Here is a 60948-nt window from a genome sequence, read left to right as displayed (position 1 = left end):
TGTCGTTCCGTATGACCTGAATTAGACATAATTACAGCATTATGGACTCTTGTCATAAGGTAAAACACATAGGATTTTTTATATTAATTTCCCCAGGACAGTACGGGTGTCCTCCCCAGGCGATGCCAGGCTACATGCCAGGGGGGATGCCTCCATACGGACAGGCCCCTCCTGTGGGTCACCCCGGGTACCAGGGAGCCCCTCTCCGGCCCATGGGTCTGAGGCCCCCTGTCATGTCTCCTGGAGCCCGCTACTGAAGCCTGCCATCCTCTCTTCAATAGGTTTGGACACTCAACCCTTTTCTAATGTCCTCAACTGCTAGTAGAAATCAGTATTGGTATTATATTACCACCACGTACTGTTTATTCTACTACTGAGCTATGAGGAAGAGACACTGAATACACAACAAACAAAAGAGTTATAACAGCATCACAGAGCGCATGGGAAATATTCACATTGTACCTAACCAAGACTATGAAGTGTTGTTTGAAACCATCTCTGTTCTGTGGCTTCTTTTCCTTCTCATGTTTCATTCAGGTGTGTAGAAGTGTAGTAGATATGGTTCGTAGTGTTGTGAAGGCGCTGGAGTTACATGGGCAGTACCCACCCTTTATCAAGGCAAGTTGTCTGTAAATACATTTCTGTTCTGAGCTAACAGTGAGGCCTTCACAGTTATGAGACGTCACAGCAGGTTTGTACTAGGTTTGAGTATTTACCGTTCAAAATGAATAAATGATTGGTAGTATGTACGTGCCGAGTGCATTTTACAGCTGCATAACCTCCGGGTCGCTGCGGTACTTAAACCCAGATTTCTCTTCTCCCTGTAGCGATGCCATGGGGGACCGGCTGAGGCCGAGTCTCAGTGTAGACCTGTTTCAGCCGGAGGCAAGTCCCACCATTTTCTGTCTTCTCATTCATTGCCAGGGGCCCTCACAGCTTAAACGCTGTTGGATCTCAAGGTCCCCAAACTTGCAGCAAGTTTGGTGAAGGCCCTTGTTTGTGTTTTTGCGTTGAGGCATCATTTTATTCAGGCATGTCAGTTTATGTGAATACTGTTGTATACTGCTGAGATTGTACAGTATGTGTCATTGAATCTGTATTCTCCCTTTTTGATTGGTGGGAGCACCAGGAAGCTTGGTTTTCATTTAATAACTTCATACTGAAAGTGTGGAGTTATTCAATTAAAACAGTTTTCTTTTTTAAAAGCTAAAGAACTAGTAAGTGAGTATGGCTTGGTCAAATGTCTAATCACATACGGCCATATATAAATAAATGTTTGTTGGGAGGTTTAGGATGCAAATATGCTTGTAAAATGGCTTTTCCACTTAATCCTGTTTGTTTCATCAGCTGTCCTCACTTGATCATTTGAATTTAACTACTTACATGAAGGAGAACCCTACGAGTACCAGGTTAGTTAAAGCTGTAAGTACCACTGCTGTCATTTTGACTTCCATCGACCTGAGTTTTGTACACACATATGAGATCTTAATGCCTCATCTTATTGAAAAACATAAGATGAGCCCACAACAATTCCAAAGTGTTTGACATGATGAGAGCCAAACATTCACTATGATCTCGAGAAACAACTCGGGGCAATATTGTCAAGTTGATACTTGAGTGTCAAACATATGTATTTTGTTCTAGTTTGGGATTAATATGATTACCATTTCCATATAAGGTTTGATGGGTTAATCAAACCCATTAATTTCAATTAAGGATGAAATGCTCTACATGAGCAATACAGAGTCTTCCCTGGTAAGTATGGATGCATCACTCTGTTTAATATGCTTATAGTGTTGTTTACATGAAGTGGCTATCTGCCCACTCAGGTGGGAACTGTGTTTGCTCTTGTATTGTAGATTTGAAGTTTTGTACAATTTCAATACAGTATTTTGTTCCCACAGATGTATTCATTAGAATTTTGCTGTTTCTTTATACTGTGACTATTTTTCAATGTGCATTGTTGTTTTCTTATGTATCCTACTTTTGAGGTACAGTTTCTTTTTTAGGAATTAATGATTGATGTTTTTAAGATTTATTAGGATTTTAAATTGTTGTGATTCATGAAGACAGAAATGGTAAATAAATGCTAATAGTAAATAAATGACACCCCAGTCCAACATGTCTGGACAAACAACCTTATACTAATCCAGGTACTACTGAACATTACTCAATGAAAAAGTCTTAAGGAAATATTGAATACATTGTTATTAATAGTGCAGCAGATGTTTTTCTTTAATTCAAAAACTGAAGCTTCCCCAGCAATATTTGTTTTAGGATGCTCTTTAAAAAAACACTACTGAATATTATTTGTTATATTTGCACCAATGTCTGAATAGTAATTGTTGTTCTTTAAATAAACAGTTTCATAACTATAATGTGTCTTTCTATTGTCTCCCCTTTATTATTAACATTATTTTATGTATGTGAAAACACTTAATGGGACTCCTTGATAGGAACTTCCTGTAAATTACCTTTGTTCATTTAGTGCATTTTTGTGAATTTTGACTAAGATAGATCACTTTTGCAATAATATAAAAGGTGCATATTAGTGGAATGTATATTTCCGTAGTAAAGCATTTCATCTTTTGATCATAAGAGTATTGATTCAACGAGGAAATGTTTGTAAAACTATAGATGAAGTAGAATTTAAATCAAGACTGAAGTATCATGTTTTTGAACAACAACTTTATTTCTTGATTCATGCAGTAACTGATGAGCTCAATAATTGTCTGAAGTCACATTTTGACAATCAGACCCTAGCCGTGACACAGGAAGCATTATTGCATATGAAACATTGCCTATAGGTATGTGAATACAGTATTAACAATCTATCAATTGTCAATGCAAAAACAAAAACGTTATTTTCAGTGAAAAGTTAAATAACTCTCATATTGTAGCCCTTTTTCAGCCTTGAAGAAGTCTTCTCATTCATAAGGGTGTGTACAGCTTACTTGTTGGATCTCAGTGTCCAGCAACTTGCAGAACAATGAGTAAAGGCTATGGTTTGGTTCGTGTTACAGACCTTCAGGCAGGTCAAGAAAAGATGCATCATACATCCCATTGATCTCTTATTTGCTTTTTAACCTGTATCCTTCCATTATTAGATACAGAGAACATAAGGATGTTTTTTCATGTTTTAAGTAGCATGACATAAAAAGTCAAAAGTACTTTTACATTTCAAGATGAAATTACATAATGAACAGAAAGACAAAACATTAAGTGCAAGTGCTAAAATAAAAAAATGTATTAGAAAACAAAAATGCTTGAGAAATTCTGAGTATGAAATATGTTTACATGTTATGTACAACTGTATTGCCTTCATCTTAAAATATCACATTTGCAAGCCATCTCCTCGTGGGATTGTCTGCTTTTTATTGTACATAGACACAAGGCAGACTTTGTGGTATGAGTAATTTGCTCTTTTTAGATCATTAAAAAAACAAAAAAGTATTAAAATCAAAACATAATAATGTTCAAAATAATGAAATGGAAAAAATATATAAAAATACCCTAAATACTACTTAATACTCCCATTAAATCAGTTTAAGACTCAACCTTTCTCTTGTTTTCCGTATTTGAAAAAGAAAATCTTTTATATTTTCATCTTTCCTTTGACAGCTGTTTTCAGAACTAGCTTCTTTTTCTTGAGAATCATACCCCAGAGAGAACAATGTGTCACAAGACCGGACCGATATTTACAGATTAACATTGTGAGCATTATTCCATTACTTGGATGTCACAGGCAACAACTCCATCGAATGAAAAGCCCAAGTAGAAGGTAACTTGTTCATTTCCATTTGGCAAGGAAGCAGAATGTCGAGGATGGACCCTGATTTTGCCGTCTCTGGTTCCACCTTTCACAAACAAGCTTCCATTTTCTGTCCATCCTTCAACACGTTGCAGTAGCTTCATCACTTCCTCGTTTTTCCATACTTCTCCTCCAAGCCATTTCAGGTTTCGTTCACTTAGATTGCCTTTGACCAGTGCTTCGATAGCCGTTTTGTGTACAAACTTGTTAAGACCTTTTGGCTTTGCCAGAAAGAAGTGGGTCAACAGTTTCCTCCGACGAGTATTAAGGCTTTTTTGCTCAAAGAGTCTCTGCAGTGCTTCAATGGCTGATAAAAGGAGCTGAGCATGAGCAGAACTGAGTTTGTCGCCAGATTCAGGCCAAAACAGAAGGGAGAGAAGGAAGAGGGCACTTGGACCTGACATGTTTTTCCCCTTGGTATTAAATCTCTTGCTGAGATTTTGAAGTCTGTCAAGGGACAGGAGCTTTGAGGACCCAGGTAGAGTACAGTTAAGAGCTATCTGGCAAACAATATAGTTTGCAAGTTCTGTTGGTTCCAAGCTATAACTTGTCAGGTTTTCTGGGTACATTTCAATAATTGTCTCAAGTTTTTTCCCTGCCCTCTGTGGGTCCTTGTCAAAAAGAAATGAGAGGATGGATGTAAAGTTTCCTCCACCAAGCTTGTAGATCCTCATCTGTCTTTGGAATGGAGAAAGCCCTTCAGCTTGACTGGCAATGTCAGTACTGTCGCTTTCAGCTGCTTGGTCACACTCATCTGATATAATGCAAAATAATTCAGCATAAACAGCACTCTTCTTTCTCAGCCATTTTTTTGGATTGTACACTTGTTCTGGATCCCTCGCATCAAGCTTTTCATCCTCTTCGCTAATGTTGGTTTGAAAGTAGCTGAGGTCTTCTGAAATGCACTCAAGTGCGTTGCATAAGCTCTTTTGTAATCCTTTCAACTGATGATGAAACCCCTGCCAGGTTTTTTTTACATCTTCTGGTATGTAGTCTGTTAACAAGTACTGCATCAACTCTGATTTTCCAGTATTGTTTGAAAAAACATTGACTTCTGACAGGAATTTTAGCAGCCTGCAGCCAACATCTACTTCCCCGTAGTACGAACAACAGTTGACAGCCTCTTTCGTTAATGATTTCTCGGAGGCCCGGAAGGCAGAGATTCCTTTGAGGGCAGTGCTTATGATTTTAATGTCGCTTTCAGGGGATGGTGTCCTAGTGTCAAACAAGTGGTAAAACCACCTCTTGTAAACTTGTCCTAAAGTATCAAGGACAAATGGATCAAGTGGAAGAAGAGATTTAGCTTCCTCTGCCCATTCAAGGGCCTCTTCAAATCTGAACTTTGTGTAAAGCAGCCGGGCAAGCTGATGTGCAACGTATGGATCTTTACCCAAAGCTAGGTAAGCAGCTTTCATGAGATCAACAGCTTTCTGTACATCACCCTCTTCGTTGCTGATATGCTCAATAAGGGGTGAAAAAGCTGTGTCTACAGAATCACCGCTGCTCTTTTTACTGCGTTTGATTAAAAGATCTCTGATGAACTTCAGCAACTCGTCTCTGGCAAACCTATGATTGATAAGTACTTTGTCAGTGATGAGATCCATGGCAATATCACTCTGAGGAACAATTGCAGACAGCTGAGTCAGAATTTCCTCCGCCAATTTTGGATGAATAATCCTTATTGATGAGATGTGTGTTGATGATTCATCATTGAGGTGGATGAAAATAATCTGAGCTTCATCACTGAGCTGATCCACAAAGGCACGGTACTTAACTCTCTCAACATAGGTAGCTATGCCAAGAGATGCCTCGCAGTGTGATACAGATAGGTAAGAGTCTTCAACATAGTTGTTCAAGAGAGCCACAAATCTGATGAGGCGAGTGGTGAGTGATGAATGATCAACTTTAAGTAAAAGGTTTTTCACAAAATCTTCAATGTAACTTTTATTGAACCCTTCGTTCCACAGCACAAATGTGAGGATGAAGTTTGCTTCAAACTTCAGCTTGAGTTGCTTAAGTTTTTCTGAGAACAAAGGCTTCTCTTCATTTGTAAGCTGATGTTTGACTGCCACTGTTTGTGATGATGATTCTCTGCACATTTTTTCTGGTTTGTTTGACCTGTTGCAAATAAGGAGGATAAAGCACAACACAGAAGGATTTCTTTTTTGTGTTGCAATGACATTTCCAAGTTCCCGCCTGAGATCATCTATGTAATCTGCATTGCGGTCCTCCAAGAGCAAGAGCACTGGCAAACAGTTGTCTTTGTCTCTCTCGTCATGTTCTCTCAGTTTCACTGCATGTTCACACACAGTTGTGATGTCCTTACTCTGTTTAACCACTGCACATCGCACTTTCTTTCTCCAACTCCAGAGGATCTGTCTTGCCACTGTACTTCCACCACTGCCAGGTTGATGACATATGTTCACACTCTCAATGGGACGTTCAGCCTTGTGACGCTGTTTAATCCTGTCCAGTATTGTGCTTGTTTCATTATAGGCATCCCTCTTTATGATATTTCCACACTTTTGTTTGTCAGACAGCCAGAAATTGATCCACTTTATCTTTCCACCATGATAGAAGTTTCTCTCAATTTGTTGGATTTCTTCCTCAATCATGATATCCACATTTGTATTATCACACTGGTCAACACTGATGATTTCCAAAGAATCTAACATAGCCTCTTCAACTGATTTTAAGAAGCAAAGTGCTCCGTTAAAGACAGGTAATGTCCTGGTGGGTTGATTCTTTGAGAGCTGAATGCTTTGAACTGTGGTGTCCACATGACTCAGTGGCATTTCAACAATGCTGATTTCTTTGAGTGAAGACATGCCACAAGACACCTGGGCAAAACTTGCCCATTTTTCGTAGTTTTTCTTTGACTCAGATATTACTGCCAAATAATCCTTTCCCTCCATCTCTGCAAAGAATTCATGGAAAGTCTCAACAAGTGGCTGCTCAATATCAGACATGAGCAGGAAGAGGACTACAAATGACTGCCTGGGAAGGATGTCATTGCAGATGAGAGATACTGCCTTTTTCAGTTTCTTCTTTCTATTTTGAATCCACACCATTTCATCACAGGGTTTCTCTCCTCCGGGAAAGTTGTTTCTTCCATTGCAAAAGATCCAGCTTGGTCTCTCAAAAAGTTGCAACGAATCCACAAAGTCGGAAGGTTTTAATTGACCATTATTTGCGTAGTCATCAAGAAAGTGAAGGTTTACAGCATTGTCCTTGTATTTTCCACAAAGACCAGATTCTTTGGAATCAGGGTCAAAATCAAACACACAGAAGATATTCATGTTTAGTAAGAAGCTCATGTGGCTGAGATGCTCGGTGTGAAATTTGTTGGTCACTATGATGTAGAACATGGAGTCGTCCATATGAGTTTTCCCACATGTTAAGAGGATGGAGAGTTTCCTCTTTTGATCTTCTTCACATTCAACAGTTGTTTGATTGCTTGAAGATTCTGCCTCTTCTCTCTGTTGGTCTTTCTCCCTGAGACTTTGAATGAAAAGAACAAGGTCATCATCTGGTATGCGTGGTGTGTTAGCTCCGACTCTCTGATAAGGAACTTTCTCTTCAAGTTTGATTTTGTTGTCCTTCTCAGAGAATTTTGGGAGACCAACAGAGAAAAGCTTGTCTTTCACAATGCTTGCCTTTGGGACAACATCATACTCAATGACCCATGTTTTCTCACTAGCTTCCTTGTCAAGGACCTCAATGAAATGGGGGTTCTTTATGCAACTCCTGGCGTCGCGTTGTTGATTTGACCGTTTAAAGCATCTTTCAATGTAGTCTAGTGCATCGACAAAATCCACTTGACTCCTGACAGGAACCCCTATGATTTCACCATGCCGATGTTTACCTCTTATTTTATCCATAATCCCAAAATGAATGGTCCCATTGCTTCGCATATTCATGCACGCACATGCAAATCTTAACACCTCACTTGCTACCTTTGATTTGAGTCTTTCTGGGTCTAGTTTGTGTGCAATCTCCAGGGACTTATATTCATGACATGGATCAATCATGTTTTCAATTCCTGTTTCTGGAGATAGCAGATTGTGTTTGATATATCTGCAGTTTTCTTCATTCTTGCCAAAGTTACGAAAGGCACAGAACGATACTTCTGTAGAAGTTAAGTTATCATCCAGCTCCGTAGGGCTACTGTCCCCTTCTGCTCCTTCACAAGGTTTTTGTGAAGGGGGGTTTGGTTCTTGGCCAGGGTTGACTAGCTTTCCTTTTACAATGTCTCTCTCCTTTTCACCTAAATCAGTTCCTTTTTTGAATTTGTTTGGATTAGATTTTAAAAGTTCATCTCGTTTGTTCAGTAGGAGATCAATTTGGCCACTTTTCATTTCAATTGTGGTGCTGAGGAACTCCCTCTGTAGAGTTGTGAGAACTGGTCCTGTTACCTCCTCCTCTTGCATTTTAGTTATGTAATTTTCTTTTATTCCAATGCATTTCAACCAGGAGTTCACATGAGATTCTGTCCATTTTTCACAGGACAGATCACGCCATCCTGTAAAAGAAATTGTACATTTATAGTGTCATAAAAAAGCAGTTTCATATATTCAGCCAGTTTGGCTTACCAATAAAGATTGAAAATAAGAACTGCTTACTTCAATGGCTTATATTGAAGTCACGTTGTAATAACAATAATCTCTCTCGGTTCTTTTTCTGCTTTGCCAAAAGCCACTGTGTCAAGTGTCCTATTAGAGTTGCCGTATGTAGTTGTCAAATATGGCGGACCTTCTCGCACATGTGCAGTACAGATCGGGCAGGTGGACCGATCGGGTAGTGACACAGGGGGTGTTTCTCAATCGCGAGTAAAGCTGCTTCAGAGCCACTATTTCACGCATACTACGTCATCGAGTGCCACCGAAGTACTGTTCCAATCTCCAGCATACTTGGAAATCTACAGAGCCCGGCGTACTCCGTTTGGAGAAATATCGAGGCTGCACATGAGTAGACTCCGCGGTCTTAAAATCCCCACAATGCTTTGCGCACGGACCAATTTCCCCAAATCTGTGGCGGAAGATGTAAGGCGGGGCCTCTCATATGACGCACACCTGCACACTTGCTAGCGTGTTCCACACTTCGTTTTCCGAATGCCAGGAAGTATTCTTGACTCGCTTCTGAAGCAAGATGCTCGGCAGACATGTGCTACCAAGCAAGCGTACTCGCGATTGAGAAACACCCAGGCTGTCACTACCCAATCTGCCGCCCTGCCCTATCTGCAGTGCGCATGTGCGAGATGGTCCGCCATATTGCACAACTCCGTACGGCAACCCAACTAGGACACTTGACACTGTGGCATTTGGCAAAGCACACAAAGAAAACTCCGAAAACCGAGAGAGATGAGTTATTGTTATTACAACGTGACTTCACTATTATTTAACAACTCTTTTTATTGGGTTCTTTTATTTGGGGTTAATTACATTGTCAGAATAAGTGAGAAATGGATTTAACTTCTGTTCGACAGCTATCATACTGAATACATATTTACTGTGAATGTATGCAAAAATGTATGGCATATAGCTGTCTAACAGAAGTTAAATCCATTTCTCACTTATTCTGACAATGTATTTAACCCCAAATAAAAGAACCCAATAAAAAGAGTTGTTAAATAATAGTGAAGTCACGTTGTAATAACAATAACTCATCTCTCTCGGTTCTTTTTCTGCTTTGCCAAAAGCCACTGTGTCGAGTGTCCTAGTAGAGTTGTCGTATGTAGTTGTCCAATATGGCGGACCATCTCGCACATGCGCAGTACAGATCGGGCAGGGGGACCGATCGGGTAGTGACAGTGACCATTGTCAGTATATATAAAGTGATACAGGCTATGGTTCAGGCTCACCATTCAGCTCAGCATAAGCTCCTTCCCCTGCTGTGATGTCCTCATCTAGCTCCTTGGTCATCCTGATATGTCTCCTGTCCTGTTTATTCTCAAGACCTGACCCTCCTCTGTCATTACTTCATAGGACCTTTGCTCTACAGGTTGAATGACTGGAGAAAATACGTTTCTAGCTAAACGTAATTGAGAATGCAGTTTAGTTATGTGGGAACCATAGGCTGTATATGGTGGGAACGTAATTTTTAGGAGACAGGGCAATTCATTGCAACTCTCTTCATTGCGCATGTCACAACATGAGATGCATTGTGGGACATGTAGTTTATGGACAACGTGCTTCTGTAAAGCGGCATGAAACCGTGTAATAAACGTGTTATATTCTTTGCAAGCTCTTGCGGGCCACATACAATGAAGTCGCGGGCCGGATTTGGCCCCCGTCCTTGAGTTTGACACCCCTGGCCTAGCTGATTTGAATCCTTTTACTCCGACACACTTTTTCAGGGTGTGTCTCTTCCTTATACATATCGGAGAAAGGTTACGAGTATTTTAACGAAGAAGTGAGGGAAATGCTCAATTTAACCTTATTTATTATTTCATAATGCCTAAAACGTAATTACATTATGTAGGCCTACAAGACAAGATACACTTTTCAGGACTTGTTATTTGCCATTGTTCAGCTATATTTGTTTCTTATCGACTACTTTGGTACAGTTAAGAACCTCTACCGTTCAATCTAAAACTAAACAATTTAATCTGAGGTATTGGTCTTACATATTAGGTTGACATTTCAGACTAATTGCACTTACCAATATTATAGTCTCATAAACTCTCATCAGCGTACACACGTCCTTCACCTGTTGCTTCAGTTGTGTGTGCGGAACAGGGAAGTGCATGTGACTTGTTTTGTAACCGACATGGGCGTGTTTTCAGATCAACAAAAGAGCTGTCCCCCTGCTGTACTGCGCATGTGCGAGATGGTCCGCCACTACATACGGCAACTCTACTAGGACACTTGACACAGTGGCTTTTGGCAAAGCAGAAAAAAAAAGAGAGAGATGAGTTATTGTTATTACAACGTGACTTCACTATTATTTAACAACTATTTTTATTGGGTTCTTTTATTTGGGGTTAAATACATTGTCAGAATAAGTGAGACATGGATTTAACTTCTGTTAGACAGCTATATGCCATACATTTTTGCATACATTCACAGTAAATATTTATTCAGTATGATAGCTGTCTAACAGAAGTTAAATCCATGTCTCACTTATTCTGACAATGTATTTGTCATTTCCATTCAGTCAGTCATTAAGTGCTATTTAACATGTTAATTTGCTACAGTACATATCCACACAAACAAAGTGTGCAATCCAATGAATGTTAATCTAACTGGGTTTTGATAGATAACATATCTCTTTTTCTTCTCTGAATTATTTTATTTCTATTGTGCACTCTAATCAATATTAATCCAACTATTGTTCGTTTATACATTTTAAGAATGGCGTTTATCTTTTTTGAGAATGAGTTATTTTATTTAATGTATTTGGGTCTACAACAGATGATACAAATGTTTGTGTCAGTAAATGTGTACTAACAGAGGCGGGGGTGTTTGTGAAAATAACGGGGACAGAGCTGCTGTCAGACGAACAGCTGTGCGGCATCATCACAAACGGACGTCGCTTCACGTGACGCTCCGGAGGAAAGGACGTCCCATTGCTCTTAAAACTAATTTCCCTGCTTCTCGTGGTTTCCTTGCGTCTCTCCATGCTTCCCTGGTGGGAGGGACTAAACGCAGGGAAACGACGCAAGTGAGGGATGCAAGGATTCCATTTAATCGACCTGAGAAGGACCCACAGTGTCATGCAAATGTTATGATTTCCAAACCATCAGAAGCAACGTTTGAAGTACCCTGCAATTTCTATGCCAGTTGTTGATGCAATCATGCACATATAATCTAGAAATACCATTTCTTTATTTTTATGTTGTAGGTTCCGTCTCTGGTGTGTTTTCATGTGGCTGGGGAGAATCATCAAAGGGCAAGAGTCACAGTTAAGCTTTTTTTCTTACATGACATTCATTAAGGATTAACGTCTTGTATTTTTTTTATAGCATGTTTTTTAAATCTGCACTTTTATGTACAATACGTAGTTTCCATCTATTTTAACAGTAAATCTCCCTAGGCTATACATGTCTAATGCAAAACTGGAGTGAAGTAATTTATAGGTTGGATATTCAACAGACAATGAGGCAAGATCCAGCATTGGAATGTTGAGTCACACAAAATAATTGTGTCAATAAACTGGAAGGGTAGGAAAGACCACATTTTTTATCACCAGTGAGTGTTTAGATAATAAACAGGATGTGCCTCAATGCGCACAATATTTCTCTGCTGCAATAAGGCCTACTGTGAGTGTGAGCAACAAAACGGAAAACATCATAAATCCCTCCTGTAATAAATCTAAGATCCATAATTATATTTGTACTTGATCTTAAGTCTAATTTTATTTATTTTGATTAAAGAGGTGAGATGTGAAAATAAAAACAGATATGTTCAAAATGGACGTGGAGGATTTCATGGTAGCTATGGTTTTCTGCAGGTGGAATGTTACTATTTCAGGGATGCAAACTCATCAGGTATGAAAAAGGTGAGAAGGATCCGAGCCCCCCGACCCCACGGAATATCGGCTTTAAAATGAGGAATAACAGAGGATTTTAGCAGTCAGAACAACTAAAGCAGTTAATAATAACAGAAACGCCAAAGAGTCACATCTAATAGAAATGTATAAAAGCATTTATTTGAATTGTGTAGCAGTCAGTTTATAATTTTGGCAGCACTGAAAAAAATGTATTTTCATGCCTCTGTGCAAGGCTTAGTCTTTCTATCTGTATAGCCAGTGGTGTAAAGTAACTAAGTTCATAAACTCAACAAGTACTATACTTGGGTACAATTTTGAGATACTTGTACTTTATTTAAGTATTCAATGTGTTGCTACTTTGTTCTTCTACTCCACTACAGTTCAGAGGTAAATGGTGTACTTCTACTCCACTACATGTATTTAATAGCTTTAGTTACTTTACAGATGTGGATGAATGATGTGAAATATAATCAAGTGTTAAATCAGACTTTAGTTCCACCTGGAGTAAATTCACAAGCTACCCTGCAGTATGCAAAGTCATTCAAACTAGCTGCACCTTTACCAGCTTTGAGAACACTTTCATGATCAATCATTATAAAACATATCATATATATTATTCTGAAATGGACCAATCTGCACGACGACTACTTTTACTGTCGCTACTTTAACTATATTTTGATGAGAATACTTTTCTACTTTTACTTGAGGAACATTTTTAATGCAGGACTTCTACTTTTACTAAAGTACAAGACCTGAGTACTTCTACTTTTACTCTTTTAAAACTATTTGAAAACGAAGGCTAAAGCTAACGTTAGCAGATAGTGACAATGTATGCTAGTTAGCTAGCTCAACGATAATATTGCGACAGGAACACTTTTCAGTGCACATCACGCTCTGCCGCTCCGACAGGGAGCTCTGATTTGAACACCTGAACGGCCCGTTCTAACAGCCGTTCACCAGCGGTCCAGTCTGTGCCACAGTGACTCCGGACCGCACAGTAGTGATGGGAATTCCGGCTCTTCTTGGTGAGCCGGATCATTTGGCTCGGCTCACCAAGAAGAGCCGGCTCTTTCGGCTCCCAAACGGCTCTTCAGTTTACTACATATTATACCTTTTATAATTCAATCAAATGTAGCCCTGTTTTGACTCATGATTTATATGTGTACACATATCACTTACATTATTCAATACATCCTTTGTACTGAAGTATTCAAAAGTAAAAATTACATGTTTAATATCAATTATTTGCTGTGGCCAGTTTTCATTGCATTTACAGACCCTTGTATCTCTCTGATACCACCCAATGAATGCACTGACTTGCTTGAACCACGCTACACAAAGCAGATAGCAACACCTATAAAAAACCCGAGGTGACAGGGCTTTCAGTGTTGCAGCTGTGGAACTGTGGAACAGCCTCCCAGTACATATCCGGACTGCTGAGTCTATTGAACTTTTTAAATCTCAGCTAAAAACTCACCTCTTTGCACTGGCTTTTAATACTAGTTGAACATTACATTTTTACATTTGTATGTGTTTTTTTTAAATATTTTTCTAGTTATTGTGCTTTTTATCATGTTTTTAATTATTGTTTTATTATTGTACTCCCATTGTGTTATTTAATATGTATTGCCTGTACAGCACTTTGGTCAACTGAAGGTTGTTTTAAATGGGCTATATAAATAAATAAAGATTGAGATTGAGATAAAAACTTAAGCATAGACATTTAAAAAAGGGGCTACTGTATCGACATTTTAAAATTATATTTAAAGAAAAGACCCTGACAAAACAGCAGGGCTCTATTTCAGTATTAACTATAGAAAAAAAGACAGCAACAGCTGGCATCAAATCTTTGCTGAGCCCAAGGATAATCATAAATAAATAACATAGTGAAAATAAATATATTGCAATGCTCAGTACAGCAGCATCCAACAGTCTCTAATCCTTGGATATTACATGTCACTGCATGCATGCACGGAGCAGCTGTAGCGCGGAGATCATCATATCATTCTGTCTTGTATTACTTAACAACAAAATAACAAAAAAAAACGGCTCGTTCGCGGGCGCGAGCCGGCTCCCGTCGTTCACTTAAAAGAGCCGGCTCTTTGAGCCGGCTCGTTCGCGACCGACACATCACTACTATTCAGTGTTTCATTGAAGGTTTTTTTGTGTGCATGTAGTATGTGGTGGATGAAGTAGTCACACACTTTACCTCAAGGACTAGTGATGTGTCGGTCGCGAACGAGCCGGCTCAAAGAGCCGGCTCTTTTAAGTGAACGACGGGAGCCGGCTCGCGCCCGCGAACGAGCCGTTTTTTTTTTGTTATTTTGTTGTTAAGTAATACAAGACAGAATGATATGATGATCTCCGCGCTACAGCTGCTCCGTGCATGCATGCAGTGACATGTAATATCCAAGGATTAGAGACTGTTGGATGCTGCTGTACTGAGCATTGCAATATATTTATTTTCACTATGTTATTTATTTATGATTATCCTTGGGCTCAGCAAAGATTTGATGCCAGCTGTTGCTGTCTTTTTTTCTATAGTTAATACTGAAATAGAGCCCTGCTGTTTTGTCAGGGTCTTTTCTTTAAATATAATTTTAAAATGTCGATACAGTAGCCCCTTTTTTTAAATGTCTATGCTTAAGTTTTTATCTCAATCTCAATCTTTATTTATTTATATAGCCCATTTAAAACAACCTTCAGTTGACCAAAGTGCTGTACAGGCAATACATATTAAATAACACAATGGGAGTACAATAATAAAACAATAATTAAAAACATGATAAAAAGCACAATAACTAGAAAAATATTTAAAAAAAACACATACAAATGTAAAAATGTAATGTTCAACTAGTATTAAAAGCCAGTGCAAAGAGGTGAGTTTTTAGCTGAGATTTAAAAAGTTCAATAGACTCAGCAGTCCGGATATGTACTGGGAGGCTGTTCCACAGTTCCACAGCTGCAACACTGAAAGCCCTGTCACCTCGGGTTTTTTATAGGTGTTGCTATCTGCTTTGTGTAGCGTGGTTCAAGCAAGTCAGTGCATTCATTGGGTGGTATCAGAGAGATACAAGGGTCTGTAAATGCAATGAAAACTGGCCACAGCAAATAATTGATATTAAACATGTAATTTTTACTTTTGAATACTTCAGTACAAAGGATGTATTGAATAATGTAAGTGATATGTGTACACATATAAATCATGAGTCAAAACAGGGCTACATTTGATTGAATTATAAAAGGTATAATATGTAGTAAACTGAAGATCCGTTTGGGAGCCGAAAGAGCCGGCTCTTCTTGGTGAGCCGAGCCAAATGATCCGGCTCACCAAGAAGAGCCGGAATTCCCATCACTACTGAATAGGTCTCACATATCGGTCATCAGCTTTAGAGAGAAAGCACCTGTTGAATACACAGCAGGAAGAGAGAGGGGCTGCTGCTGAGAGTGACTGCCATCAAACTTTGTCCTGTCCCGGAAAGGTAACAAAGTCAGTCGAGAAGAAGAAGTCACAAAAAAGATTCTCTGCACAACACAATAAAAACATATCACCTCTTATAGTGACAGGAAACAGGAATAACAGCATGGGTCGTTCTTTTAATGCCATGTTGCCCGGCAGCTAGTAAGATTATCAGCTTGTTTGAGTAGATCACAGAGTCCTTAGATGTCTCGAGAATAAAAAATAACTAAAATCAGGGACACTTCTGAAAACACAACAAATCAAAACTACCACTTAAAGGTAGGGTAGGTAAATTTGAGAAACCGGCTCGAGATCGCTAGAATTTGAAAATACACAACCGGAGAAAATCTGCCACTTCCTTATAGAGCCCCTCCTCCAACACACACGAACGCGCACATGACCAATGAGGGCACGAGATAAGTTTGTGCACAGATGGAAGGCTGACAGGCATCCAGTTATTTTAGCCGGGCCGGCTAAAATGATTGGTCGTGCTTTTTACAGTATTACGGCTTCCACAGATGACATTTTTTTTATGGATTTTTTGTCAAAGCACTTAAAGGAGAGGTGTCATGGCCATTTCCACTGATCATAATTCCATTGTTGAGGTATACTAAAATAGATTTATACTGTGCAATTTTCCAAACTCACATTGGTTTCGCATACAGCATCTCTGTAAAGTATGTGTCTTCAGCAGTATTCACTCTCTCCACGGTTGGAGCTCTTGCCCCCCCCCTCCCTGTGAGCCTAGTGTGCTCCGATTGGTCAGCTTGGCCACTCTGTTCTGATTAGTCAACCACCAGAGAGGCTCCGCCCATGTCTAACAGTGCTTTTTTCGGCTCGCTCTCAGCGGAACAACAGTCTTATAATGGCCTCGGGACAGCCGTATATTTTATACACTAACTAACCGAACTGTACCTACAACTGTTGTTATAGAAGAGTAAGTTATTTTTACCTGTAATAAACTACTACTGTTTGATGAGAAATCAAATCATGGTTTGCTACTGTATATATGAATGATATGTTATAGGAGCAAATAATTCAGGGAAGAAAGGATAGGCCTACTAAGTATTTCCATCAAACTTTATTTTTAGAAATGTACAAAATGAACATGCGTAAATATACATATATACACTGTATATCATCCATTCCTCCCCTTATAGGCGTTTTCGGCATCTTGCCTATCGCAGCTTTGTAAGCGGCTGCCGGGGCTTTTTAGGACGAGGCATCAGAGTGGGTCATCCCGTGTGTGTGTTGTCCGCCAGATACGCCTGGAGTTTCCTGATCTGGCTGGACGAAATCAAATGCAAATCACAAAATATTAGAGAAACTTAGTTGTTTTAGATTCGTTAGTAGTAGTTGTGGTAGGACTGTGTATCTATCTAATCAACACAGTTAGCTTGCCAGCTAATATGCTAACCTACGTTTGCTAGTTGTTATACTAGCATAGGCTATTATACTATACTATACTATGAACAACAGATAGTGGTTCATATTAGGCTATCAAGAACATGTTTACAATTGCAATCTTATACGGGTAGTCTGCTACATTCATTGTAGCTGGCATAACAACAATGTTTTCCAGAGCAAACTCATGTCTAGCTCCGTTGTTTAGCTCGGTAGCATACACGCTAGGAACGCCAGCTATAATGTAATTACGTTTCGCGACTGACAGTACGGTAAATTACCCGGAGTATTCTGTCTATGAGTATTTCGTGTGTGAATGCAGACATTCTCTTGCTATGAGATACATGTATGTAAGGCCATCTGCTGATATTGGAGTTGATATATGGAAACGCTAGCAAATTAATTAGCCCAGTTAGCACTGTGTCAATGGCTTAGCAGTCCGAAACACGTTTACACATTTAAACAGTCGCGGTAGATACCTTGTTTGATAAATACACAAATAACAACGCAAACTTACAGGTTGTGTACCCGAATCTTCCCCTGCTCCAAACGGTCCAAACAAACTAGTTATAGCATCGTCCTTCAGTTTCAAATGCTGTGCATATCCGGCCTCAAACTGGGCAATGTTTTGGAAGCTTTCGTCTGTGAAATGCCGCACACACAGTAACGTTCTTCGAACCTCTGAAGGAACAGTGTTAAACAGAATTTTTTACCTGCATGTGATTGGCCCACACCTGACATGTGGGTTTACATCTAGAAGTTACACTGATGCTTCCTTCCTTATGCATCAATCAATGTTGAAATATTATATACTACAGTTAATGAAGAGCAATTTAAAATGCAGCCCCAATTTATTTTATTCAACACCATTCAGTTTATTTTTTGCATGTAGGTTTTAATGTGGTATACGAGTACGATTCAGTTCCAGTCCACTGTAAAGTGAAACAAAAACTGACACATTTACAGCTTCACTGGTTTCTGGTTTTGAGTCCCAACAGGCACTTTGCTGCAGGGACCAACAAACATCCCAGGATGTTTCATCTTCCACACGGCCTTTTAGTCTAAAAACAAATGTGTGATGTCATGGCTACCATTAGATTGAGTCAATATTTTAAAATCTTGCTTCAGTTTTTTTCCCCAGATGCCTTGAAATAATGGCATCTGTAACTATACTTATCTAAAAATTCATATTGTCACTTTTTTTTTTTTTTTTTTTAAATCAGTCCCCAAAAACAGGAGTGAATAGATTTGCTAAGCTAAAGTAACAACTCAGGACTTTGTAAACCATCAAATTGTACTTCTAAAACATATTGACTACCAGAGTTGGGTGTAACGCGTTACTGTAATAATATTACTTTTGTCGGTAACGGAGTAGTGTAACGCGTTACTTTTATAATTCAGTAATCACACTACAGTTACTAACATTGCCCCGACACGCGTTACTTCGTTACTTTTATAAAATCAGTCATAATCACACTGACAGACAAGAGGGGTTTCCGCCGCAGGTTTATATGTAGGTAATCTGTGCGACTTGCGCGTCCACATCTTCACGTGCAGTGCTGCATAAACATGGCAGAGTCAGCGATAACTTTCGAGGGGTGGAGGTATGCCCATTATTTTGAGTTCGTCCGAAGAATAGACAGGAATGTGACGGTGAGGTGCAAACTGTGTCCAGGCCAGAAGCTGTTATCCACTGCTGCAAACACCACATCAAACCTCAAACACCTGCAAAGAACATATGCTAAGGTGAAGCTAATAGCTAAGGACCCCCGAACCCAGAGTGAGGTTGTGAGTGCGCCGCAGCCGACTCCGAAACAGCACAAATTAGAATTTGGAGGACCGGTAACCAAAGCAGAGATGGACAGGCTTGTAGCATCCTTCATAGTAGAGGTAATGTTGCCCATTTGCACAGTGGAATCACCATCGCATCGTTCAGAGATATACTGCACAAAATACAGAGGACAGCCATAGTCAGAGCTATCTGGATCAGTCTTATGAGACAATGGAAACTGAACTAAAGAGAACATTTGAAACTTTAGCGGTCTGCGTGATCTGCCTGTAGGGAGGGGCGGGCCGGCCCTGCGAGTAAAGTAACGAGTTACTTTATGTAGAGTGTAACGAAGTAGTGCAATATATTACTTTTAAAAAAAGTAATATGTAACTTTTTTTTTTTAGTAACGACCCCATCTCTGTTGACTACCCTAGTAGAGGTCTGGGTACTCTATTAGAATTCAGTCTCCAGTCAAAAAACCCAATGGGCCTGGACACAAAGTTATGAGACTATGTTTATATCTTAATGTTCAGGTCATTATATTGCCAGGGCCCCCCATGGTAACTCCCCTTTCAAAAAAAAGGGGCTACTCATGTACAAAGGCTTTGTTGCAGCAACTGAAGTTCAAATATAAACTGGCTGACCTCCAATACATCACCTTTATACAGCCGTTACAACTAAAGCAAATGACACCCCAGAAAATAAATGCCATGTTGTAGTACCATTTTTAGCAGCAGACAAGCACAAGAAAAGACATGGAACATGGATGTCAAATTGCAATTTTGGGTCCCCCCCTAAATGTTTACCGTTATATGGAATACTTTGGCTAATTAGGAAACAATTGTTAATTGTTTTTAGCTGTGAGCAGGTCATCAGTTTTCCTTGTGTATTGCAACATTAAAAAGCAAACAAATTAAAATTTGAATAATTTATTATCTCTTTGAGTCCATTGTTTCAGAAAGGTCAGATTCTGTTGCAGTGGTGTTGGACAGTGGGGGCACAGCCACATTAACCGCAGCAGTTTGGAAGACTTCATCGAGCGCCGCTGTGTCGGTACTGTTCAGCACTACTGCCTTCGACTGCAGGTGGGCCTCAGGAGAGGTTTCTTCTAGAAGTTCAGGAACTTCCTCAGCATCTTCATCTGTAGTCGCAGAATAAATGTGTTAATGTAAAAGGTGAATTGTAGAAAAATTTAAAAAAAGGGTTAAGACTTTTCACATTTTACCTTTTTCCGTTCCACTTTTGTCTTCATTCTGCTCAGAAGCTAAAATCAGAAAGTCCACCTGGTTTTGGGTCAATGATGAATCAGGAAGCAGTCCTTTCCTCTGATCTTTGACAGAAAAACAATTCAACATTAAGATTTCATTATGGGCCATTTTAATCTCAATTTAGAGATTGTTAAAGGCTTCAAATGAACAGAGAATAATTCAATACCGGTATTGACTTACCAACTCCGTTTATTCCACTCCTCCACTGGCTGCCATACATTGTAGATCTGCTGATTTGATCAAGAATGGAAGAACGCTCCTCTGCAGGTATGGGCTGGCTGTTCTGCTTGGCTGGCAAGACCATCATCGGACCCACTCTGGCCTGATGTTCCCACACTAACACAAACCAGCACAATGCATGTTAATTCAGTTACCCAGCCATCATCATGTCTAAAACCTATGCAAAAACATGCGTCACAAACAATTGATCATTATGACGACATCTGCAGCCAATATTCATCATACAAGTTTCTACAAGCTCCCCACCTGGACTGGTCTTCAGTCCGCTCCTCCAGAGGGGTTCACGCTCTTCTGGCTTCACAAACCCTCGAGGCCTAAACTTGCTCGGGCTGCTGGGCTTACTGAGAGTTTGCTCAACTCCAATTGGTCTTTTGCATTGCCCACATAAGTAGTCATTACCATCAGCGGACCTCCATCTGATGAATAAAAAAAACATTCAGCATCAATACTTTGTTTTTTGTGTGTAATTTGAAATATTTTAGGCTGGATCTCACTTGCCTTCCATTCACAAAAGTGCACGCCTTGTTTGGTGCATCTGCGTTATTTATTGCCACAGCATTCAGGTGACATGTGATGTAGAGCTATGAGAAAAGCAGGTGTTGGGAAACATGCACACACAATCATGTTTAAGGCAATTGAATAGAGCCTCACCTCCCCTCTGTCTTCATTATAAAATCTGAAGGCATCAATGGACATGTGGAGCTTGTCATCCTGTGTCCTGGCTAAGAATTGAGACCTTGAGCCTGGAAGCTGAGAGTCAACAAAGCACCTATGAGGAAAAACAAAAAGAGCAACACTAAATTAGCACTCATTGACTACTATAACCAGAGTCTACATTACCCACAATGCACCACTAACATTTCTAGTCATAAAGGCAAGTTCTGGAAGTAGTTATTTAGAGTCAGAACTGCACAAATCTGACCTGTGCATTTGCCAATAGTGGTACAGAAAGGAAGAACTAGAATACCAAAGATTAAAAGCAAACTGCAGCTAGCCTTAGCTAATGGCTAACTTGAAGACGCCACTAAAGGACTGATCTTTTATTAACCGGTCACTCGAGTCAGCATTGCTTGCGTCTGAATTAAACCACTTGAAGAGCCTTACACATTAAACAGCTCCCTCTAGGGTCAGAAAAAGACTTTACTTTTTGCCATTTAGCAATTTGCAGCCTTACCCATTTTCAATGAAGGCATGCCTGGGGCTGGAGTGCATGTCAGGGCTCAGAGTAGCCACGCAGCTGCTCACAAACACTCGGAGCCCCATGTGATGCCCAAGTCTGACCGAGGCCTCGATGCTGATGGGCTCACCGAGATGAAACACATTAGAGCTTCTTTTGTACTGCCAGTCACCTGCACACGGACAGAAAAAAGTACTAAGTGCAAATAGAGACATGACAACTCATAACATGAGAAAATTACCAAAACCCACTTGTCATGATTCTCAAGTTAAACTCCAACATTTCCACTGCAGCCTGGGTCGACATGAAGGGGATCCAGGTAGGCATGAGTGAAGAACTGGACAAACTGTACTTCCTAAGAAACAGAAAACATGCATTTAAAAAAAGACCGACATCATTCAAAGATTTTTACAATGTGAGCTTTAAAAACTAAAACCTTTCGTAATGACATTCAAGTGGAATTACAGCCTCCTCCATTCGAACAACACCATATGGAGAAGCCTCAGGAGAGTATATGAGGAGGTTTGTGTAGATCAGAGAGTCCTCAGTTACCTGTGGAGAGTAGACGCGTTTAAAACTAGAAGCTATAATGAATCATATTTGAAATTAAATATATTTAAAAAGTTACCCAGTGTCTGGTGCCGCACTCCACAAGTCCAACACTGATACTGTACTCATCTGCTGAAGACGCTGTAGCTCTGCAGTACTGGTTGTTGTTCTCTACTCCAAGGCGTATCTCGTCTCCATCAACAGGAACTCCAACCGCAAACATGTCGGCTTTGATAACAATCTCCAAAGAGTCTGGATGACAGGTCACTCTGATGGTATTCACCTGCTGCGGTTCCTCAGCCGGAGACTTCTGCTGCTGCTGCCCGAGTTCTGACCTGCCTGTGTTCGCAAGGCTCTGGAATGAAGCATCGTGTGTGGGCGGGAAAGCAAAAGAGGAGCTTACACAGAGTCCTACAAGGAGGATAACCTGAAAATGAAAGGCCTCCATAAGTGAAACTGATGACAGGAAACTGGTCGGCTGCTCTCTGTCTTCCTGACTGACTCACAGAATGGTTCAGTGTGAGCGGTGGAGCTTTTTAAACTCTAGCCGATCATTATCCTCATCAGAGCAGCACACCTGCGTCCAATCAGACACCCATCAGCTTAATTGGCTGCACACCCTGAACTCAAGACATGAGGCTGATGGAGAGAGAGGGTGTTTTCACATGTTTAAAATGTGCATATATTTGTTTCATTGCTTATTACTTTGGATTTTAAATAACATGTTAGTGTTGCAGTTCATGAAAACCATGCAGGAAGCATTTTGACATCCCCCTGGATCCTTAATTTGTACACACTATCACATTATTATTGTGGTCTATGGTGTCATTTTATTATGTTTTTAAACTATCATTCATGTTTTGTTGATCTGTACAGACCAGCGACGTGCAGTCAGTGGAGGCAGGGGAGGCAGAGCCTCACCTGTCATACTCCAATGTAACGGAAAAACAACTAAAGAAAAACGAAATAGTAATAATAATAAAATGTCTCCACTGATCTGTGTTGTAAGTGTGATTTATGTATGATTCTAATCGCTTTTTATAGTAAAAATCAGCAAATTTGCCGAGCTCCGCTACGGGAGCGATGACAAGTGAGGCAGGCACGTGCTCTGCCTCTCGTAAGCCCACAGTAACTTGCTGGAGCACGGGCACTAATTTAGCGCGGGCACTTATTTTGTGAGCGCGCTCAAGCCAGTTACTGTGGGGTGAGGTGAGGCACAGATGAGATCTGCCTCACCTCAGAATCCGTCACCCCACAGAAACTGGCCCTAAGCACATGCCTGTTACCATCTCACTGTAGGTCACCAATGTAATGTATGTAGATCCCTTTATTACATTTATCCTCGCCATCCATAGTCTCTAAATAACTTATTTCACGTATATATGATATTTAGGCTCGCTGGTCTCAACGGCAATGAAAATGCACCAGGGGAGGCAGCCATAACCTCTGCCGCACTGAAGGGGGCGCACGTGAGCCCACAGGTTCTTGTTGCTACTGTAATTCTATGCAGAGACGGCAGACGTAACAACAAACTAGACTTTTTAAACTACAGGAAGATAAGGAGGACTTTTACAAAACAGTAATAGAGATTGTTGTCCAGAAGGATAGCATGGACTTCATCTTCAAGTCAAGGTAAGACCACATTTGTAATGAAAATGGGATCTTACTAAGAAAGAACAATCCAATATTTAGATTTTGGGTATCCTTTTGTTGAACGGTCTGTTTAAAATGAATCGAAGCATCAGACTAAAAAAGCTTTTGAAAATAACAGAATATTTCGATTAAGGTCAAAATATAATATTTGTAAATCTGACAAAGTGAGTCAGTGCCTCACCAGCCATGAACCTCACCGCACGTCACTGGTACAGACTAAATCAAATCAAATCAAATAAAAATGTAAAACTTGTGATTTTGAGCTACATAAATACAATTTGATCTATATTTTTGAAACATAAGACATGTCATGTAAAAATCAATCCATGCAGTTCAAACAAAGAAAATATTGAAAAAACCTCCAAATACTTAAAATCATCCCAACTAATTTAAAATGACTTACAACATATAAAGTTCAAAACTATATTCTTAATTATCCATCTCAGAGGTTCACCCTGTACTGTTGCCTAAATATTTTATGTTATTTTAGATTGATCCATTTTGTTTTTCCGTTCATACTTTTTAGTTTTTTTTGGTCCAGAGGGCCGTTATTGGAGATGTTAGAGTTGAAAGGGGGAGACAGAGGGGAGGACATGCCAGAAATGTTCGGCTGTTCAGGATTCAAACTGGTTTACTAGGCAGCGGTGACTGCATATGGGCTGCCGGCTCGAACCACTGACATATCGGGCGAACCCATTCTTATCAAGGGTTATTGACCCTTTCACTCTTTCCTATTATTATCTCCTTTATATTTGGACACATTGTATTGTCTTGTATGTGAATAGCACTTTTTTAAAAATAAAAATATATATTTATTATTTATGAGAGCTTCTGAATCGGACTGTGCCGGCGTACATGCTTACAGGACAATAACTAATATATATCCACACCTTTGCTGCTGATGACTCTCCTCCTGACCTGCACTTTCACACTCATCTTGCAGACACCAGACATATCCGGTGATACAACATGAAAGTGATATATCTTCTTTTCTCACTTGATAATATCAATAACAGGATCGCTATAAGAAGACTTACTAGGATACTATAAAAAAGTGTTATATATAAAGTACTTCATGGGGAGCAATGTTTATATTGCTAAGAAATACTGAGAAAAACGTTTTGAGAAGGGTTTGTTTGTGTAACTGTACACATTAGTGGTGTTAATCCAGTGGATACAAGTTTTAAAGTCTGATGCATAACATCCTGAGTTTTATTTCAAATTCAGTTAAACATCAGTGTGTGCAAAACCAACTGCAGCGTTTCAACGGCTGTTCTTGCTTTGATTTCCCCTTCCTGCTCAGAGGTGAAGAACAATAAATAAAGTGAGGCTGTCCACAAAACCTCACAAAGACTGAAGGAAAGAGTACAATGTGAGTCAGCTTTAGTATTTATTAGTGAGTTCATAAGTGAAAAGGCCATGAAGACGAGCTTGGCATGCATTCTTATTTTCATTCAGCTTTTTGAAGGCAAGAGAAATTCACATTTTATTTTCCTCTTTCAAACACTGATACGTGTCTATCCTGACAGCAACATTTAATGTTCATACAGTGTAATCTGTTTTTATTTACGGGGATGTTTCATCAGACCAGTTGTGTGGCTTTGTTTAGAGCCATGTTAGGTATTAACAGTAAAGACTAAACATTCTTGTTTCTTTAATGTTTATGTTGTATAAACATTCCTTACTAAACAATCATTAAAATAATCGTTTTGCTAGTATTAAGCTATAAGTATTACACTGAAGTTTGGTCAGGGAGGGTGAGATTGATAGACAAATATTGAATCCTTTATTGTCTGGATTGTTATGCTTCGCCTACTTGTATGGCAAAACCATCAAAGGGCCCAGAGTAACAGTTTCACGTGCCACCAAATCTGAAACGGGAATAAAAATGAAAGAGAGAGACAAATCATATTTAGTTGGGACAGTTTTCACAGACAGATCACAGATTATGAAAGTTATACAACTGTAGGATTTACAGTTTACCTTCAGGGATCAGACTTCCGAGGTTTGTTTGACCGGTGGGAGAGTTGCTCGAGCATGTATCGTCGCAACATCGACACACATCACTGCCATCGACATTTATCCATCTGATGATTAGTATACAGAAACAATCATTGTTTTCCTTTAGCTTTGAGTTGAGGGCATTTACACCCAAATCCAATGTTGAAATAATAGCCATTTATTTGTATACATATACTCCATGGGCAGCGTCAACATTCTAAAATATTCTTAAAGCTTACATTTAGCACATTCCTCTCACATGTGTACTGTTTCAGTTCAAATGCTGAGGTAAGCATCGCTGTTACATTGATCTGGCTGTACAGAGACAGCATGGAACATTCATTTTAGAAAGTATTTATCCTTATATTTACAGTAAACGTTAGACCTCATTACAAATATATGTTTCCTTAATTAAGTAACTTGATTACTTAAGCAGCAAGAAATATTAATAGCAAACATTTGAACCAGTTTTAGCTTATAAAGAATTGTTAACCTGATGAGCCTTTGTAAATGATACACTGACAAACCTTTTGCAATATTAAAGTAAGGAGCAACAATTCACAAAATAAGTAATAAAAGCACCTTGAATTTATATAATTGCAGGCCTTGTTGACGGGGCTGCTCTTCCGCATTTCAGAGGTCGCTTTCAGCTGGCAAGTGATAAAAATCTAATATAAGGAGAGACCAATGTCATTATACAACCTCGAAGCATTTCCAAACATGACAAAATCATTCAGGTTATAGAAGTGGCTCACTAAGTTCCGTGTGTCCTGGGGAAACAGGAAGGCATCGAGCTGCAGCTGAAGAGAAGAAGATCTTGTTCTGGGATTGAAAAGTGCATTTGATCCTTCCTCTTTGGCATCATTGAAGCACCTGACGAAAAGAAAATTTGAATGCAATTTAAGAGCCAATTATCAGTATCATACTGTATTCTGAGCTTCTCTTACCCATGGTTTTCGATAAAATAGTATCTGGGGGCTCATCTCGGGTCAGGAGACAGAGCGGCGACACAGCCGTCGATAAACAGGCTTCTGTGTCCCGCATCAGAACTGCTGTAAGAGGCCTCGAGGGGCAGGAGGTCCCCGGTGTAGAAGACACTGGTGAGCGTCTCTCCTGTCCAGTCCTCTACAATTAAACACAAGCGTCACTTACCGTAATTGAAGTCAACATATTTCTGTGTTTCTGCTTATACTCAGTTATATATTGTTTTCCCCCAAAAATTGCCTGACTTAACTCATAAAGTTAGGTAGATTTAAATGTATAATCAACTATATTTAACCATGTAACTTTGAATTTGGTGATTCTGTAATGACTTTTGAAACTGTGATTGAGTGTTTCTTTATTGGTTGAAAAAATGCTCTAACTTATAAATAAGAAATACTTCAGATATAAATGTTCATTTTGTATTAAACAATGACCGGTGTTTTTTTTCTAATTAAAATGGTGGTCGCATTTAAAGGTAGGGTAGGTAAGTTTGAGAAACCGGCTCGAGATCGCTAGAATTTGAAAATACACAACCGGAGAAAATCTCCCACTTCCTTACAGAGCCCCTCCTCCAACACACACGAACATGACCAATGAGGGCACGAGATAAGTTTGTGCACAGATGGAAGGCTGACAGGCAGGTAGGCCATCCAGTTATTTTAGCCGGGCCGGCTAAAATGATTGGTTGTGCTTTTTACAGTATTACGGCTTCCACAGATGACATTTTTTTATGGATTTTTTGTCAAAGCACTTAAGATATTCATTGCTATCGGGATGTTAAGAGCATTCCATAGAATATAACAAAAAGTGTATCTCGAGCCGGTTTCTCAAACTTACCTACCCTACCTTTAAGAAAAGCAAAACATCCATTGACAATGTGTTACAAAACTTGTGCAGGAAAATCAAAGACCCATTTATCCAGTAGTGTAGTCTACTAAAAAAAAAAAAAACTACTACACTGTTTATGTATTATTTGAGAATTCAACGTAAGGAATTAAAGGTAGGCTATGTAAGTTTGAGAAACCAGCTCGAGATACACTTTTTGTTATATTCCATGGAATGCTCTTAACATCCCGATAGCAATGAATATCTTAAGTGCTTTGACAAAAAATCCATTAAAAAAAATCTCATCTGTGGAAGCCGTAGTACTGTAAAAAGCACGATCAATCATTTTAGCCAGCCCGGCTAAAATAACTGGATGGCCTACCTGCCTGTCAGCCTTCCATCTGTGCACAAACTTATCTCGTGCCCTCATTGGTCATGTGCACGTTCATGTGTGTTGGAGGAGGGGCTCTGTAAGGAAGTGGCAGATTTTCTCCGGTCGTGTATTTTCAAATTCTAGCGATCTTGAGCCGGTTTCTCAAACTTACATACCCTACCTTTAATGACGATACACATTGTCTTTAGTGGGTGATTCCTTTAAAAAGATACATCAATTATATATTTAAAAAAAACTCCAGTTCTCCAACATGCCTGGAAATTCAAATCTGCAACATCACTGCTAGATGCCACTATATCCTACACACTGGTCCTTGAGGTAAAGTGTGTGACTACTTCATCCACCACATACTACATGCACACTTAAAGAAAACCTTCAATGAAACACTGAATAGGTCTCACATACCGGTCATCAGCTTTAGAGAGAAAGCACCTGTTGAATACACAGCAGGAAGAGAGAGGGGCGGCTGCTGAGAGTGACTGCCATCAAACTTTGTCCTGTCCCGGAAAGGTAACAAAGTCAGTCGAGAAGAAGAAGTCACAAAAAAGATTCTCTGCACAACACAATAAAAACATCTCACCTCTTATAGTGACAAGAAACAGGAACAACAGCATGGGTCGTTCTTTTAATGCCATGTTGCCCGGCAGCTAGTAAGATTATCAGCTTGTTTGAGTAGATCACAGAGTCCTTAGATGTCTAGAGAATAAAAAATAACTAAAATCAGGGACACTTCTGAAAACACAACAAATCAAAACTACCACTTAAGCAACCACAGTTATATATCCAGCATCTTCTATTAATCAACAACTTACAGTCACTTTGGAGCCACAGTCTTGCAGTCCAGCTTCAAATAAATATTCAGAGTCACCAGCAGCAACAGGTCGACACTGACTGCTCTGTGAATGCTTGACTTCTCCCAAAAGAAAATCCCATGGAGACAAAAGGCGTCCATTTTTAAAGAAGTCAGCCTTTACCGCAATGATTATGGACACTTCTGTGCATTGTACACTGATAGTGGATCCCTCATTGAATTGTGGTTCACTGATTTGACTTTCTCTGTCAAACCCTAATGCAGCAGTTTTATATTCCCTTCCTTCAGCATCGATCATTGGTCCATCTCTCAAAGTTCGAATGGCGTCTGCAAAACCAAAAGCAAAAAGTGACAGCAGTGCCACAGAGGCTGGCTGAGCTGCCATCACCATTGTGCTCTTTTATCAGAACAGGAAAGCAAACACAACACTACCAGTAAAACAAGTGATCATTTGGGAAATCTGAACCATACTGAATTTAAATAAGATGCAGAAGGTTCAAACTCTCAATGTCAAATACTTCCCAGTGCAGACTAATCACATGGAGAGGACAGCTGGAAGCAATTACTCATTAACTGATGAGAATTAAAGCTGCAGTCACACCGAAATACCTGCATGTGATTGGCCCACACCTGACATGTGGGTTTACATCTAGTAGTTACACCGATGCTTCCTTCATTAAGCATCAATCAATGTTGAAATATTATATACTACAGTTAATGGAGAGCTTGGTCTTTTGACTTTTCCGTAGACTGCTTGGAAGCTGCCACCTGCTGCTTCCAAGCTACACACCCTGCCACTAGATGACCAGGATCAAGACAAAAGAAACATAATCTCTTGGGACCTCGAGTTCTGGTCAAAACACAACCTGCAAACACCTCCGGATGAGTCTGAGCTAGGTCACCACCTGCAGCACCAGGGATTGAAACGTCTACAACCTCAGCAGTAGGATACACTTTACCCCCGGCTATATCGTTACCCATTATGAAATCCACTCCGTCGACAGGAAACTTGGGCAGCACAGCAACTGGAAAGAAACCAGTAGCCAGTTTAGACTGTACCTGGATCTTGTGAAGAGGTGCAGGCACACAACCCATCTCAATACCTCTTACCACCGCACTTGCATCACAGGCAGACTCAGCACTCAAGGGCAGAACACTGGCAAGAATGAACGACTGTGAGCCACCACTGTCTCGTAACACCGTGACCTGCCGCTGGTCCTCCACCTTTCCTGACAGAGAGACAAAAGCAGTAGAGATGAACGGTTTCAAACACTCATCAGGCCCTTTGTTAACAGTGGCCCGTCCACTATGACACACTGCTGTAACCAACCCACCCCTTCTGGGTGCTTGCCAGCCGCTGTCTGCTCTCGCTTCCAACCTGCACAGTCTGCTATCACATGACCTGGGTCATGACAAAAAAAGCAAGCTCTGTTTAGCCTGGGATCTAACACTGGAACACTGGCACAGGGAACGTAATTGTCAGGAGCTCTACGATAAGTGTCTCGCTGAGGAGGATCACGCTGAAAAAAAACGCTCTTGTGTATCAGTGCAAACTCGTCTGCCAGAGTGGCAGCCTGCTGAAGGGTAGTTACTTTCTGCTCGTTCAGGTAGACTACCGTACGCTCAGGCACACAGTTCTTAAACTCCTCTAACATCATTAGCTCACACACTGAAGTAATGTCGTCAGCTTTACAAGCTCTACACCACCTGTCAAAGAGGACTTTCTTCTCCCTCGCGAAGTCCACGTAAGTTTGGCCAGAAGTTTTCATCAGGCCGCGAAAACGCTGCCTGTAGGCCTCAGGCACAAGCTCATATGCCCTGAGAACAGCACCTTTAACATTCTCATACACTAAACTATCCTCGACAGAAAGAGAAGAGCAAGCTTCTTGAGCCTTGCCGACTAGCTTACACTGTAAAAGAATAGCCCACACGTCTTCTGGCCAGCGCAGAGCAGCAGCAATGTGCTCAAATGCACCAAAATAGATCTCCACCTCTGATTCACGAAACACAGGGACCAAAGAAATATGCCTACTCAAGTCGAAGGAGGCAGCAGGACCAGAAGATGTAACGGCAGAATCACCCCCCCCAGCTGCCTGAAGCTCTAACTGACGCATTCGGACAGCAGTGTCTGCCTCCACTTTCCTGATCTCCAGCTCCCTCCGGACATCAGTGTCTGCCTCCAACTTCCTGATCTCCAGCTCCCTCCTGAGCTGAAAATCCCTATCACGCTCCTCCTTCTCCCACTGTAGACGAGCCATACGCACTTTTACCCTGGCATCTAATTTAGACCCCGTAGGTGAGGACCCTGCCGAAAACGAGTCCAACTCAGGCATGTTGAAAAGTTTTGCCTGTTCCGTAGCACTCTGAACACCTGGAGTAACACCAACGCGGCCTCCACCATGAGATACTGCTGCTACAGCCCCGGCCACCGTTCCAGGAGATTCCACTAAAGTAGGCAGACTCAAAACCCCCTGTTCAACTAGTCCCGTTAGCAAAGTAGCCTTGAGTTCACTTTTAACAAGAGCAGAGGAGACAGAAACGTGATAATGGTCAGCAACTAACCGCAAATCAACCTTCCTACACCAGTCTAGCTGACCCACAGTAGGACTGGCCACAAACTGCTCCAAAACAAAAGCCATCCTTAGCAACGGCTACTTACAATTGTTCTTTCTTTTTTTTTTACAAACTTCCCCAGATCCTGCCTACCAAACTTACCTAACTATCTTCTGGAGCGTGCCGGGCTCGAGGCGACTTTAAAGGCAAACATCAGCGGCCGAAACCCTGAATCGCCTGCCCCCAACAGGGAATAAATCCCCACCCAGGATTACCCCGAAAATAAAAAAGGCAAAATAAAAGATGAGTGCCTGAAGGAAAGACTGATTCAGCCCAGCTAGACACTCCCCTATCTAAACTGAGGAAGCTTTTAAACAGCAAGATACTTCACAGCCAATGCTACCAAACACAATGTCCACGCTAAACCACAAACAGATACTCACTCTTTGTCTCAAAGATTGGACGAGCCCCCATTTGTTACGTTCCCTCCAAAATCTAGGGGTACGAAGGGGAGTAACAAAACACAGAACGACCAGCACGAGAAAAAAGAGAGGAAACTGATCTCTTTTTTCACACATGAGATTTAATCCAACAATAATAGACAACCAGGTCCCACACAGAGACCCAAGACGACATGCTGCACCCATGCAGCCAGAGAAGAAAGGGAGCGCGACTGCAGCCTTCCTCAGGTCCTATATGGAGGCCCTGATTGGGGATTTGGAGCACCTGGAGACAATCAGGCTGCACCTGGGGAATCAGAGGGAGAGAGAGAAATACACACACAAACACTACGGCACGTAACAACTACCCTAGTAGAGGTCTGGTACTCTATTAGAATTCAGTCTCCAGTCAAAAAACCCAATGGGCCTGGACACAAAGTCATGAGACCCTGGCCGTGTCTCAATTCAGGGGTTTCATCCTTCGAAAGCTGCATTCGTAGACCGCATACGTCACTTCCGCCGAAAGAAGGCTGTCCCAATTAAAAAAAAAGACGAGACTCCTCCGAATGCGGCCCACGAATGCAGCCTTCTTTTCCCCAATTTGAAGGATACATCTGATGTACACTCCGCGGCCTACCATATCCCAGGGTGCAATGCGCGCAGGGAAGAGTGAGTTGTTTTCAAATGAAATGGCTTCCGGTCTCCCCAGCAGAGTGGATTTAAAAGCAGCAGCAAGCGGAGGAATCACTAATGAATGTGAGTATTGGGTTTTAACTTACTTTAAATTAACTAACGTCACACACGTCAAACCCAAGGGGCATTCAAACGTACATTTTCGTTAAATAATACGGATAAATATGTGACGCTAACTAGCTAGCTGGACGTACTGCACTGTTGTTTACACTTATTTTTAATTGAATTCAGAAGTTTACTAAAGTCATACAGAGATCTTGGCTCTGTTATAGATACGTTTATCTTTATATTACATAAACAGACCAAAGTGAAAACATTTAGACCGGTATAGCCTACAGTACGGTGGGATTTATAAAAGGCTACCCTGACGTGTAGCTGCTGTTAGCTTTATGTATTTCTCTGACATTTTGCAATGTTTTACTGTTTATTAAACTTTGGGACAACATTACAACCTTTGTGTTCAGCTCATGCTGCTTTGAGGTAGGGCTAAAAAAAAAGCCTATTTTAAATATTTCCACCAGATTTGATCATCTTTTATAAGGTTAAGGTTTATTTAATGTATCATAATCCCATAATAATAAGACAATCAAAAATAGACAGCAGCCTTTTGCTTGATGTTAGTTTGTGCCGTGCTGTCAAAGGGATGCACGTTGTGACTGTCTTTTCATCTCTTTAGTTTTTTAAAAACCAGAACAGTACATCATTTTAAATGATCCTTTAGGGATTGTTTGTCTGAAATACTTAGTTACATTTTGCAATAATACTTCTGCAACCCTGTGTTTAATATGATTAATTCACTTTTTTCTTTTTCTCTTGTTTTTCTCTGTAATTAGTAAAATTCTGGAGAAATGGATCTGCTGGAGAAGGACCCCTAATCTGAAAAGTGCACAGCGGATCATCAGGACAGAGCTGCCATCCACCTGGACCCCCCGAGGTGCTGGAGAAGGACCCCTAACCCCAGCGGATCATCAGGACAGAGCTGCCATCCACCTGGACCCCCGTGGTGCTGAAGAAAGCAAAACGGTGATCAGGAACATCCTCCACCCAGACCTCTGCTTACTGCCGTCCTACAGACTTGTGTCTTAGTTTCAGAATTAGATTTTGTATGTGTCCTTTCTTTTAATAGATATGTAACGATTATAGCTTGAGTCTGTCTGATTCCCCAAACAGCTGCTTCTATATACTTGCTGCACATATAATACAAATAAACAACTCCATAAACACACTTTTGCTGATATTTGTGTTACTGCTGGTGATGTTAAATAACATGATTGATTTCCTCTGTCTCAATGATGAAAGTTATAATAGAAGACATGAAGCTGCAGAGAGAGGATGGATATATTCTTACCTCTACTTTGTGATAAGATGAAAATACAATATTCAATTGTAATTGTTAAACACATTGTTTATTTCATTTACTGACGTTTTAACCATTATTTCCAACATGTGTACATAAGCAGTGGAATAATAGGATATCTCTAGGTCATTAAACTGTCTTCAGTTTAATTTTATTAATACAAAAAATAGGTCATAGAAAATGTTTAATTGTGTATTTCAGCAGAGCGGGAGGTCACGGTGCTGCTGGACCTGGAGGTGCTGACCTGGGGTCAGTGGGACATCATCTGGGCAGGTTTAGGGGAAGAAGGAGAATATTTACTGTTATGATCACAGCTATTAAGATTAGAACACTAATATTGTTAAGAATCAATCTATACAACATGTTTTGTTCATTTAAAAAACATATTGTTTTAGTACAGAAAAATTAAGACTTAATTTAAATATGAAATAATATGATTAAATTACATCAGCTATATATAATTTACTTGTTAACTTATTAATGTAACATTACTGGGGGCTAAAGGAACAGCTTCTTATTTACTTGGCCATGGTCCTCTTTAATTCATCGCCGACGGTGATCTCCAAAAAATGTAAAAGTAAAGTTTCTGGATCCTTTTCAGCTGAGTTAGCTTGTAAGCTAATTTGCTAGCAGGCTGCTGGAGCAGCGTAACCGAACAGCGCGTATCACGTGGCGTAAATACGAAGCCCTCCGTAGGCTAGACAGTCTCAGTTCGTAGGCCGCTCGGTCCAGCCTACCCGGTCTACGTGGGCTGGGTCCTCCGTGGACCGCGTAGGCTGCGTACTCCGAAGGGTGCAGCCCCTGAATTGCGACACGGCCCCTGTTTATATCTTAATGTTCAGGTCATTATATTGCCAGGGCCCCCATAGTAACTCCCCTTTTTTTTTTTTTTTTTTATTAAAGGGGCTACTCATGTACAAAGGCTTTGTTGCAGCAACTGAAGTTCAAATATAAACTGGCTGACCTCCAATAAATCACCTTTATACAGCTGTTGCAACTAAAGCAAATGACAACCCAGAAAATAAATGCCATGTTGTAGTACCATTTTTAGCAGCAGACAAGCACAAGAAAAGACATGGATGTCAAATTGCAATTTTGGGTCCCCCCTAAATGTTTACCGTTATATGGAATACTTTGGCTAATTAGGAAACAATTGTTAATTGTTTTTAGCTGTGAGCAGGTCATCAGTTTTCCTTGTGTATTGCAACATTAAAAAGCAAACAAATTAAAATTTGAATAATTTATTATCTCTTTGAGTCCATTGTTTCAGAAAGGTCAGATTCTGTTGCAGTGGTGTTGGACAGTGGGGGCACAGCCACATTAACCGCAGCAGTTTGGAAGACTTCATCGAGCGCCGCTGTGTTGGTACTGTTCAGCACTACTGCCTTCAACTGCAGGTGGGCCTCAGGAGAGGTTTCTTCTAGAAGTTCAGGAACTTCCTCCGCATCTTCATCTGTAGTCGCAGAATAAATGTGTTAATGTAAAAGGTGCATTGTAGAGTGCCATTTAAAAAAAAGGGTTAAGACTTTTCACATTTTACCTTTTTCTGTTCCACTTTTGTCTTCATTCTGCTCAGAAGCTAAAGTCATAAAGTCCACCTGGTTTTGGGTCGATGATGAATCAGGAAGCAGTCCTTTCCTCTGATCTTTGACAGAAAAACAATTCAACATTAAGATTTCATTATGGGCCATTTTAATCTCAATTTAGAGATTGTTAAAGGCTTCAAATGAACAGAGAATAATTGAATACCGGTATTGACTTACCAACTCCGTTTATTCCACTCCTCCACTGGCTGCCCTACATTGTAGATCTGCCGATTTGATCAAGAATGGAAGAACGCTCCTCTGCAGGTATGGGCCGGCTTTTCTGCTTGGTTGGCAAGACCATCATCGGACCCACTCTGGCCTGATGTTCCCACACTAACACAAACCAGCACAATGCATGTTAATTCAGTTACCCAGCCATCATCATGTCTAAAACCTATGCAAAAACATGAGTCACAAACAATTGATCATTATGACGACATCTGCAGCCAATATTCATCATACAAGTTTCTACAAGCTCCCCACCTGGACTGGTCTTCAGTCCGCTCCTCCAGAGGGGTTCACGCTCTTCTGGCTTCACAAACCCTCGAGGCCTAAACTTGCTCGGGCTGCTGGGCTTACTGGGAGTTTGCTCAACTCCAATTGGTCTTTTGCATTGCCCACATAAGTAGTCATTACCATCAGCGGACCTCCATCTGATGAATAAAAAAAAAAACATTCAGCACCAATAGTTTGTTTTTTGTGTGTAATTTGAAATATTTTAGGATCTCACTTACCTTCCATTCACAAAAGTGCACGCCTTGTTTGGTGCATCTGCGTTATTTATTGCCACAGCATTCAGGTGACATGTGATGTAGAGCTATGAGAAAAGCAGGTGTTGGGAAACATGCACACACAATCATGTTTAAGGCAATTGAATAGAGCCTCACCTCCCCTCTGTCCTCATTATAAAATCTGAAGGCATCAATGGACATGTGGAGCTTGTCATCCTGTGTCCTGGCTAAGAATTGAGACCTTGAGCCTGGAAGCTGAGAGTCAACAAAGCACCTATGAGGAAAAACAAAAAGAGCAACACTAAATAAGCACTCATTGACTACTATAACCAGAGTCTACATTACCCACAATGCACCACTAACATTTCTAGTCATATAGGCAAGTTCTGGAAGTAGTTATTTAGGGTCAGAACTGCACAAATCTGACCTGTGCATTTGCCAATAGTGGTACAGAAAGGAAGAACTAGAATACCAAAGATTAAAAGCAAACTGCAGATAGCCTTAGCTAATGGCTAACTTGAAGACGCCACTAAAGGACTGATCTTTTATTAACCGGTCACTCGAGTCAGCATTGCTTGCGTCTGAATTAAACCACTTGAAGAGCCTTACACATTAAACAGCTCCCTCTAGGGTCAGAAAAAGACTTTCCTTTTTGCCATTTAGCAATTTGCAGCCTTACCCATTTTCAATGAAGGCATGCCTGGGGCGAGAGTGCATGTCAGGGCTCAGTGTAGCCACGCAGCTGCTCACAAACACTCGGAGCCCCATGTGATGCCCAAGTCTGACCGAGGCCTCGATGCTGATGGGCTCACCGAGATGAAACACATTAGAGCTTCTTTTGTACTGCCAGTCACCTGCACACGGACAGAAAAAGGTACTAAGTGCAAATAGAGGCATGACAACTCATAACATGAGAAAATTACCAAAACCCACTTGTCATGATTCTCAAGTTAAACTCCAACATTTCCACTGCAGCCTGGGTCGACATGAAGGGGATCCAGGTAGGCATGAGTGAAGAACTGGACAAACTGTACTTCCTAAGAAACAGAAAACATGCATTTAAAAAAAGACCGACATCATTCAAAGATTTTTACAATGTGAGCTTTAAAAACTAAAACCTTTCGTAATGACATTCAAGTGGAATTACAGCCTCCTCCATTCGAACAACACCATATGGAGAAGCCTCAGGAGAGTATATGAGGAGGTTTGTGTAGATCAGAGAGTCCTCAGTTACCTGTGGAGAGTAGACGTGTTTAAAACTAGAAGCTATAATGAATCATATTTGAAATTAAATATATTTAAAAAGTTACCCAGTGTCTGGTGCCACACTCCACAAGTCCAACACTGATACTGTACTCATCTGCTGAAGACGCTGTAGCTCTGCAGTACTGGTTGTTGTTCTCTACTCCAAGGCGTATCTCGTCTCCATCAACAGGAACTCCAACCGCAAACATGTCGGCTTTGATAACAATCTCCAAAGAGTCTGGATGACAGGTCACTCTGATGGTATTCACCTGCTGCGGTTCCTCAGCCGGAGACTTCTGCTGCTGCTGCCCGAGTTCTGACCTGCCTGTGTTCGCAAGGCTCTGGAATGAAGCATCGTGTGTGGGCGGGAAAGCAAAAGAGGAGCTTACACAGAGTCCTACAAGGAGGATAACCTGAAAATGAAAGGCCTCCATAAGTGAAACTGATGACAGGAAACTGGTCGGCTGCTCTCTGTCTTCCTGACTGACTCACAGTATGGTTCAGTGTGAGCGGTGGAGCTTTTTAAACTCTAGCCGATCATTATCCTCATCAGAGCAGCACACCTGCGTCCAATCAGACACCCATCAGCTTAATTGGCTGCACACCCTGAACTCAAGACATGAGGCTGATGGAGAGAGAGGGTGTTTTCACATGTTTAAAATGTGCATATATTTGTTTCATTGCTTGTTACTTTGGATTTTAAATAACATGTTAGTGTTGCAGTTCATGAAAACCATGCAGGAAGCATTTTGACATCCCCCTGGATCCTTAATTTGTACACACTATCACATTATTATTGTGGTCTATGGTGTCATTTTATTATGTTTTTAAACTATCATTCATGTTTTGTTGATCTGTACAGACCAGCGACGTGCAGTCAGTGGAGGAAGGGGAGGCAGAGCCTCACCTGTCATACTCCAATGTAACGGAAAAACAACTAAAGAAAAACGAAATAGTAATAATAATAAAATGTCTCCACTGATCTGTGTTGTAAGTGTGATTTATGTATGATTCTAATCGCTTTTTATAGTCAAAATCAGCAAATTTGCCGAGCTCCGCTACGGGAGCGATGACAAGTGAGGCAGGCACGTGCTCTGCCTCTCGTAAGCCCACAGTGGGTGTTTCTCAATCGCGAGTAAAGCTGCTTCAGAGCCACTATTTCAAGCATACTACGTCATCGAGTGCCGCCGAAGTACTGTTCCAATCTCCAGTATACTTGGAAATCTACCGAGCCCGGCGTACTCCGTTTGGAGAAATATCGAGTGTGCACATGAGTAGACTTCGCGGTCTTAAAATCCCCACAATGCTTTGCGCACGGACCAATTTCCCCACATCTGTGGCGGAAGATGTAAGGCGGGGCCTCTCATATGACGCACACCTGCACACTTGCTAGCGTGTTCCACTCTTTGTTTTCCGAATGTCAGGAAGTATTCTTGACTCGCTTCTGAAGCAAGATGCTCGGCAGACATGTGCTACCAAGCAAGCGTACTCGCGATTGAGAAACACCCACAAACTTGCTGGAGCACGGGCACTAATTTAGCGCGGGCACTTATTTTGTGAGCGCGCTCAAGCCAGTTACTGTGGGGTGAGGTGAGGCACAGATGAGATCTGCCTCACCTCAGAATGCGTCACCCCACAGAAACTGGCTGGAAAGCGGGCCCTAAGCACATGCCTGTTACCATCTCACTGTAGGTCACCAATGTAATATATGTAGATCCCTTTATTACATTTATCCTCGCCATCCATAGTCTCTAAATAACTTATTTCACGTATATATGATATTTAGGCTCGCTGGTCTCAACGGCAATGAAAATGCACCAGGGGAGGCAGCCATAACCTCTGCCGCACTGAAGGGGGCGCACGTGAGCCCACAGGTTCTTGTTGCTACTGTAATTCTACGCAGAGACGGTAGACGTAACAACAAACTAGACTTTTGAAACTACAGGAAGATAAGGAGGACTTTTACAAAAAAGTAATAGAGATTGTTGTCCAGAAGGATAGCATGGACTTCATCTTCAAGTCAAGGTAAGACCACATTTGTAATGAAAATGGGATCTTACTAAGAAAGAACAATCCAATATTTAGATTTTGGGTATCCTTTTGTTGAACGGTCTGTTTAAAATGAATCGAAGCATCAGACTAAAAAAGCTTTTGAAAATAACAGAATATTTCGATTAAGGTCAAAATATAATATTTGTAAATCTGACTCAGTGAGTCAGTGCCTCACCAGCCATGAACCTCACCGCACGTCACTGGTACAGACTAAATCAAATCAAATCAAATAAAAATGTAAAACTTGTGATTTTGAGCTACATAAATACAATTTGATCTATATTTTTGAAACATAAGACATGTCATGTAAAAATCAATCCATGCAGTTCAAACAAAGAAAATATTGAAAAAACCTCCAAATACTTAAAATCATCCCAATTAATTTAAAATGACTTACAACATATAAAGTTCAAAACTATATTCTTAATTATCCATTTCAGAGGTTCACCCTGTACTGTTGCCTAAATATTTTATGTTATTTTAGATTGATCCATTTTGTTTTTCCGTTCATACTTTTTAGTTTTTTTTGGGCCAGAGGGCCGTTATTGGAGATGTTAGAGTTGAAAGGGGGAGACAGAGGGGAGGACATGCCAGAAATGTTCGGCTGGTTCAGGATTCAAACTGGTTTACTAGGCAGCGGTGACTGCATATGGGCTGCCGGCTCTAACCACTGACATATCGGGCGAACCCATTCTTATCAAGGGTTATTGACCCTTTCACTCTTTCCTATTATTATCTCCTTTATATTTGGACACATTGTATTGTCTTGTATGTGAATAGCACTTTTTTAAAAATAAAAATATATATTTATTATTTATGAGAGCTTCTGAATCGGACTGTGCCGGCGTACATGCTTACAGGACAATAACTAATATATCCACACCTTTGCTGCTGATGACTCTCCTCCTGACCTGCACTTTCACACTCATCTTGCAGACACCAGACATATCCGGTGATACATCATGAAAGTGATATATCTTCTTTTCTCACTTGATAATATCAATAACAGGATCGCTATAAGAAGACTTACTAGGATACTATAAAAAAGTGTTATATATAAAGTACTTCATGGGGAGCAATGTTTATATTGTTTTAGTCTGATGCATAACATCCTGAGTTTTATTTCAAATTCAGTTAAACATCAGTGTGTGCAAAACCAACTGCAGCGTTTCAACGGCTGTTCTTGCTTTGATTTCCCCTTCCTGCTCAGAGGTGAAGAACAATAAATAAAGTGAGGCTGTCCACAAAACCTCACAAAGACTGAAGGAAAGAGTACAATGTGAGTCAGCTTTAGTATTTATTAGTGAGTTCATAAGTGAAAAGGCCATGAAGACGAGCTTGGCATGCATTCTTATTTTCATTCAGCTTTTTGAAGGTAAGAGAAATTCACATTTTATTTTCCTCTTTCAAACACTGATACGTGTCTATCCTGACAGCAACATTTAATGTTCATACAGTGTAATCTGTTTTTATTTACGGGGATGTTTCATCAGACCAGTTGTGTGGCTTTGTTTAGAGCCATGTTAGGTATTAACAGTAAAGACTAAACATCATTGTTTCTTTAATGTTTATGTTGTATAAACATTCCTTACTAAACAATCATTAAAATAATCGTTTTGCTAGTATTAAGCTATAAGTATTACGCTGAAGTTTGGTCAGGGAGGGTGAGATTGATAGACAAATATTTAATCCTTTATTGTCTGGATTGTTATGCTTCGCCTATTTGTATGGCAAAACCATCAAAGGGCCCAGAGTAACAGTTTCACGTGCCACCAAATCTGAAACATGAATAAAAATGAAAGAGAGAGACAAATCATATTTAGTTGGGACAGTTTTCACAGACAGATCACAGATTATGAAAGTTATACAACTGTAGGATTTACAGTTTACCTTCAGGGATCAGACTTCCGAGGTTTGTTTGACCGGTGGGAGAGTTGCTGGAGCATGTATCGTCGCAACATCGACACACATCATCACTGCCATCGACATTTATCCATCTGATGATTAGTATACAGAAACAATCATTGTTTTCCTTTAGCTTTGAGTTGAGGGCATTTACACCCAAATCCAATGTTGAAATAATAGCCATTTATTTGTATACATATACTCCATGGGCAGCGTCAACATTCTAAAATATTCTTAAAGCTTACATTTAGCACATTCCTCTCACATGTGTACTGTTTCAGTTCAAATGCTGAGGTAAGCATCGCTGTTACATTGATCTGGCTGTACAGAGACAGCATGGAACATTCATTTAGAAAGTATTTATCCTTATATTTACATGTTTCCTTAATTAAGTAACTTGATTACTTAAGCAGCAAGAAATATTAATAGCAAACATTTGAACCAGTTTTAGCTTATAAAGAATTGTTAACCTGATGAGCCTTTGTAAATGATACACTGACAAACCTTTTGCAATATTAAAGTAAGGAGCAACAATTCACAAAATAAGTAATAAAAGCACCTTGAATTTATATAATTGCAGGCCTTGTTGACGGGGCTGCTCTTCCGCATTTCAGAGGTCGCTTTCAGCTGGCAAGTGATAAAAATCTAATAAATCCAAATGCTGCTGTCGTTGAAGAAGCAGCGACTCACTGCTGCTGCTGAAGATATATTTGCTTTGTTTGAAAAAACGATAGCAGAGTACGAGGAGGAGCTGTCTCTTTCCAAAGAGGAGAACAAGAGACTCCAAAAACTACTGGACGCTGTTTAAGAGAGACCAAAGAAATGTCATTATACAACCTCGAAGCATTTCCAAATATGACAAAATCATTCAGGTTATAGAAGTGGCTCACTGAGTTCCTTGTGTCCTGGGGAAACAGGAAGGCATCGAGCTGCAGCTGAAGAGAAGAAGATCTTGTTCTGGGATTGAAAAGTGCATTTGATCCTTCCTCTTTGGCATCATTGAAGCACCTGACGAAAAGAAAATTAAAATTTGAATGCAATTTAAGAGCCAATTATCAGTATCATACTGTATTCTGAGCTTCTCTTACCCATGGTTTTCGATAAAGTAGTATCTGGGGGCTGATCTCGGGTCAGGAGACAGAGCGGCGACACAGCCGTCGATAAACAGGCGTCTATGTCTGTCTCTTGCCCCCCCCCTCCCTGTGAGCCTAGTGTGCTCCGATTGGTCAGCTCGGCCACTCTGTTCTGATTAGTCAACCACCAGAGAGGCTCCACCCATGTCTAACAGCGCTTTTTTCGGCTCGCTCTCAGCGGAACAACAGTCTTATAATGGCCTCGGTACAGCCGTATATTTTATACACTAACTAACCGAACTGTACCTACAACTGTTGTTATAGAAGAGTAAGTTATTTTTACCTGTAATAAACTACTACTGTTTGATGAGAAATCAAATCATGGTTTGCTATATATGAATGATAAGTTATAGGAGCAAATAATTCAGGGAAGAAAGGATAGGTCTACTAAGTATTTCCATCAAACTTTATTTTTAGAAATGTACAAAATGAACATGCGTAAATATACATATATACACTGTATATCATCCATTCCTCCCCTTATAGGTGTTTTCGGCATCTTGCCTATCGCAGCTTTGTAAGCGGCTGCCGGGGCTTTTTAGGACGAGGCATCAGAGTGGGTCATCCCGTGTGTGTGTTGTCCGCCAGATACGCCTGGAGTTTCCTGATCTGGCTGGACGATATCAAATGCAAATCACAAAATATTAGAGAAACTTAGTTGTTTTAGATTCGTTAGTAGTAGTTGTGGTAGGAGTGTGTATCTATCTATCTAATCAACACAGTTAGCTTGCCAGCTAATATGCTAACCTACGTTTGCTAGTTGTTCAGTGTAATATGCTATAGGCTACTATACTATACTATACTATACTATACTATACTATGAACAACAGATAGTGGTTCATATTAGGCTATCAAGAACATGTTTACAATTGCAATCTTATACGGGTAGTCTGCTACATTCATTGTAGCTGGCATAACAACAATGTTTTCCCGAGCAAACTCATGTCTAGCTCCGTTGTTTAGCTCGGTAGCATACACGCTAGGAACGCCAGCTATAATGTAATTACGTTTTCGCGACCTGACCGTACGGTAAATCACCCGGAGTATACTGTCTATGAGTATTTCGTGTGAGAATGCAGACATTCTCCTGCTATGAGATACATGTATGCAAGGCCATCTGCTGATATTGGAGTTGATATATGGAAACGCTAGCAACTTAGTTAGCACTGTGTCAATGGCTTAGCAGTCCGAAACACGTTTACACATTTAAACAGTCGTGGTAGATACCTTGTTTGATAAATACACAAATAACAATGCAAACTTACAGGTTGTGTACCCGAATCTTCCCCTGCTCCAAACGGTCCAAACAAACTGGGAATAGCATCGTCCTTCAGTTTCAAATGCTGTGCATATCCGGCCTCAAACTGGGCAATGTTTTGGAAGCTTTCATCTGTGAAATGCCGCGCACACAGTAACGTTCTTCGAACCTCTGAAGGAACAGTGTTAAACAGAAATTTCAACCACTGACTTCGTCGTAGTTCTTCCGTCGGTAGGACAAACAGCTCAGATTTCCCCTCACATTTCAGGAAACAGGTCCTTGGCATTGGCATGACTGGATCGATTGTGAACTGAACCAGAGCTTCCAACAGTAAATGTTAGGCTGGCAGAGGGTGCGGCCAGCGCCGCTGGGTGTGGCCATAGCTCTTCCGGATTGGTCCATTTTGTTCCGGGTACCGCATGACATCATGTCGTACCCGGAAGAATCAAATGGACAATGACGTATCTCCAACGAGGCGTTTTGGAGAGGTATTTTCTGTGTTAGAGTTTTACTCGCTACAGGGTGTACTTTGAGGGTTTTGACTCTGCACACCGTTTACATGCATAAAAACCTTCATAACACACAAGGGGACGGGTAATAACCGGAAAAGCATGACACCTCTCCTTTAAGATATTCATTGCTATCGGGATGTTAAGAGCATTCCATGGAATATAACAAAAAGTGTATCTCGAGCCTGTTTCTCAAACTTACATACCCTACCTTTAAAGCTGGGGTAGGTACGTTTTAGAAACCGGCTCGAGATACACTTTTTGTTATATTCCATGGAATGCTCTTAACATCCCGATAGCAATGAATATCTTAAGTGCTTTGACAAAAAATCCATAAAAAAAATGTAATCTGTGGAAGCCGTGGTGCTGTAAAAAGCTACGACCAATCATTTTAGCCGGCCCAGCTAAAATAACTGGATGGCCTACCTGCCCTGTCAGCCTTCCATCTGTGCACAAACTTATCTCGTGCCCTCATTGGTCATGTGCGCGTTCGTGTGTGTTGGAGGAGGGGCTCTGTAAGGAAGTGGCAGATTTTTTTCCGGCTGTGTATTTTCCAAATTCTAGCGCACTCGAGCTGGTTTCCTCCAAAATTACCTACCCAACCTGCAACCACAGTTACATATCCACCATCTTCTATTAATCATCAACAACTTCCAGTCACTTTGGAGCCACAGTCTTGTAGTCCAGCTTCAAATACATATTCAGAGTCACCAGCAGCAACAGGTCGACACTGACTGCTCTGTGAATGCTTGACTTCTCCCAAAAAAATATCCCATGGAGACAAAAGGCGTCCATTTTTAAAGAGGTCAGCCTTTACCGCAATGATTATGGACACTTCTGTGCATTGTACACTGATAGTGGATCCCTCATGAATTGGTGGTTCACTGATTTGATTTTCTGTGTCAAACCCTAATGCAGCAGTTTTATATTCCCTTCCTTCAGCATCGATCATTGGTCCATCTCTCAAAGTTCGAATGGCGTCTGCAAAACCAAAAGCAAAAAGTGACAGCAGTGCCACAGAGCCTAAGCAAACACAACACTACCAGTAGAACAAGTGATAATTTAGGAAATCTAAACCATACTGAATTTAAATAAGATGCAGAAGGTTCAAACTCTCAATGTCAAATACTTCCCAGTGCAGACTAATCACATGGAGAGGACAGCTGGAAGCAATTACTCATTAACTGATGAGAATTAAAGCTGCAGTCACACCGAAATACCTGCATGTGATTGGCCCACACCTGACATGTGGGTTTACATCTAGTAGTTACACTGATGCTTCCTTCCTTATGCATCAATCAATGTTGAAATATTATATACTACAGTTAATGGAGAGCAATTTAAAATGCAGCCCCATTTTATTCAACATCATTCAGTTTATTTTGTGCATGTAGGTTTTAATGTGGTATACGAGTACGATTCAGTTCCAGTCCACTGTAAAGTGAAACAAAAACTTACACATTTACAGCTTCACTGGTTTCTGGCTTTGAGTCCCAACAGGCACTTTGTTGCAGGGACCAAAAAACATCCCAGGAAGTTTCATCTTCCACATGGCCTTTTAGTCTAAAAACAAATGTGTGATGTCATGGCTACCATTACATTGAGCCAATATTTTAACCTGTTCCACCCTGAGCCTGTTTTTCAGGTCTCAGGCTTGAAAATGACATTCCCAGAACAAATGACCATATCTTCCCTTCTAAATTGGTTAAATTAATAATCTTTGTTCTCAAAGTAATGATAAACCTGTGAGTTGGATGTAGAAAAGTCAGAATCAATATACTGTAGATGTTTTTTATTTTAAAGAAAATTCCGATTGAACATATTAAAAAAACTGTAAATTATAGTGTCCGTCCAAAAATTATTTTGTACTTATAGTGAAAACTACCCTTGGATGATGGGTTAGTAGACTAAAAGCTTTAGGAATCCAGTACAACATATAATAAGTACCCTGTATCAAGATTGATGCAAAACAAGTGCAATTTGACCTTTTTAGAGAGATTTAGCAAAAGAAACCCACTTCTGGGGTCATTTGGGTGGATTTTCCATATCTCTGGCCCCCCTTGGTCGATTTTGATGAATGAAATCTCTTTATAACCGCTAGAGCCAATGGAATTGAGGGAAAGTTCTACACACACCAACACATTAACAAATAAGGAGTGAGAGTGATGCGTGGCCAAAACCGGAAGCTGCATACACTCTGTTGGCTACCATTAGCAGCTAACTTTTTTTCTCCGATTTTTTACATAAAAATGGAATTATGGATTATAAAACATTTTTCAAGCTACAGATACATTATTAAACCTATGGATCAACCGATTCAGCCGCTTTTTTTCTCGTTTTAATGCCATTGAACACGTCCTTTGATCAGATAGACAGCTACGGTGAGACGATCTCCCGTAAAGGTACGTTTTGTGATGTCTGTGTTTGCTTCCGCTGTCGCAAGTTCGGATCGCTCAGTGATGATACTATACCTATATAATCTGTGGAGTCTCAGCTTTAATCGGATATTGTATGTGCAGTTACGATAAGTAATAAGGGTATCTTTATCTTGAGTTCTGTGCTAAGTGAGTTAGCATTTTTTCTGCTTAGTATTACCCTTGTTTGGTAAAAATGGTTCATATCTTCAGTTAGCTGGAGATTCTTCCCGTTATTCTGGTGCTACAACATTAATGGTTTCATTAATGTTAAGAAGCCCTGAGACACAGTCTCGAAAAAAAACGGTTGGGGGGGGTGTCCAACTGGGGGGGACCTTCGTCCTTAAGAGGTTAAAGTCTTGCTTCAGTTTTTTTTTCCCAGATGGCTTGAAATAATGGCATCTGTAACCAAGGGTGTAACTTTGGTTTGAGAAGTGGGGGGGACACAAAACAGGGGGTCCTCCGCAATGAAACATTTTCTCAATTTCCTGCCTTTCTACAAATATATTAAGGACTATAGTGTTAAACAAATCCAAGAAAAATGTGTAGTGTATATAATGAGTGGTGCACACTTATCTAGTATCCTATCCATGTAAACCTGTTTGATTTGAGATGACCTTACCTCCTGTTGGGGGGGTCCGGGGGCATGCACCCCCGGGAAGATTTTTGTCTTTAAATTGAAGCTAAAGCATCAATCTGGTGCACTTTGAGGGCCACATGAAGAGATGTATGGATACAGCTCTCAACAATCAAATGAAACAGAACTGTATATATTTCAATAATCAAAAAACCATTATAATATGCTCACAAGCAATAACACATCATTGATAAACTCCTCTCTATATCTTTATTTTACCTAGTCTGCATTCTTTCTTTTTATTTATGCATATTTGACTAATCACTCCCCTTTCAAACTGTGTTTTTTATTTTTGTACTGACCTATAGTACACATTGGAAGGATTTCTTAACTTATTTTATATACAACTAATATTACATATGGAAATATTTGTTTACATAGATGACCAAACCGTTTGAGACCCACTGAGACTACAGTTTACAACCTAATCCCTCAGAGTCCTTTAGCTCACCGAGTTGACGTGATCTCTCTCAGTCCCCCAGGAGAGAATTACGCCCATGTCTGTAACTATACTCATCTAAAGATTCATGTCACTTTTTTTAAATCAGTCCCCAAAAACAGGAGTGAATAGATTTGCTAAGCTAAAGTAACAACTCAGGACTTTGTAAACCATCAAATTGTACCTCTAAAACATATTGACTACCCTAGTAGAGGTCTGGGTACTCTATTAGAATTCAGTCTCCAGTCAAAAAACCCAATGGGCCTGGACACAAAGTTATGAGACCATGTTTATATCTTAATGTTCAGGGTCATTATATTGCCAGGGCCCCCATGGTAACTCCCCTTTCAAAAAAAGGGGCCTACTCATGTACAAAGGCTTTGTTGCAGCACTGAAGTTCAAATATAAACTGGCTGACCTCCAATACATCACCTTTATACAGCTGTTACAACTAAAGCAAATGACACCCCAGAAAATAAATGCCATGTTGTAGTACCATTTTTAGCATCAGACAAGCACAAGAATAGACATGGAACATGGATGTCAAATTGCAATTTGGGTCCCCCCTAAATCGTTTACCGTTATATGGAATACTTTGGCTAATTAGGAAACAATTGTTAATTGTTTTTAGCTGTAAGCAGGTCATCAGTTTTCCTTGTGTATTGCAACCATTAAAAAGCAAACAAATTAAAATTTGAATAATTTATTATCTCTTTGAGTCCATTGTTTCAGAAAGGTCAGATTCTGTTGCAGTGGTGTTGGACAGTGGGGGCACAGCCACATTAACCGCAGCAGTTTGGAAGGACTTCATCGAGCGCCGCTGTGTTGGTACTGTTCAGCACTACTGCCTTCAACTGCAGGTGGGCCTCAGGAAGAGGTTTCTTCTAGAAGTTCAGGAACTTCCTCAGCATCTTCATCTGTAGTCGCAGAATAAATGTGTTAATGTAAAAGGTGCATTGTAGAAGTGTCATTTAAAAAAGGGTTAAGACTATTTCACATTTTACCTTTTTTCTGTTCCACTTTTGTTTCTTCGTCTTCATTCTGCTCAGAAGCTAAAATCAGAAAGTCCACCTGGTTTTGGGTCTAATGATGAATTCAGGAAGCAGTCCTTTCCTCTGATCTTTGACAGAAAAACAATTCAACATTAAGATTTCATTATGGGTCATTTTAATCTCAATTTAGAGATTGTTAAAGGCTTCAAATGAACAAAGAATAATTGAATACCGGTATTGACTTACCAACTCCGTTTATTCCACTCCTCCACTGGCTGCCATACATTGTAGATCTGCTGATTTGATCAAGAATGGAAGAACGCTCCTCTGCAGGTATGGGCCGGCTTTTCTGCTTGGCTGGCAAGACCATCATCGGACCCACTCTGGCCTGATGTTCCCACACTAACACAAACCAGCACAATGCATGTTAATTCAGTTACCCAGCCATCATCATGTCTAAAACCTATGCAAAAACATGCGTCACAAACAATTGATCATGACGACATCTGCAGCCAATATTCATCATACAAGTTTCTACAAGCTCTGCACCTGTACTGGTCTTCAGTCCGCTCCTCCAGAGGGGTTCACGCTCTTCTAGCTTCACAAACCCTCGAGGCCTAAACTTGCTCGGGCTGCTGGGCTTACTGGGAGTTTGCTCAACTCCAATTGGTCTTTTGCATTGCCCACATAAGTAGTCATTACCATCAGCGGACCTCCATCTGATGAATAAAAAAAACATTCAGCACCAATACTTTGTTTTTTGTGTGTAATTTGAAATATTTTAGGATCTCACTTACCTTCCATTCACAAAAGTTGCACGCCTTGTTTGGTGCATCTGCGTTATTTATTGGCCACAGCATTCAGGTGACATGTGATGTAGAGCTATGAGAAAAGCAGGTGTTGGGAAACATGCACACACAATCATGTTGAAGGCAATTAAATAGAGCCTCACCTCCCCTCTGTCCTCATTATAAAATCTGAAGGCATCAATGGACATGTGGAGCTTGTCATCCTGTGTCCTGGCTAAGAATTGAGACCTTGAGCCTGGAAGCTGAGAGTCAACAAAGCACCTATGAGGAAAAACAAAAAGAGCAACACTAAATTAGCACTCATTGACTACAATAACCAGAGTCTACATTACCCACAATGCACCACTAACATTTCTAGACATATAGGCAAGTTCTGTAAGTAGTTATTTAGAGTCAGAACTGCACAAATCTGACCTGTGCATTTGCCAATAGTGGTACAGAAAGGAAGAACTAGAATACCAAAGATTAAAAAGCAAACTGCAGCTAGCCTTACAGTAGCTAATGGCTAACTTGAAGACGCCACTAAAGGACTGATCTTTTATTAACCTGTCACTCGAGTCAGCATTGCTTGCGTCTGAATTAAACCACTTGAAGAGCCTTACACATTAAACAGCTCCCTCTAGGGTCAGAAAAGACTTTCCTTTTTGCCATTTAGCAATTTGCAGCCTTACCCATTTTCAATGAAGGCATGCCTGGGGCGAGAGTGCATGTCAGGGCTCAGTGTAGCCACGCAGCTGCTCACAAACACTCGGAGCCCCATGTGATGCCCAAGTCTGACCGAGGCCCCCGATGCTGATGGGCTCACCGAGATGAAACACATTAGAGCTTCTTTTGTACTGCCAGTCACCTGCACACGGACAGAAAAAAGTACTAAGTGCAAATAGAGACATGACAACTCATAACATGAAAAAATTACCAAAACCCACTTGTCATGATTCTCAAGTTAAACTCAAACATTTCCACTGCAGCCTGGGTCGACATGAAGGGGATCCAGGTAGGCATGAGTGAAGAACTGGACAAACTGTACTTCCTAAGAAACAGAAAACATGCATTTAAAAAAAGACCGACATCATTCAAAGATTTTTACAATGTGAGCTTTAAAAACTAAAACCTTTCGTAATGACATTCAAGTGGAATTACAGCCTCCTCCATTCGAACAACACCATATGGAGAAGCCTCAGGAGAGTATATGAGGAGGTTTGTGTAGATCAGAGAGTCCTCAGTTACCTGTGGAGAGTAGACGTGTTAAAACTAGAAGCTATAATGAATCATATTTGAAATTAAATATATTTAAAAGTTACCCAGTGTCTGGTGCCGCACTCCACAAGTCCAACACTGATACTGTACTCATCTGCTGAAGACGCTGTAGCTCTGCAGTACTGGTTGTTGTTCTCTACTCCAAGGCGTATCTCGTCTCCATCAACAGGAACTCCAACCGCAAACATGTCGGCTTTGATAACAATCTCCAAAGAGTCTGGATGACAGGTCACTCTGATGGTATTCACCTGCTGCGGTTCCTCAGCCGGAGACTTCTGCTGCTGCTGCCCGAGTTCTGACCTGCCTGTGTTCGCAAGGCTCTGGAATGAAGCATCGTGTGTGGGCGGGAAAGCAAAAGAGGAGCTTACACAGAGTCCTACAAGGAGGATAACCTGAAAATGAAAGGCCTCCATAAGTGAAACTGATGACAGGAAACTGGTCGGCTGCTCTCTGTCTTCCTGACTGACTCACAGTATGGTTCAGTGTGAGCGGTGGAGCTTTTTAAACTCTAGCCGATCATTATCCTCATCAGAGCAGCACACCTGCGTCCAATCAGACACCCATCAGCTTAATTGGCTGCACACCCTGAACTCAAGACATGAGGCTGATGGAGAGAGAGGGTGTTTTCACATGTTTAAAATGTGCATATATTTGTTTCATTGCTTGTTACTTTGGATTTTAAATAACATGTTAGTGTTGCAGTTCATGAAAACCATGCAGGAAGCATTTTGACATCCCCCTGGATCCTTAATTTGTACACACTATCACATTATTATTGTGGTCTATGGTGTCATTTTATTATGTTTTTAAACTATCATTCATGTTTTGTTGATCTGTACAGACCAGCGACGTGCAGTCAGTGGAGGCAGAGCCTCCCCTGTCATACTCCAATGTAACGGAAAAACAACTAAAGAAAAACGAAATAGTAATAATAATAAAATGTCTCCACTGATCTGTGTTGTAAGTGTGATTTATGTATGATTCTAATCGCTTTTTATAGTCAAAATCAGCAAATTTTCCGAGCTCCGCTACGGGAGCGATGACAAGTGAGGCAGGCACGTGCTCTGCCTCTCGTAAGCCCACAGTGGGTGTTTCTCAATCGCGAGTAAAGCTGCTTCAGAGCCACTATTTCAAGCATACTACGTCATCGAGTGCCGCCGAAGTACTGTTCCAATCTCCAGTATACTTGGAAATCTACCGAGCCCGGCGTACTCCGTTTGGAGAAATATCGAGTGTGCACATGAGTAGACTTCGCGGTCTTAAAATCCCCACAATGCTTTGCGCACGGACCAATTTCCCCACATCTGTGGCGGAAGATGTAAGGCGGGGCCTCTCATATGACGCACACCTGCACACTTGCTAGCGTGTTCCACTCTTTGTTTTCCGAATGTCAGGAAGTATTCTTGACTCGCTTCTGAAGCAAGATGCTCGGCAGACATGTGCTACCAAGCAAGCGTACTCGCGATTGAGAAACACCCACAAACTTGCTGGAGCACGGGCACTAATTTAGCGCGGGCACTTATTTTGTGAGCGCGCTCAAGCCAGTTACTGTGGGGTGAGGTGAGGCACAGATGAGATCTGCCTCACCTCAGAATGCGTCACCCCACAGAAACTGGCTGGAAAGCGGGCGCTAAGCACATGCCTGTTACCATCTCACTGTAGGTCACCAATGTAATATATGTAGATCCGTTTATTACATTTATCCTCGCCATCCATAGTCTCTAAATAACTTATTTCACGTATATATGATATTTAGGCTCGCTGGTCTCAACGGCAATGAAAATGCACCAGGGGAGGCAGCCATAACCTCTGCCGCACTGAAGGGGGCGCACGTGAGCCCACAGGTTCTTGTTGCTACTGTAATTCTACGCAGAGACGGTAGACGTAACAACAAACTAGACTTTTGAAACTACAGGAAGATAAGGAGGACTTTTACAAAAAGTAATAGAGATTGTTGTCCAGAAGGATAGCATGGACTTCATCTTCAAGTCAAGGTAAGACCACATTTGTAATGAAAATGGGATCTTACTAAGAAAGAACAATCCAATATTTAGATTTTGGGTATCCTTTTGTTGAACGGTCTGTTTAAAATGAATCGAAGCATCAGACTAAAAAAGCTTTTGAAAATAACAGAATATTTCGATTAAGGTCAAAATATAATATTTGTAAATCTGACTCAGTGAGTCAGTGCCTCACCAGCCATGAACCTCACCGCACGTCACTGGTACAGACTAAATCAAATCAAATCAAATAAAAATGTAAAACTTGTGATTTTGAGCTACATAAATACAATTTGATCTATATTTTTGAAACATAAGACATGTCATGTAAAAATCAATCCATGCAGTTCAAACAAAGAAAATATTGAAAAAACCTCCAAATACTTAAAATCATCCCAACTAATTTAAAATGACTTACAGCATATAAAGTTCAAAACTATATTCTTAATTATCCATTTCAGAGGTTCACCCTGTACTGTTGCCTAAATATTTTATGTTATTTTAGATTGATCCATTTTGTTTTTCCGTTCATACTTTTTAGTTTTTTTTGGGCCAGAGGGCCGTTATTGGAGATGTTAGAGTTGAAAGGGGGAGACAGAGGGGAGGACATGCTAGAAATGTTCGGCTGGTTCAGGATTCAAACTGGTTTACTAGGCAGCGGTGACTGCATATGGGCTGCCGGCTCTAACCACTGACATATCGGGCGAACCCATTCTTATCAAGGGTTATTGACCCTTTCACTCTTTCCTATTATTATCTCCTTTATATTTGGACACATTGTATTGTCTTGTATGTGAATAGCACTTTTTTAAAAATAAAAATATATATTTATTATTTATGAGAGCTTCTGAATCGGACTGTGCCGGCGTACATGCTTACAGGACAATAACTAATATATCCACACCTTTGCTGCTGATGACTCTCCTCCTGACCTGCACTTTCACACTCATCTTGCAGACACCAGACATATCCGGTGATACATCATGAAAGTGATATATCTTCTTTTCTCACTTGATAATATCAATAACAGGATCGCTATAAGAAGACTTACTAGGATACTATAAAAAAGTGTTATATATAAAGTACTTCATGGGGAGCAATGTTTATATTGCTAAGAAATACTGAGAAAAACGTTTTGAGAAGGGTTTGTTTGTGTAACTGTACACATTAGTGGTGTTAATCTAGTAGATACAAGTTTTAAAGTCTGATGCATAACATCCTGAGTTTTATTTCAAATTCAGTTAAACATCAGTGTGTGCAAAACCAACTGCAGCATTTCAACGGCTGTTCTTGCTTTGATTTCCCCTTCCTGCTCAGAGGTGAAGAACAATAAATAAAGTGAGGCTGTCCACAAAACCTCACAAAGACTGAAGGAAAGAGTACAATGTGAGTCAGCTTTAGTATTTATTAGTGAGTTCATAAGTGAAAAGGCCATGAAGACGAGCTTGGCATGCATTCTTATTTTCATTCAGCTTTTTGAAGGTAAGAGAAATTCACATTTTATTTTCCTCTTTCAAACACTGATACATGTCTATCCTGACAGCAACATTTAATGTTCATACAGTGTAATCTGTTTTTATTTACGGGGATGTTTCATCAGACCAGTTGTGTGGCTTTGTTTAGAGCCATGTTAGGTATTAACAGTAAAGACTAAACATCATTGTTTCTTTAATGTTTATGTTGTATAAACATTCCTTACTAAACAATCATTAAAATAATCGTTTTGCTAGTATTAAGCTATAAGTATTACGCTGAAGTTTGGTCAGGGAGGGTGAGATTGATAGACAAATATTGAATCCTTTATTGTCTGGATTGTTATGCTTCGCCTACTTGTATGGCAAAACCATCAAAGGGCCCAGAGTAACAGTTTCACGTGCCACCAAATCTGAAACATGAATAAAAATGAAAGAGAGAGACAAATCATATTTAGTTGGGACAGTTTTCACAGACAGATCACAGATTATGAAAGTTATACAACTGTAGGATTTACAGTTTACCTTCAGGGATCAGACTTCCGAGGTTGTTTGACCGGTGGGAGAGTTGCTGGAGCATGTATCGTCGCAACATCGACACACATCATCACTGCCATCGACATTTATCCATCTGATGATTAGTATACAGAAACAATCATTGTTTTCCTTTAGCTTTGAGTTGAGGGCATTTACACCCAAATCCAATGTTGAAATAATAGCCATTTATTTGTATACATATACTCCATGGGCAGCGTAAACATTCTAAAATATTCTTAAAGCTTACATTTAGCACATTCCTCTCACATGTGTACTGTTTCAGTTCAAATGCTGAGATAAGCATCGCTGTTACATTGATCTGGCTGTACAGAGACAGCATGGAACATTCATTTTAGAAAGTATTTATCCTTATATTTACATGTTTCCTTAATTAAGTAACTTGATTACTTAAGCAGCAAGAAATATTAATAGCAAACATTTGAACCAGTTTTAGCTTATAAAGAATTGTTAACCTGATGAGCCTTTGTAAATGATACACTGACAAACCTTTTGCAATATTAAAGTAAGGAGCAACAATTCACAAAATAAGTAATAAAAGCACCTTGAATTTATATAATTGCAGGCCTTGTTGACGGGGCTGCTCTTCCGCATTTCAGAGGTCGCTTTCAGCTGGCAAGTGATAAAAATCTATTAAATCCATTGATTGATTGATTGATTGAAAAGTTTATTAACAGCTTGTATATTGGGTACAGTACAGTACAGCTCAAAACATACAATTGTTAAGGGGATGCAGACCAGAGAAAGACTTTCGTCTTGTTTACATCAGGGTCCCCCATTTCCAATTCATCATATCATTTAAGACATATAAGACATATATGACATACAGATGGCTTATTTACAATTACATACAGGTGGTTTTTTACATACAGATGGATTATTTACAATTTTCATTTTAGATTTCGTTCTAATACATCCTAACCGGACATTTAAGACATACCAAGTCTACAGATATACAGTTAGTAACAGAGTCTAAAATGCGAGTATATACATAGATGGGGGGGGGGAAGCTGTCCATTGTACGACAGGTTGAGATTTGTACCATTACCGGGGCCAGTTTTGCAATGCTTTCCCCCGAAGGTGCTCTTTAAGAGAGGTTTTGAAGGTAAGTATAGTTTTACTTTCCTTTACAGTTGTGGGAAGAGCGTTCCACCTTGATGTGGCATAATTGCGAAACGTGTATTCCCTTTTTTTGTGCCAAATCTGGGTTTTTACATGATTTGTGGAGCTCCCTCTGGTGTTATGATCATGGTATTCCTTGACCTTTGGGAAGAATTTTGACATGTACATGGGTACCATAGAGGTGTAGTGGATCTTGTAGACCAGGCCCATTGCAAGTAGCTGTACTCTGTCGTCTACTCTAAGCCATCCTAGGTTGTCAAAGTGGGCAGAGGTGAGGTGGGTTCTAGATGAAAGGTCAAGCAGTAGTCTGACCAGTTTATTTTGCGATGTTTGAAGTTTTGTTTTTAGCGCCTTGGAGGTGCTATGGTACCATGACGTGCAAGCATAGTCATAGTACCCTTGAATGAGTGCTCCTGCCAGAGTTTTCAGGGTGTTTTTGTTTACCAGAGAGGAGATCCGGTATAGGAATCTAGTTCTTTGATTGACTTTTTTTATTACATTGGATGCCATTTTGTCACAGGAGAGGTTTGCCTCAAGAATAGATCCTAGGTATGTAATTTCCTTCTTACTTGTGACAATAATGTCACCCACTGCAACTGAGAAGTCGTCGGATTTGCTGAGATTATGTTTCGAACCGAAGAGAATGGACTCTGTTTTACCCAGGTGTAATGATAATTTATTATCGGCGAGCCAGGTGCAGATTCTGCCGAGCTCGGAGCTGAGGGTTTTTTCAACCTGCAATCTGCTCCTGTCAGAGACCAGCAGGGCTGAGTCGTCCGCGAACAGGAACAAGTTGCAGTCACATGATGATGACATGTCATTTGCATAAATTAGGAACAGTAACGGACCTAATATGCTTCCTTGTGGAACACCACAGCTCACTCAAATGCTGCTGTCGTTGAAGAAGCAGCGACTCACTGCTGCTGCTGAAGATATATTTGCTTTGTTTGAAAAAACGATAGCAGAGTACGAGGAGGAGCTGTCTCTTTCCAAAGAGGAGAACAAGAGACTCCAAAAACTACTGGACGCTGTTTAAGAGAGACCAAAGAAATGTCATTATACAACCTCGAAGCATTTCCAAACATGACAAAATCATTCAGGTTATAGAAGTGGCTCACTGAGTTCCTTGTGTCCTGGGGAAACAGGAAGGCATCGAGCTGCAGCTGAAGAGAAGAAGATCTTGTTCTGGGATTGAAAAGTGCATTTGATCCTTCCTCTTTGGCATCATTGAAGCACCTGACGAAAAGAAAATTAAAATTTGAATGCAATTTAAGAGCCAATTATCAGTATCATACTGTATTCTGAGCTTCTCTTACCCATGGTTTTCGATAAAGTAGTATCTGGGGGCTGATCTCGGGTCAGGAGACAGAGCGGCGACACAGCCGTCGATAAACAGGCGTCTATGTCTGTCTCTTGCCCCCCCCTCCCTGTGAGCCTAGTGTGCTCCGATTGGTCAGCTCGGCCACTCTGTTCTGATTAGTCAACCACCAGAGAGGCTCCACCCATGTCTAACAGCGCTTTTTTCGGCTCGCTCTCAGCGGAACAACAGTCTTATAATGGCCTCGGTACAGCCGTATATTTTATACACTAACTAACCGAACTGTACCTACAACTGTTGTTATAGAAGAGTAAGTTATTTTTACCTGTAATAAACTACTACTGTTTGATGAGAAATCAAATCATGGTTTGCTATATATGAATGATAAGTTATAGGAGCAAATAATTCAGGGAAGAAAGGATAGGCCTACTAAGTATTTCCATCAAACTTTATTTTTAGAAATGTACAAAATGAACATGCGTAAATATACATATATACACTGTATATCATCCATTCCTCCCCTTATAGGTGTTTTCGGCATCTTGCCTATCGCAGCTTTGTAAGCGGCTGCCGGGGCTTTTTAGGACGAGGCATCAGAGTGGGTCATCCCGTGTGTGTGTTGTCCGCCAGATACGCCTGGAGTTTCCTGATCTGGCTGGACGAAATCAAATGCAAATCACAAAATATTAGAGAAACTTAGTTGTTTTAGATTCGTTAGTAGTAGTTGTGGTAGGAGTGTGTATCTATCTATCTAATCAACACAGTTAGCTTGCCAGCTAATATGCTAACCTACGTTTGCTAGTTGTTCAGTGTAATATGCTATAGGCTACTATACTATACTATACTATACTATACTATGAACAACAGATAGTGGTTCATATTAGGCTATCAAGAACATGTTTACAATTGCAATCTTATACGGGTAGTCTGCTACATTCATTGTAGCTGGCATAACAACAATGTTTTCCCGAGCAAACTCATGTCTAGCTCCGTTGTTTAGCTCGGTAGCATACACGCTAGGAACGCCAGCTATAATGTAATTACGTTTCGCGACTGACCGTACGGTAAATCACCCGGAGTATACTGTCTATGAGTATTTCGTGTGTGAATGCAGACATTCTCCTGCTATGAGATACATGTATGCAAGGCCATCTGCTGATATTGGAGTTGATATATGGAAACGCTAGCAACTTAGTTAGCACTGTGTCAATGGCTTAGCAGTCCGAAACACGTTTACACATTTAAACAGTCGTGGTAGATACCTTGTTTGATAAATACACAAATAACAATGCAAACTTACAGGTTGTGTACCCGAATCTTCCCCTGCTCCAAACGGTCCAAACAAACTGGGAATAGCATCGTCCTTCAGTTTCAAATGCTGTGCATATCCGGCCTCAAACTGGGCAATGTTTTGGAAGCTTTCGTCTGTGAAATGCCGCGCACACAGTAACGTTCTTCGAACCTCTGAAGGAACAGTGTTAAACAGAAATTTCAACCACTGACTTCGTCGTGGTTCTTCCGTCGGTAGGACAAACAGCTCAGATTTCCCCTCACATTTCAGGAAACAGGTCCTTGGCATTGGCATGACTGGATCGATTGTGAACTGAACCAGAGCTTCCAACAGTAAATGTTAGGCTGACAGAGGGTGCGGCCAGCGCCGCTGGGTGTGGCCATAGCTCTTCCGGATTGGTCCATTTTGTTCCGGGTACCGCATGACATCATGTCGTACCCGGAAGAATCAAATGGACAATGACGTATCTCCAACGAGGCGTTTTGGGGAGGTATTTTCTGTGTTAGAGTTTTACTCGCTACAGGGTGTACTTTGAGGGTTTTGACTCTGCACACCGTTTACATGCATAAAAACCTTCATAACACACAAGGGGACGGGTAATAACCGGAAAAGCATGACACCTCTCCTTTAAGATATTCATTGCTATCGGGATGTTAAGAGCATTCCATGGAATATAACAAAAAGTGTATCTCGAGCCGGTTTCTCAAACTTACCTACCCTACCTTTAAAGCTGGGGTAGGTACGTTTTAGAAACCGGCTCGAGATACACTTTTTGTTATATTCCATGGAATGCTCTTAACATCCCGATAGCAATGAATATCTTAAGTGCTTTGACAAAAAATCCATAAAAAAAATGTAATCTGTGGAAGCCGTGGTGCTGTAAAAAGCACGACCAATCATTTTAGCCGGCCCAGCTAAAATAACTGGATGGCCTACCTGCCTGTCAGCCTTCCATCTGTGCACAAACTTATCTCGTGCCCTCATTGGTCATGTGCGCGTTCGTGTGTGTTGGAGGAGGGGCTCTGTAAGGAAGTGGCAGATTTTTTCCGGCTGTGTATTTTCAAATTCTAGCGCACTCGAGCTGGTTTCTCCAAAATTACCTACCCAACCTGCAACCACAGTTACATATCCACCATCTTCTATTAATCATCAACAACTTCCAGTCACTTTGGAGCCACAGTCTTGTAGTCCAGCTTCAAATACATATTCAGAGTCACCAGCAGCAACAGGTCGACACTGACTGCTCTGTGAATGCTTGACTTCTCCCAAAAAAAAATCCCATGGAGACAAAAGGCGTCCATTTTTAAAGAGGTCAGCCTTTACCGCAATGATTATGGACACTTCTGTGCATTGTACACTGATAGTGGATCCCTCATTGAATTGTGGTTCACTGATTTGATTTTCTGTGTCAAACCCTAATGCAGCAGTTTTATATTCCCTTCCTTCAGCATCGATCATTGGTCCATCTCTCAAAGTTCGAATGGCGTCTGCAAAACCAAAAGCAAAAAGTGTCAGCAGTGCCACAGAGCCTGGCCGAGCTGCCGTCACCATTGTGGCTCTTTAATCAGAACAAAACAGGAAAGCAAGGAAAGCAAAGTAAGCAAACACAACACTACCAGTAGAACAAGTGATAATTTAGGAAATCTAAACCATACTGAATTTAAATAAGATGCAGAAGGTTCAAACTCTCAATGTCAAATACTTCCCAGTGCAGACTAATCACATGGAGAGGACAGCTGGAAGCAATTACTCATTAACTGATGAGAATTAAAGCTGCAGTCACACCGAAATACCTGCATGTGATTGGCCCACACCTGACATGTGGGTTTACATCTAGTAGTTACACTGATGCTTCCTTCCTTATGCATCAATCAATGTTGAAATATTATATACTACAGTTAATGGAGAGCAATTTAAAATGCAGCCCCATTTTATTCAACATCATTCAGTTTATTTTGTGCATGTAGGTTTTAATGTGGTATACGAGTACGATTCAGTTCCAGTCCACTGTAAAGTGAAACAAAAGCTGACACATTTACAGCTTCACTGGTTTCTGGCTTTGAGTCCCAACAGGCACTTTGTTGCAGGGACCAAAAAACATCCCAGGAAGTTTCATCTTCCACATGGCCTTTTAGTCAAAAAAACAAATGTGTGATGTCATGGCTACCATTGCATTGAGCCAATATTTTAACCTGTTCCACCCTGAGCCTGTTTTTCAGGTCTCAGGCTTGAAAATGACATTCCCAGAACAAATGACCATATCTTCCCTTCTAAATTGGTTAAATTAATAATCTTTGTTCTCAAAGTAATGATAAACCTGTGAGTTGGATGTAGAAAAGTCA

The 60948-nt window shown here is 40.5% G+C and overlaps 4 protein-coding genes and 3 pseudogenes across 6 annotated transcripts; all 7 read right to left on the bottom strand.

Annotated features, from left to right (window-relative positions):
* Positions 1–2679: 2679 nt before the first annotated feature.
* LOC117493139 (sterile alpha motif domain-containing protein 9-like) lies at positions 2680–10524 on the bottom strand. Its single transcript, XM_034143573.1, has 2 exons — positions 10472–10524; positions 2680–8333 (listed from the first exon to the last, which is right to left on the bottom strand). Exon 2 carries the CDS (start codon positions 8239–8241, stop codon positions 3721–3723), a length of 4521 nt encoding a protein of 1506 aa, XP_033999464.1. The 5' UTR covers positions 8242–8333; positions 10472–10524; the 3' UTR covers positions 2680–3720.
* A 9325-nt stretch (positions 10525–19849) lies between these two features.
* Positions 19850–22672, bottom strand: LOC117493143 (zona pellucida sperm-binding protein 3-like). 3 transcript variants are annotated; one of them, XM_034143579.1, is made up of 10 exons: positions 22250–22672; positions 22058–22173; positions 21873–21976; positions 21619–21793; positions 21096–21213; positions 20943–21025; positions 20691–20860; positions 20385–20540; positions 20162–20266; positions 19850–20077 (listed from the first exon to the last, which is right to left on the bottom strand). In XM_034143579.1, the coding sequence occupies exons 1-10, from the start codon at positions 22616–22618 to the stop codon at positions 19869–19871; spliced, it is 1605 nt and encodes a 534-aa protein (XP_033999470.1). In that variant the 5' UTR covers positions 22619–22672; the 3' UTR covers positions 19850–19868. The 3 variants fall into 3 exon arrangements, 2 of the variants coding, with proteins under 2 accessions (XP_033999470.1, XP_033999471.1); XR_004556941.1 differs by having other exon boundaries at positions 19852–20077; positions 20371–20540; XM_034143580.1 differs by lacking the exon at positions 20162–20266.
* Positions 22673–25057: 2385 nt separating this feature from the next.
* Positions 25058–29308, bottom strand: LOC117493150 (annotated as a pseudogene).
* A 5798-nt stretch (positions 29309–35106) lies between these two features.
* Positions 35107–37950, bottom strand: LOC117493144 (annotated as a pseudogene).
* Positions 37951–40636: 2686 nt separating this feature from the next.
* Positions 40637–42679, bottom strand: LOC117493447 (zona pellucida sperm-binding protein 3-like). Its single transcript, XM_034144005.1, has 6 exons — positions 42676–42679; positions 42489–42600; positions 42291–42408; positions 41960–42045; positions 41386–41492; positions 40637–41273 (listed from the first exon to the last, which is right to left on the bottom strand). The coding sequence occupies exons 1-6, from the start codon at positions 42677–42679 to the stop codon at positions 41215–41217; spliced, it is 486 nt and encodes a 161-aa protein (XP_033999896.1). The 3' UTR covers positions 40637–41214.
* Positions 42680–48477: 5798 nt separating this feature from the next.
* Positions 48478–51337, bottom strand: LOC117493141 (annotated as a pseudogene).
* Positions 51338–54233: 2896 nt separating this feature from the next.
* LOC117493446 (zona pellucida sperm-binding protein 3-like) lies at positions 54234–60260 on the bottom strand. The gene is made up of 7 exons (XM_034144004.1): positions 59764–60260; positions 59711–59715; positions 57314–57420; positions 57116–57233; positions 55420–55505; positions 54846–54951; positions 54234–54733 (listed from the first exon to the last, which is right to left on the bottom strand). Exons 1-6 carry the CDS (start codon positions 60155–60157, stop codon positions 54855–54857), a joined length of 807 nt encoding a protein of 268 aa, XP_033999895.1. The 5' UTR covers positions 60158–60260; the 3' UTR covers positions 54234–54733; positions 54846–54854.
* Positions 60261–60948: the final 688 nt, after the last annotated feature.

Source organism: Trematomus bernacchii, unplaced genomic scaffold (genome assembly GCF_902827165.1).
Source record: "Trematomus bernacchii unplaced genomic scaffold, fTreBer1.1, whole genome shotgun sequence".
In the NCBI taxonomy this organism is placed as follows: Eukaryota; Metazoa; Chordata; class Actinopteri; order Perciformes; family Nototheniidae; genus Trematomus; species Trematomus bernacchii.
Note: the sequence above shows the minus strand (reverse complement) of the source record. Positions and strands in the feature narration are given on the sequence as shown.

What these genes read in the sequence shown, in the direction of transcription:
- LOC117493143 (XM_034143579.1), bottom strand. Translation starts at nt 22,618, where the DNA reads ATGGAGGCCTTTCATTTTCAGGTTATCCTCCTTGTAGGACTCTGTGTA. An exon ending in TAACTTGAGAATCATGACAA is followed by an intron (nt 21,794 to 21,872) that starts GTGGGTTTTGGT and finishes GTCCGTGTGCAG; the next exon opens with GTGACTGGCAGTACAAAAGA. An exon ending in CATGCCTTCATTGAAAATGG is followed by an intron (nt 21,214 to 21,618) that starts GTAAGGCTGCAA and finishes TTTTCCTCATAG; the next exon opens with GTGCTTTGTTGACTCTCAGC.
- LOC117493139 (XM_034143573.1), bottom strand. Translation starts at nt 8,241, where the DNA reads ATGCAAGAGGAGGAGGTAACAGGACCAGTTCTCACAACTCTACAGAGG.
- LOC117493446 (XM_034144004.1), bottom strand. Translation starts at nt 60,157, where the DNA reads ATGGTGACGGCAGCTCGGCCAGGCTCTGTGGCACTGCTGACACTTTTT. An exon ending in CCCAGGACACAAGGAACTCA is followed by an intron (nt 55,506 to 57,115) that starts GTGAGCCACTTC and finishes TGGATTTAATAG; the next exon opens with ATTTTTATCACTTGCCAGCT. An exon ending in TGCAATTATATAAATTCAAG is followed by an intron (nt 54,952 to 55,419) that starts GTGCTTTTATTA and finishes ACTAATCATCAG; the next exon opens with ATGGATAAATGTCGATGGCA.
- LOC117493447 (XM_034144005.1), bottom strand. An exon ending in TGCAATTATATAAATTCAAG is followed by an intron (nt 41,493 to 41,959) that starts GTGCTTTTATTA and finishes ACTAATCATCAG; the next exon opens with ATGGATAAATGTCGATGGCA. An exon ending in CGGAAGTCTGATCCCTGAAG is followed by an intron (nt 41,274 to 41,385) that starts GTAAACTGTAAA and finishes TTCATGTTTCAG; the next exon opens with ATTTGGTGGCACGTGAAACT.